We start from the raw sequence: 72089 nt of genomic DNA, 5'->3' as shown, positions 1-72089 counted from the left end.
TTTCATATTCACTGAGTAACTATAAAATGTTATCATTTTGTTATAATAAGTCTGCAAGAGGTTATCTTATCAAGTAAATGTTGCCTTAAGAGTAACTAATAACTAGATTTACCGCAAAGCAGTACAAAATATGACCGCCGCTCAGTCCTGCACATTCTCTCTGCAAAAAAAATCGTGCTTGTCAATTTGTCTCCATCAGCTGCTCAGTCCCCTACTCTTGCAACTTTTGTGTGTGTGAGTGTGTGCAGGTGTGCCGGGAATCGTTGACACACAATTACTGAAGGAAAAAAAATACGGAAGAAAAAAAACTCTGACTAAACCTATATGACCGCCACTTCAGAAGAGCAATGATCATAATAACACAATAACAGTGTAATAACAGAGATTATAACTTGCCATCAATAGTTCTGTAAGCATGCAGCCCTGGCCTTGACTTGTTTACAGCATGTTTATGTGAGTTCAACTAGAGTGTGCATGCTTCCCTCACTGCTTTAGGTAAGTGATAAACAGACGGCTAAGATGGCCCTTAACCAAACAAAACTTTGATTCCTACGCGTGGTTAAGCTAGCCTGACCACCTTGCTGCAGTTCAAAAGTTGACACTTGAATGTTCACTCAAGCTGTTGTCTACTGAGGCTGTTATACCATATTTGAACAAAGGGGTGAAGTTGTCACACTTTCCACTGGCTTTCTATGTTGATGGGTAAAAAGAATAATGGTAAAACAATGTGTATTGACTACACCCATGGATTAACCAGTGTCCAACAGCCCAATGAACTCCCATGTATTCCCTGTGTATTATCATAATAACTGAGTGGAATTTTGCAGTCAGTGAATAAACCTTAGTTAAAAAGTGGGAAAAGACAGTAACATAACCCACCCCTATGTATTCACTTCAAAGGTAACATAACGGCGCCATAATATGCTGCTATCAGTTGCCATGAAGATTAGTGTGGTGTGAAATAACAATGGAGTCATGGATGGCACCATTGCTTACTTATTTAAAGCTTTATCTCACAACGGCAGATCATTTGCATGTGGCCTAATCTGCTACAGCATCGGAGCTTCCTGATGAGGACAGCCATGTATCCCATGAGAACAGATGGCGTCCGTCATAACATGTTAAAGATGTTATAGAGCTTAAATTGCAGAAGGCCCATGTAAAGCATCACCCCACACATGTAACACTGGCATGCCAGCAGGGTTTTATAATGTATGAGTGGGGAGTGGGGGGTATGGGGGTCTTACCTTGCCAGAGTTGCCCCTTTCTTTTGCCCCATCCTCTGGGGGGCACCTCACCCCTTTCTTCCCATGGGGGGTGCCCTGGGAGCTGCTGATGGGACAGTCCTCCCGCAGGAAGTCAGACACCACCTGCAGAATCCGAGGCACCTCCTCAGGCACAGACATGCCTTCAGCCTCCAAGATCTACACACACACACAAACAGTTTGAGGGAGAACAAATGTGAAAATGAAACAAAAGAATGTGTTAAAACCACATCACGGTTGAACTATGTCTGACTGTCTGGTTTGTTCCCATCAGAGACATCATTTTAGTTACAGTAACCTGTCTGAATCGAAAGAGCAACTCATGAGATATATGAGACCATGGATGAGTTAAAGCAAATTAAACTTGCTGGCCTATTAAATCTGCCACTGTTCAAAAATGTTTTTAGCTTTGTAGTGGCTTTGTGAAGTTCAAAGTATAGGCCAGCTTACTAGAAGGGTTGGTTTGCTTGTCCATCAAAAACTAGTCATTTTATGGGTAGTTCCTGTCCCACTCTGGCAATGCAAACTATTTTGCATCCCTTCTCATCAGGGGTAAGCTAGATATCCCATCTGTAACCCCAGACTACGCCCTTCATGCCCAGATGAACAAGATGGAGAGGGTGGCCCGCTTTGTCCTGTCCCTAGCTAGTGGCCACAGGGCAGTACTCCTGACCACTGAGCATGGGATCTCTCTGGCACTGCTTCTGAGTGGCCATTTTATCTCAAGGAGGATTTTTTTACCCACTATTGTTCTAACTGGACTATCACACTTAAGATTAAATGAGGCACTTTAAAACCACAAAAATTGTGAAATGGTGAAATGAAAAACTAGCCATAGCACATACTCCTACCACCAGCCAGCACAAACAAACCATTTTGTCAGCGTTTCTGGCCCGCCAGGTATCCATGATATGTGACTGCAAAGTATGAATACCACTGCTTGGTTGAATTTCCCATTGTCATGCGTTCTTTAGAATGTGGACTGTTCATTTTTTATTTAAGGGGCTAATGGAGGAGTTTTGGGATCTTTAGTCAAAATAGACTTGACCCTCCCTTCGCCAGCAATACATTTTTCTATGACCCTCCAACATGATTGGGAAAAGAGGCTATTTTCAGGTGCTGCTGCGCCCATGGTACGTTTGCAACGTTCTTTGATTATTATGCCGGAATGAGAGTATAGTTCCATGTCAAATCAGCCTTGAAAATCGCAACATTTCATTTTCCATGAGTCTTATTACACTTTATAGCTTGAGAAGTTTTCAATAGGAAAATTACCGAAAATCTTAGTCACTTTTAAGCGTGATGCTAGCGGGCGAGATGCTAATGGACCTCTCCAGAATAAGTCCCGCCTCCGTAACTTCCGTATCCATCCAACTTCCGGTCGTCAAATGTCTATAGGAAATAACATGGCGTTTCGAAAGATCGTACCTGTCAAACTCTGTAGGTGACAAAGTAGAAAAAGCTGGTGGGCCGATTGGCCTACACACTCTGCCATCTAGTTTCCACTGGATTTTTTGATTGTCAGTGCCGTTTAAGTAGTAAACGATTATTAATGCTAACCGGGAGCTAGTTCCGATGTACGCTGGCGGAGGAGGGCGTTAGATTTTGCTCACAACCAGTCACAACCTAACGTGATGGTCATTTTTACGTGTGATTCATGCGTGGTTTCAGTGGTCTATAAATGTAAATCGTTTGCAAGGTTCAGCCTCTTTTCAACATGACTTAACTTTTGTTTGACTGTGCGAGTTTGTTGGCTGTTATTGAGATATTTGAAAAAGAAAGAAATTGCCAACGAAGACACTACAGACGAGATGAGATTTTTTTTCACGAATAACAGATAATGATAAGCAGACTAGGAATCAGAGGCTGAATCGTATTGAGTCGATAGCTTTATTTTGCATGACCTTGATCAGATCAGAACGTTTTCAGAATATATTAACAACCTATCAAACATGATGATTTCACGCAGGGTTAGTGCCACCTCCGTAGACAGGCTTTGGTGTCACGAAACTCTGTTTCGGTGAAGACAAACTATGAAACATTGCCGTTGCTATGCAACCTTGACTGGGGGAGTCGCGGCGTCTGAAGCGTGCGTTAGCTTAGTGCTTCTTACTGATATATTTCTACTTTAACGGCAACGACAATCAAAAAACCCAGTGGAAACTAGATGGCAGAAGTGTGTAGGCCAATCGGCCCACCATTTTTTTCTACTTCGCCACCTACAGATCTTTTACCGGTATGATATTTCGAAACGCCATGTTATTTCCCATAGACATTCGACGCCCGGAAATTGGATGGATGCGGAAGTTACGGAGGCGGGACTTATTCCGGAGAGGTCTATGATCTAATCCGATTCAATGTTCTATGCTAGGCTGGAGCTAAAAGTGGTATCGCCAGACTCAGAGAACGGTTGGATGAACTGGAAAAAGGTAAAACTCAATTGTTTAACTCAAGGGGAGGTGGAAAATGAGCATATTTCCCCAAATGGTGACATATCCCTTTAAGGTTCATCAGAATCCTGGGATATGCCCGCTTGACAACAGGAGAGATGGAACTAACGACTGGCCTTTTGCCATAGCAACCATCAATTTAGAACTAGTAACAGCAGTTTGTTCTGCAAGTTGAGAAATTAGTTGATATGTGGTGGAAAGAAGTAGTTCTACAAACGAGACAGTTTTTGAGATTAAAATGTGTAAATTATAACAGCAAATGAACAAAACGCAAGTGGCAGCAGTGGTATAAGCGGGATAATGGAGTCCACGACATTTGGTCCACAGAAAGAAATGCACTTACAAGGTGTAACGGCCCTCCGCTGGCGCGCTTGAATGTGCATTTCTTTCTGTGAACCGAACGCTGTGTCGTCCATTATCCCTTGCTTACATGAAAGTTATAAAATGTGATTACATGACTGGAAACAAACAACCTTATTTCATCTTTTTCATGACACGTTAATAACACCTAACACCTTAATAACAACATAACCTTGTCTCACACACACGCGCACACACACACACACACACACAATTGTGCAGTGCAACAGCTATAGGCACACACCTAGGCTGATTGACATGACACCAAGGCACCTCACCTTCTTGATGTGGGTCTTGGCCGGGGCAAAATCAGCCTGCTGTTTCAGGCAGTGGTAGAACTGGATCAAGGCCTCTGTCTGCCGGCCCATCTCCATCAACACGTTCCCTTTACGAAAGAAGCCCTGCACATCACAACACAAGGAGAGAGAGTGTGAGAGAGATTGTGTGTGTGTGTGTCTGTCTGTCTGTCTGTGTGTCTGTCTGTGTGTCTGTGTGTCTGTCTGTCTGTCTGTCTGTCTGTCTGTGTGTCTGTGTGTCTGTGTGTCTGTCTATCTAGAGGAAGATGAAAAACATAACCCTGTAGACATAATTTCTTGTTAAGCACCTCATGTAAATAAGGAATCATCTCAAGGCCATGCCAAAGGGAAATGTTACAAAACTCTAATTCCATGTCAGACAGCCAGAGAGATATTCCAGCCAAATGCCCAACAGGCAAAAGTAAACAAATAAAGGCATCATTATATCAACATCACAAACACATAGCGTGAAAAAACTGACTAAAGCCTGTGTTGTAACAGGCAGTTCTTGAATATGAGCTAGAGCTACATACCACTGTAGCTCTCCAACAAAACCACCTGTTCAAACATTAATCATATAAGGAGATTTCTAAGTATAGGAGCATGTCAACATGGATTAACTAACAGGTAAACATGCTTGACCTCTTTTGAATTCACATCCTGCTAGTAACGCATAATGTGCGACTCAAGAAACTCTCAATCTGTGTGCTATATATAGAATGTTTACTGGAATGAAATCCTTATCCTACATTCCTGCATTCATGATGGACACATCATGTGACTGCATTTGCATTTGACATCAGGACAGGTGAACTTTGAGCAAATCTGGTCAGTAACTTACCTCAGTCCAGTTTGGACGGAAAGTGCAGAGTTCGTCAAGGTCTCGCAGAGCATCGGAGAAGCGTTGCAGACCCATGTTGGCTTCAGCCCGCCATACTTTCAGACTTACATCATCAGGGGCTAGAGTGAGAAAGAGAGAGAGAAAGAAAGAAAGAAACAAACAAACAAACAAACAAACAAACAAAGAGAGTGAGAGAGGAGGGGAAAAAGATGAGCTAGAGTTGCCTAGTCGACTGAAGGATACTTACTCATTTTTCAAAGGGCCATGTTCTAAATCTTGCAATCAGTACAAAAAGGCAAGATCAATAGCCATTCTTTTTACCAGCACTGTCACCTTCTCCATCCTGTTCCCAGTTATCTAAACAAAAGACGCTCTCCTTATGAGCTGTTTGGTAACAGCAGCTAAGCCATGGCCTGCATGTAAACATCCCATAAGTAAAGACTAGAGAGCCAGGTGCAAAACACAAGGTCACATGTGTAAATGCAGGGCTCCCAACTTCAGACATTGACCTCATTTGACCTGATTCTGTTTTAATACTGTCACATCACTATCACCTGCCATTTTCTGAGATTTCTGTAGACTTCTACAGCCGATGTATGCAAACACATGCCATCACAAGAAAATGATGGAAACCAGGAAGAGAGTAGTTTCTTGATGACAGGGTGCCTGAACTGATTTGCTCCAATGACTCTCAGATGTCATAATAAACAGACTTGTGGGGACACTATAAACCAAACTATATATGACAAGACTTAAAAGTCACCCTAGGACACAACAACAAGATAGCTTGGCATGTTGTGAGGGAAAAAACCATGGAGTGCTCTCTGAAACAAAACATTCTGAGAAAAACTACATGGAGGCTGAGCAGTGCGGCATCCACAAAGGTGTCACTACAAGTTCTGCAGAACCATAATCACACACAATGAGTGTGACAGCAGTTTGAATTGCATAATAAAAAATACACCCAAATATTTCACCAACATTAATGATTTGACACACTAAGAAAAACATGACAGGGCTCCTAACCACACCCTTATAAACAAAGAATTCTCTTCATGGGATGTGTAGTCACACAGGTTGAGTGACTGTTTAAACACACACACACACACACACACACCTATGGGTCATTCCACGTCAATTCAACCAGGGCCCACGCACTTAGGTCTCAAAAAATTCTGAAAAAATTACCAGGTGTACCTATGTTACCCAGGAGACACACTGTAAAATTACTCTTATGTAAGATCAATACTTTCCAAGATACAGACAGTTTTACAGGGGGAGGGGGGTGTCGATTTTGTTCGGCCTCTTTTTTTGTCAAAGTTCACAAGCCCACAGCGCAAGAACTAAACCATGTAGGAGGCTCAATTTTTGCATGCTGGTACATAAATAGGAATAGTATGTATCAAAATCGTCACGTTTGGTCTGGATAATCCTGCATGGCCATAGCTGTCCCTCAAAGTTGATACAAATTTTATTGGAGTTTTTGGCAGGGCTCTGTTTAAGCCTTCAGAAGACATATTTGTACTCAACATAGGCTCTTGATTTATTTTCCTTATTGAGATAAGTAGAAACACTCTCACAAAAAACAATGAACAGAAAATAAATTCCTTCAGGGTCTGAACAGCAGACTTTACAAGTCTAAAAAATAATTTTGGTTCTCATTTTCAGAGCACCCAAACACCTTGTGGGAATATACAAAGATTTTGTTTATATTTTTTTCTTTATTCTCCATGATCTTTTCTTTTTTAAACACCAATTTGAGTTGTCTTATGCAAATCTTTCTTTTTCACTTTCCACCCTGAACATGGGCAAAATGCACCATTGACATCAATATGTTTTGTATAGAGCTACCACAGGTTACTCTATACAACCACAGGTGGCAGTGTGGTGACTCTATAAAACATATTGATGTCAATGGGGCATTTTGCCCATGTTCAGGGTGGAAAATAAAAAATAAAGATTTGCATAAGACAAGTCAAATTGGTGTTTTCAAAAAGAAGGGATCATGGAGAATAAAGAAAAACATATTTAAAAAATCTTTGTATATTCCCACAAGATGTTTGGGTGCTCTGAAAATGATAACCAAAATGATTTTTCAGATTTGTGAGGTCTGCTGTTCAGACCCTGAAGGGATTTGTTTTCTGTTCATTGCTTTTTGTGAGAGTGTTTCTACTTATCTCAGTAAGGAAAATAAATCAAGAGCCTATGTTGAGTACAAATATGTCTTCTGAAGGCTTAAACAGAGCCCAGCCAAAAACTCCAATAAAATTTGTATCAACTTTGAGGGACAGCTATGGCCATGCAGGATTATCCAGACCAAACGTGACGATTTTGCTACATACTATTCCTATTTATGTACCAGCATGCAAAAATTGAGCCTCCTACATGGTTTAGTTCTTGCGCTGTGGGCTTGTGAACTTTGACAAAAAAAAGAGGCCGAACAAAATCGACACCCCCCTCCCCCTGTAAAACTGTCTGTATCTTGGAAAGTATTGATCTTACATAAGAGTAATTTTACAGTGTGTCTCCTGGGTAACATAGGTACACCTGGTAATTTTTTCAGAATTTTTTGAGACCTAAGTGCGTGGGCCCTGGTTGAACTGACGTGGAATGACCCCTATATATAAGGGGTGGCTCCAAACAGTGCAACGTTAGTAAGCGTGAAAAAATGTATTTCATAACCTGTGTAAGACAATACCTCCCCTCCCCTGATCTAAATGCCACAACATTACCTGACCACCAGTTCCACTCTCTCTCAGTATCTCAAACATGTCACCAGCGCAGCAACAGCAGGGTCGTTGGAGAAGGCGGCACATGGGCTGTGATCCACCTCTCTAAAGGTCTCTAGGGCAAGCATCAACCGTGTATCACTAACACTGCACTGGCTTCAGAGTGAGGGCATCTATGCCATGGATCACTATAAATATGAGACAAGGAACCCCTGTACAGTAGGCTACACCATGGTAGAGATTGGCTATTGGATAGACCCTTTGGGGAAGATGGAAAATAGTGTCCCCCCTCAATACACAAAATACATTTAGTGTCCATTCAATATCTTAACACCTTAATTCATTCAAGATCAATAAAGTAGGATTATAGACTGATTGTTTATAGATTGTAGACATAACTGCAGATTGAGGCTACTCACTTATTCACGAAAGATTATCTCCAGATTTGCAAATGGAAAAGGCATAAAGGAAAAGGAGATCACAAGTGGTAGCCTAGTCATTTAGGGCCAATTGGTTCAGGGACTTTAGATGCTAAGGCTATGACAAAGCCAACCAGTCATGAGTGATTCATCCAAGAAGTTTTATGTCAGGTGTTACACAAACCTCAGAGCCAATAGCACCATTGTCCCCAGGCATGCTTATTACAAAACAGCCTGGTCAACAAGACAGCCAAACAAATCTAGCCTGATAACTATATTGTGTGACCCCCCAACCACTTAGAGCCTTATGCATTTGCATGCTTGTTATGTCAGAATAATACACACCTTTTAAGTTTCCCCCATTTGACACACTTTGTCCAACTATTGTTTCTAACAACACTACTCGGGACAGTAGCAGCACAAGGTGAGGTCAGTGCAAACGTGACATCAGGACTCTTTTCAGGAAGTGGCGCATGGGGATATGATGACTCTACGGAAAGTTCAAACAACCACGAAGAGGAGGTATGCATAACACTGACCTCTTCTTCTTTGTCAGTAACGAGACGGTAGGCTAAGAGCAGCTGATAACAACAGGGAGATGACACTGAGCCAGATTTGAACATTAGCATACAGTGGCTTGGGTTGGACCAATGGTGCAGCTGGGGGTTAACGTGTGCATGCTGTTACATTGCATAATTTAGTTTTGTAAGCCTAGGCCGACAGTATAGGCTACAGCTGAGACAACTAGGGAGGTTGTGTAAGTAGTTCCCCTCCCCCCCTTTCCCTGTCTGTTATGCACTGAATCCCTTACCTAGTTCTATTCCCTCATCCGCAATCCGCAACGCTACTGTGAATTCGCTCGTTTTGAGCTTCTCCTGAATGTGGCACTTCATTTTCGTCTCTTCCGGGCAGCACTTCTCGATTATGCCTATAAGCAGCACGTTGTTCTTGATGTTTTTTGCGTCTCTTTGTTTAAATCTCTCCTTGCATGCGGGGCATCTTGGCGGCAGGTAGCTCCCCATGCATCGCCGGCAGAACGAGTGACCGCAACTCATTGTCACAGGTTCGCACATTAGAAACAGGCAAATAGGGCATTCCAGCAGATCCATTGCGAACTTTCTGATACAGTCAATTGTACGAGTAGAAGTTGAATCAAGATCTCCCTTTCACTGGCATCTATTAGGCTACTCCTGTGGCCTTTCGCTCCCTCTACAGGTTTCGCTTACAAGTTAAGTAATCAAGGTTATGATGACAGACAGTGCGACAAATTTGCGATCAAATCTAGGTTACCAATCCGACATCGCTATGGTGTTACAAGGAACGGTCAGCTATTTCTTTATCAGCCAAAATCCAATGTCACCGATGCGCTGCAGTTGTTTCCAAAGTCGTTCAACAAGATTCCCACTTGCGTAGAATTTTGGTTTCACCAACAGTAGGCCTAATGTTAATGTTGACAATATCCTTTGTCAATCATAACTTAGTCTGTGTTCGGAAAGTGACGTCTTCCCTCTACCAGCATGCTGAATACAGGCTTTTCTCTTCAGTCCAAAGGCTACTGTCCACGCCTTGCGTAGGCCTACCGAACTGCACTCCATCAACACTTAAATTAAATATTTGGAGTAAAGAACGGGTGTTAAAATATTACCGTCTACTGACTATAGGCTACTCACTGCCCAGCACACAGCAGTCTACAGCTGATAATGTCTGGCGCTATTACGTTACATAAATAAAGATCACATGGTACAGCTGCTGGCCTTTCTATTGGTCAGCCACACTTGTTGTGAAACAGTCCCATTCGCGTTTCGTAACACCAAATTTCAATTCCAATCAATATTTTACCGAAGGTTCTCGTGCAAGTTGTCACCAGTCCTGTTCTGTAAGTGGACACGCCATATTACCCTGTGACTGAAACAATGCAGTATCTTCTGGTGCGTTGTTTTCACCTTGATCTAAATCAGACCATACATATGCATAGCCTATGTATAGCCTACTTATAAGTAATTCTGCGACTGAAACTCCAACAAAGTCCGCAAAATGCTGCGGCAATGCAAATTTCGGAAGTACGGAGAAATGCGCATGTATCTAATGTAAGCTAACAGGAGAAATATGCATGCAGGAAATCATGGTTGTGCAATAGGATATTGTCAGATGCATTTTCCTGAAGCGTTTAAAAAAAACCACACTAGGTTGCTGTATTCAAAACGTGGCTAGTTGATTTAAGATAACCCAGAGGAAGCTGTAAACCCTGCCTTCAATATAGCCTACAAACTAAACCAAGCCAAACTGCTCTTTTATTAGGAGGTTTACCACTTCCTCTGGGTTAACTTACCCGACCTGACAATTAACCACCTACTTGGAACGCTCCCCTGATCTCCACACATTCTGTATGGTCCAACTTCCTTCTTGAGCAAGATGCCTAATTATGTGGCATAACTAGGCTATGTCGTTTCAAATAGTTCTTGGACATTATAGAGGGTAGAACAAGGGTAGAACATAGGCACACTTCAGTTTAAGATAAATAAATGATCACAATAATCAGTCATTACTCATACAATAACCACTGTGTTAATTAGCCTAGACTGTGTATTTTGCTAAAACAGGACAGGATGTTCCCTTCATAAATGTATCATAACTTTTGAACAAAAGGTGACACATTGATTCAGTTTTTTTCACTGAGAGGGCAACATTGTGAATCTCTCATACACTCTAGGTTTTTTCTCTATCTACAAGAGAAATTGGGGCAACAATTAGATTAATCTTGACAAACTGATATTTTTGGGGATTTTTTTTTTTAAATGATGTGTGTTCTCCTCAAACATATGAATTATATTGTACACCATGTTAAAAGGCTATTTCTCCTGATTACAGTGGTGGGTATATTTTATCTCTTATGTAGCATAACCACACAATAAGCCTTTTTGTGCAACAAGGGCATTGAGTATATAAACAATTGAATGTTCCACACAGTCTGCAAAGGATTGGCATAAGGGTCGATTAACAACAGGCAATGCTTAGGCCTACTTAATATTTATCAAAGAGCCTCTACATTCAATTAAACTTTTTTCTATTTTCGCAATTATATATTAGTTGGTTGACATTTTGTTCTAGCCTGGGTTCGCCCACCCAGTCCTTTTCATCTCATAGGCCTACCACAAAGTTAACAAAGTCTATCCCCCTTATAATGCTAGGGTTGGAAACATTTCCCAATGGGGAGCACCCACACTCACAAAATAAAATGCACACATACTGTACCCTTACTGGAGCCCCACTGGAACTATGGTAATTTAAACATAATAAAAAAAAAGAAAAAAAAAAAATAATTCATCCAGTGATTATAGTGTTTTTTTCTCCTTATCATTTTTTGCCCATAATGCTGTCGACCACAACATATTCCCTCGTTGTAACCAGTAGTAACTGGAACCTGTAGGAAAACAGCAAAGAAAGCACATGGAGGTGAAAAGGAACTCACACAAGCATGCACACACACAGTGGGCCCTGGGCCCTGGGTCATGATCAGCAAACGGCCATCGTCCAGAAAAGAAGCCAGGCGTCATGGCTCACAGAACCAGATAAATGCTTAACAGATCACGTGACACGGACCTTTGTGTTTATGGTGGAGTGAAGTAGCGAGATCTTAGCCAAATGACTTCATCGTAATTGGGTGTGTTACAGGCACCGCACTGACAGCTTGTGCAACAACCCTAACATCTCACAGCGCAAATCCAGAAAGGTGAGGAATTTACCCAGTTGTTATGGAAGCAAGCTGCCCTGATTAAATAATGTTGTTTGGGGTCATCTCAGTTCACATCTAACTGGCTAGGAGGAGCAAAACAACTGAAATGTACATTTAGGTAAAACCCTCTTCACTGAGAAACCATTCTCAAAATTGTTTTCATGTCAATCTATTTCATATTCTTAGTTTGATTATTTTCAGACAGCAAAACCAGTTTCCAGCCCTTCTGAAACTATTTGGTAAGCGTTTAACTCACCTATTTCACTTTCATTTCACTGCTGGTTACGCCACTAGTAGTAAAACGGAAAGTTCATAAAACAGGTGACGATAGGATCTTTTCCAGACAAACCTGCAGAGCAAATTCAATTTTGCTTACAGGTTCATCTGGGTTTATCCAGATTAGTCCAGCAATTTGACTTAAACAGAGCCGGAGCGGCAACATTTCAGCTCTTACTATCCTGTATTTTTTATTATAGGCTTATATTCCACAAGGATAGGTTGATAAGTTAACAAAAACAGGAAGGAAGAAATAAAGTATTTGAAATGTATCCCACAATTTCATTAAGAGGCATATTGAACTACTGTATTGTTTACATGTTTTTTTTCTGCATGGGTCAGCTATCATGTTGTTGTTTGGTCCTTTACTACACCCACTTCTGAGATAAGCCATATAGGTTGATCATGTAGCCTACTGCTGTCAGCCTACTGTTCTTTCTTCCATAAAATAACTTTAATTCATATGGTTAACTCTGTTATCCTTTCTACTTGTCCCTATAGTCATAGTTAATTTATTTTGTTATAAATATTTGCATACTATTTGCATAGTCTATGAATAGCCATATTGGATGACACCAAAATGCTAATGTTTTAATTTATTTAATGTGTTACTTGCGAATAGGTTGACAACGCTACAACGTCCAGTAGGTTATTAGCCCAATTACGCCGTTATAATCATGACTATCTCTCTTTACCAGTTGCCACTTATGTCTGTCCTCTTAAAAAAAAATTGGAAGCATGGCACATTTGGCAGCATTTCCCTCCAATACTTTTCGTCTTTTTTACCTGGCCTTTTCAGTCCCTCATGGCATCTTTCTACCATCCATCCTCCCTGACGCTTATCACTACTGTAGGGCCGGCCCGGCTAGAATCTGAGAAAACTTTTTAGGAAAGACGGGCTATATGGACCCAACCAATTAACTCCTCTTGGGAGGGGAGAACAACCCATGCAGAGGCTGCGGTGTTAGGCATAGAATGCGAACGTGTGTAGCCAACTTCAAGAGAAGATAGATTAACGTGACAAATGCCAATATTTTTCTCCAATCCCTCGACCGGCCCAAAAGTGAAGCGGCCCACTGGGAATTCTTCCGATTCTCCCGATTACCCACTCCGGGCCTGGACTTAAATCTCCATTTGCCCAGCTTTGAGCATCAAGATCCAAAGGTCCCTGTGTGTACCAATCACTGTTTTATTCAAGGCAAATTTGGCAATATATTGATCCACAAACTGAGTACATAATGCTAATTACTCTTCTAAAAAGGGGGTGCTGCAATATGCAGTGTTTTTTCAAAACAAAACCAACTAACTCTTAAAGATTTGGTGTAAGAAATACACCAACACTGTACATTTGAAATCTGCAGGGTTTTTTTTGCCACACAGTGCAAATTAACACATAGAACATAACAACAAACAACATAAATGTAACATCAGAAAAAAAAAAAAAAAAAAAAAAAAAAAAAAATTCAGGTCATCTCATCAATGATACTGCACATTGCTGCATCTTTGTCAAATTCTTTGTCCTTCTTGGACAGAGCAGCAGTCTTGTCCATGTGTGGCCCCATGCAGCTTCCCCCTGCTTCCTCCACGTCCATAGGTTCACATTTTAATCTTGGAGCTCCACCCAAAGCTCCAGTGAGACTCCCACTCGCCCCAGCCCCCCCTGCGGTAGAGCCCTCTGGCTGAGGCAGGTCGTCGGGTAGTGAGGCCAGGCAGTTCTGGATCATCTCGACCACCCGCTCGAGGTGCTTCTGGAAGCGCTCAGCCGTCTCCAGGCGCTGCCTCTTTTGCACCTCCATCATCACGCGCAGAGTCTCGCGTGCTTGGTGCGGCCGGTACTCGTTGATAAGGTGGTGCATGTGTACGAATAGCAGCTTCAGGTCCTCCAGCTTCTCCTCGCGTTTGATGCTACCGGGGCTTTTAATCAAGATGTCCAACAGATCAAGGAAGTTGACCAGAATGGACATGTTGAGCTTCTTGAGCTCGTGTTTGTGGTCAAACTGCATGGGGTGTAACCGTTCGATACCTTGGCTCTCCAGCGGACGGATAATCAGGTCGTCACATTGAAACTGGTTGCCGAACATCATGTAGCTGTCTCGGATGGGAGGGGGTGGTTTGGGAGCGATGCCTTTCCGCACATTTTCGTCAGTGTATTCTTTGATATACTGCATGGGCGGTGGTGGCAGGGCACTCACCTGCTGAGATTCACTCATCCTGGCGCCCTGATAAGGAAGAAGTAGAAGAAGACGCATCATCAATATAAGAACTCACACACAGCTATCAGTACTGAAGAACTATAGACCCTTTCAACAAGGTAAACAAAAACAATGCTTGAACATTCTATTTGGGCCCCAATCTACTTCTTATTAAGATAACATATGGAATGTTAAAAAGGAAGCCTTGTGGGGCCAACTATGATGCTGATAATGGAACTCTCTTGAAAGGGTCCATAGGGCAGTTCCAGCGTTATGAATGTGACAGTTGGACTCATATTGGTAAACAAAATGCCTTAGAGTGGGGGCAAAATTAGTATCAGTGAATTAATTTGCATAACTTTTAATGCAACCTCTGTCCTCTGAATACTGAGAAATCCTCAAATTTCATATAATCAATTTCATCCTATAGAATACAAGGCATTTTATCAGCGTTATGGATGTGACATGAAATGGACACACTTTTGTGAGAGATTACAGGTTTTCTACAAACTCTGAATTTTTAAGGAAACTGCCAAACCTATGATATATGTAGCATGAAGGAGACTTGAATGAACACAAAAAGTGTGTTTTTGAAACTATGCGTCATTTTCATAATGCATTATGTAGGAAAAACTGGCGTTATGGATGTGACGGTTTCACATTATGGATGTGATGTGTCTGAACCAGTCCTCGACAAACTACATAAAACACATAATTAAGTAGTGAATTTTTTTTAAGTAGTGATTTTTTTTTTTACCGTCATCAATTTTGGTCAGTGATTCCCGGGTTACTGAAACACCAGGGAACATGAAACTTGCTGGCCACTCCCCTAAATAACTGGCCCTACCTGAACCGTTGCACCCAAGATGACAAAATATTTATGATATGTTAGTCTCAAGAGCCCACATCAACCTAACCCATACCCACTCATTTGTGATTTGCACACATAAAGTACATGCACGCGCAAGTGCACACACACACACACACGCACACAGTCGCACACATACAGACAGGCTGCAGACAAGCACACACACACATAAAACACATACAGACAGGCAAGCACACACACACACACAAACACCCACCCACATGAATGCAGACACATAAACACACACAGGCACGCATATGCATGTGCGCATGGAAACACACACACGCGCACACACACATAAACACACAAACACAGGCACGCATACGCACATGCACACACACAGACACACACTCATAAACAAAAGCAAACTCACATATGCACACACTCATTTACATGCACATGAGTTGCAGGAGTAGGAGATGGAGACAAATTGACAAGCGTGATTTATTTTTGCAAAGAGAATATGCAGGACTGAGAGGCGGTCATATTTTGTACCGCTATGCGGTACATCTAGTTTATTGCTGCCGTTACTAATGTTACTCTATGGGTATTAGCTACAGAGGACCTGACACTTCAAATGCTGGCATATCGCGTCACATTTAAAATTAAACTGTTAAGCAGACGTGAGCGGCAGGCTGAACAGATCTGCAACAGAAGGAGGTTGCTATGTTAACTCCAGCTGCAAAGTCAGCCATCTTCACCAGCTAACACGATAATCCAGTTACTGTACACCAACAGTATGACAGTTACAGGAAGATAATCGCTCAGATTTTCGCTATTAGGCCACTTGAAAATAGGCTATGGCTAGGCTAATCACTGGAGGTATTTTAATAATATGTTTGTTTTGCTAATAGTTAGGCAAGGCCTCCTTGTGGTTTTGATCAACCTAATAATCTTTGAAATGTCAATTGTAGGCCTAAACACTAAGGTGAAATGCGTTGAAACCGACATGCCACTAGAACAGACGTTTTATCGGCTTTGAGGTATAACAAAGTCTCCAGCCTTGTAAATTCACATTATGTAACATCCATAACGCACCATTAAAGATTTTAAAAGTAAAAAAGGGGCACAAATTTTTGGTCATCACACTTTACATTGATATAAATCAGCTTTGCACAGACACTATGGACATTGTCGCATCACTTTGACTTTCTCCTACTTTTGCACATCTACATAGAACTTTTTATTTATTATTTTTGATTTCTCCTTCATCTATCTACCCATGTCCTTGATTGCCTAGCCTTTCTGCCCCCATCCCCAACACACACACAAAAAACACACACACTTACATCATCACTGTCATCACCTCACATACATACAGCACACCACTTGCTACAGTAAGCCTCCTCTACATACTTGCTGCACACTGCCCCCCCCCCCCCCCCCTCCCTACATACACAGCACATTGTCTTCAGGATCTTCTCCAACACACATCTTCTACATACTTACAGCACACTGCCCCCACCTACCCACACACACACACTCCCTTACCAAGGTTTCTTCCTTGGTAAGGGAGTTTTTCCTTGCCCCCCCCCCATAAATGCACAAATAGGCTAACACCAGACATAATTTCACTGCATTTCTTACTTCCAGTAACTATGTGCATGTGACATGTGACAATAAACTTCCTTGTATCCTTGTATCAACACTATGTGTAGCATAAACTTTTCCTATAAAACGTTATGGATGTGACCTGGCCATGGAACTTGCTGACTTAAAAACAAAAGCCTTACAAATGTAAGGAGTTGTGATCTTAAAAGCAAGCTGAGCATAGACATTACTCTACCATTCCCTTGTCAATCTGGAATTTGTCAAATGACACAATTTGTTTGAACCTTGGGTCCATTTATCCACTTTTTAAATATGTATAATATTACAATGTGAAAAATGTTGTTTCTGTATGGTTGCACACCATATTTATGATGTAAAAATAGTGTAATTCTCCATCAAATTCAATCAGATCAGTTACAAACAATAAAATATATACCTAAATGAAGATTTTAACAACATTTCTATTTGCGTATGCACAACTTTTTTTTTCCATGGTAAGGATGACCTTTGCATGGAATTGCCCTATAACGTTTTTACTACGCAATGAAGAGAAGTAAACCACATTCTTCCGACGGGCTGCTTCAACAGTTATTTGTAATAGAACAATAAGCACGCAATGATGAGTGAGTAAAACCACCTGGTGATAACGCCAAATGCAAACCATATACCCAGCAATTAACGTTAGCCAGGAAGCTCAGCCGATTCTCTGTTAGCTCGTTAGCAGCCGCTCGCTAGCGGGTATTAGGCTAACTTTAACCAAAACGTCTTCCTCAAATTTGCTGTTTCAAACGGCTTCTATGCTCAAACAACCTTGCAATGAAGCTCATTGTTCAACATTAAAAGCCAATGCACTTTTTTACTGAGCGAAGTAGAGCGTTAGTGCAAGGCTAACTACCTAGCTAGCTGATTCTGAAAGCTGTCTTAACCAAGTTCCCCAACCCATTACAAAACAGATCTAACGTTAAGCACACCTAGGAAAAAATGAATGTATAAAACTAATAAATATGCTAACATACCTCTTTATAATGCCCTAAAGTGAAATTCCAAAATCCTAATACATCAGTAGAACTTCCAGAGGGGTATAACGCCGCGGCGAAACGCGCTCCCAGAGTGGATTCGGTTTACCCACATACCATTAAAGATGGCGATTGGAGCTACTGTCACCAGTAACGCCGTATTTGATTGGATGCACTGAAAACCGAGGCGAGGCGGATACCACCTTACAAATTAACAAAGGGTGCAGATCATTCGTCTTTTTGTTCATTTATCCTCCATCTCTTCCTTCCTACTGTCCTTATCAGGATGGAGGAATGAAGTAAAGGAGATGTCAGGAGAGACAGATAGGCCTATGAGAAATGAGATGTCCTGCTCACTCACGTAGCCTATCACTAGACGTCAATTACTGATGCGGTGCATTAGAATTAACCTTAGAATTAACAGACACGCAAATTTCAGAGAATATGAACTGATACCAAAGCCTAAAATGATCATAGGTTATTGAACATGGACTTTCCCTAATTATTGACCCTGATAATGAGGTAGTTTGATAGTTCTCGAGACATGAATTATTTTATTTAAATACAATGCGTGAACAAAACATGCAGGAATGAACTTTTTGTTTTAAGTTTGCATGGTAGCATGATAATTACAACATATAAAGATGTTTTCTTGGTCTATCTACTATCTTATTGTTGATAATAAATCCATAGGCCGAAACTTGTTGGAAACCGAAAGTTGATCGAGGGAACTTTTCACCTTGACAGCTTGAGCCAATGATTGCACAATTCTAACTGAAAACGCGGGCGTATTTCTCCTCTCTCCTTTCTCCTCGTTTCAGTAGGGGTTAAGACATTTAGACTCCTCTGGTTGAAATTAGAGAAATGAGACTCAATGACGTCGAGCTTTGAATGATTTCCGGGGCATGAACTGAGACTGAAGTGAGCTAACCATGTCTATGGAGCTAACTGTCTATGGAAGTGAGAGGCTCAAATAGAGGGATGGGATGCACCGAAGTAGGCTATCATCATACACATCCTCATTGCATCGAGAGAGACAGCACCTATTTTAGGCTGAAAAAAAAATCCCCTGTTGCCTTAAACTAGAAAGAAATAAGAAAATTGAAATATACTATAGAAATATAAAAGAAATATAGTCAATTGGGTTTAGAAATCATTTTGACTGGGCTGCAACAATTAGCCTAATCAATCGATCGATTAGTTGTTGGCTATTAAATTATTGTTATGCTTATGGTTATGAGAATTCAAAGAGCACGCACGTCCAAAAACGATAAATACTGAGTGTAGCAGATGCTAAATAAGAACGATGAGTCCGCAGACCAGAATCTGCTCCTTCAACGTTTTTTAATGGTATATCACCACGTGTAACGTTTCGGGCCCTAGCCCTTCATCAGACATAAAAGAAGTGGGGAGACACTCCATGATTAATCACATGACCTATCATGTGAAAGTGCAATTACATCATAAAAAACAGACACAAAATGTATATGTATAATATAGTCTATTGTTGTTTTATTTTATTTTATTTATATTTTTCTTTCATGTCTTGTTTTTCATCTATTATCACTACCTTTGGTAGAGGCGCCTTTAAAACTTGTCAAGCTATGCTGCACTGCAGGCCTAATATATTCTCTAAAATATTTTGACAAATGTTGGAATATACATACATTTATATCTGTTTTTTCATGATGTAATTGCACTTTCACATGATACTTTAGGTCATGTGATTAATCATGGATATATGTATGGAGGTGTGTCTCCCCACTTGTTTTATGTCTGATGAAGGGCTAGGGCCCGAAACGTTACACGTGGTGATATACCATTAAAAAAACGCTAAGGAGCAGATTCTGGTATATGACATTTGGCAACATAGCCTACAAACCATAATTCTGTAAGATAATAAATTAATAAAGTGTACGGATGAGTCTTTAAATACTTCTTGAAAGTCCCAAAACTATCACTATAAGTCCCAAAACCCTATACTATATAATACAACTATTATTATAAATGAATTGTCAACTACTTAGGTAATCTTTAATAGGTTTGTTATTTCATAAGGAAACAACCTCAACATTCTCTGATTTGACCTCCTTAAACTGAAAATGGTTTTGCTTTACTTACTCCTCGAACACAGTAAACTAAATACATTTGAGGCTTGGACTATAAACATGGCTTTGAGCACATATTGTTGGACCTTGGGGCATGGACTAAACATGGCTTTGAGCACATTATGTTGGTCCTTGGGGCATGGACTAAACATGGCTTTGAGGACATATTCTTGTATTTTGGGAAACATTCATTCCATTCACTTTTTTCTCACCTTTTTCTGGAATTGTATCAATGAAACAAGTCTTACTCGTCTTGATTGTCTGATTGAATTAATCATTTGCAACCCTGACTGATTAGGGTACAGATCAATCAAATGCAAAAACAGGACTGCAGTTCTGTCCATTTGGTTCTTTAGATTTTTAGACCCTCTAAATTAATTTGTAGTTCTCATTTTGTAAATTGTATATTCAGATTTTTGAATACAGTGTATTACTGAATACAGTATTCAGATCATGTGTATAAAGCTTCAATCCAGCAGGTGCGTGTGTGAATGCTCGTGTGTGTGTGTGTGTGTGTGTGTGTGTGTGTGTGTGTGTGTGTGTGTATGTGCATGTGCGCAAGTATGCATGTGTCTAAGGAAGTGGTTTACTTTCTGTATCTTTTTTTCCCGGAAGTCACTCTGACTCTGACTACCAGTGATCCTTTTTCAAGAGCACTTCATTTGTTGTGAGTGACTGTGTATGCTAAATCGGCTCTCTCCATGACAGTCAGGTGGCAAATTTAACAATGTACCCCACAGTTATACTGAAGAATATACTGTACAAGAAATCTCAGCAGAAACGAAGAACATCTCCATGCAATTACAAAGAAAGATTTTTTGTTCTCACCACTAAAGAACTGACTTACTCAGAACCTCGACCAGGGGTAAGTGCTTCTCTTTGGATCTTTCATCATTCTCCAAAGGGCCTGAAAGTCTTAATGTACTACTAATATGCTAGTTCTACTGAATCTTTGTTTTGTACAGTTACTTTGTTTTCAGAGGTTGTTTTTACTTTTGTAGAAAAAGCCCGTTTTAAAAGGCTGCATTGAGCTGTCCCGGATCAAATGCGTGGAGATTGTGCGCACTAATGCACCCATACCCTGCAAGAATAAGTATCCATTTCTGGTGAGTGTTTAATGCAACTGTAAATCAGTTTGCTTCAGTTCTGACCAATGCAAAATGTAAAAATAGCCTTGGTCTATATGAAGCAATCACCAATGAAATTGGCACTGAGTGTGTGTGTGTGTGTGTGTGTGTGTGTGTGTGTGTGTGTGTGCGTGTGTGCGTGTTTACAGGGTTTGATTGATGACCATTGTTTTATCTTTTTTTATTTAGGTTGTTCATGACAGCTACTTCTTATACATATTTGCTCCAGACAGTGACTGTCGACTTAGATGGGTCCGAGCGCTCAAAGAGGGTAAGCGTGTATTCTGGATAGACCGTCTGTTTCTGGTGAAATTAGGGATTAAAACTGTATTGACTCACAATACAAGATAAACACATCAATCTGCAAAAACTTAAACACTTAAACATGATTTGTAGGTATAACAAATAAATGTTTGACCATTTGTTTATGTCTTTGATTTGATTTATTGAGAAGTCTTACAGGTCTAATTGTTTTTTTTTGTTTTTTTGCAGTTTTGCATTTAAGTACCAATATTTGTGTTTAGTACCAATATGTTTTGAATTTTCATGTCAGAGGTTTTTGAAATAATACAAATCATCCCCTTGGAATTATAAGGTTCTATCTGCATTCTGAGTAGTTCTGAGATATTGAGCTTCAAAGTTTTAGAATTCCAAGTTATACTGATAAGTGGAACTAACCTCTTTAGATATAATGTCCAAAAATGCATACAACTTAAAGAAACACCTCACCTCACCTTATATGAAGGTGTCATGGAATAAGAATATGTCAATATACCTCCATTTTGACAAAAATGTCAGATAGAATCTTATAATTCTAAGGGGATGGAATGTTTATATGTCTTTGTTGGTCACTCAGAAACAAAGCACAACAGCTTGTCCCCAACTTACCACGCCGACCTCTACATGGAAGGGCGCTGGAGATGCTGTCATGTCACAGATAAGTTGGCCATCGGGTGCCATCCCTGTGGTATGTACTGTGTGTGTGAGTGTGTGTGTGTGTGTGTGTGTGTGTTTGTGTAAGTATGTTTGTGTCTACATGCTATGGATAACTACTAGTCCATTTAGTTTTAAACCATCATGTTTTCTCACACAGGCTCCGTGAAGCCCCTGCCACCTACACCTGATCCTCAGGTACGTCTGATTAATGTCACAATTTCCTTCGGCACGGTATTGCAGCAGTATATATAGTTCATCTCAGCAGTATATAGTTCATCTCAGCAGTACATAATTAATCTCAGCAGTATATATAGTTCATCTCTTGCTTATAGAATTCCCTCTTCTGTAACAGATAGTTATGGTCCTTCATTGATTCGCTGAATCACGTTCATTGACATTGTAAAACTCAGAGCAACCATTCACATTGACCACATTTCATTCTATGTTACTGTGCCACAAATTGATACAAAAGTTAGAGGTGCTGTGTCTCGGCATTGCTAAGCAACCCCTCTGATAGAAGAAATATACAATGTTACTTCTGAATGGAAGAATACGCATCATCTATGAATAAATCATATTATTATACGGCTCCTCACAATGCTAGTATACATTATCCCTTACACATCTCTCTCTGCTGTGCCTTTATTTTATGGAATATGGTAGTAACTATTTTAGAAAAGCAATAAGCCCTGCGAGGTCATAGGTTACAGTGATTTTAGAACATTTAAGGGGGGCTTCGCGTCATGCCTAAAAATGTGACTTTACCTGTCCTGACATCACTGTAACCTATGACCTCTTGCAGATTATTTCTGAAATTCCCTTTAATCAAAAAATGCACTGAACAGTACATTATCAAGATTCTTACAGTATGTCACAAACAGGACCACATTTCTATATTTGTTGAGTGTTACATCATTACACTCCACATTTGGTGTGTGAGAGCTTCCTGTATAATGTCTTTGTACCAGGTGTGTTGGCAAAGTCTTATTTTAGTGCTTCCTTTATACCACCGACATCAATGGAGGTCTTTTTTAGCATTTAACATTGAACATTTTTAGACGTAAGTTCCAGTGTGGCTTTAAAGGCCTACAAGAGCATAGAGCATCTGTATGGGACCTTAGAATATCTTCCCTAAATACTACCTCTTTATTTATCCTTTCCTACAGTATCCTTCAGTTCTTTGTGGTGCATTGATTATTTATTATCGCATACCTCATACACCATTTTTTTGTTTGTGTGAACATACAGTTATGTGGTTACACAGGTTAGACATTTAAAAAGAGATGTTGTTATGACAGTTAAGCTGTCTAACATGAAATTACTTAAAATCTTGAGGCAGAAGCTGTCCTCTTAAGCAGCTTGTGAAAAGGATATGCCTGGCAAAGTTCTGGATCACTAGAACATTGTAACAACAACACCAATGACAAGTAATTTACATGGGGATATCACACACTATACAAATGAAGGAATGCAGTATGTTCACAGGGATTAAAGTTCTCAGGCCCTGTAGAGTATGAAAATACAGAATTATATATAACAGCTGCGGAAATATTTAGAAACTTCAGTTCAGGCACAGAAATGATTTAAGATCTGTGTTCAATATCTACCACAATGATTTCGAAATGTATGTTGCCCCAATTGACAGTCTTAAGTTCCGATAAATGGGAAGAACTTACAAAAAAAAAAAATCCCTCATATGAATGGAATGAAAGTCATTTTGTAAGTTCCTACAACCCACCTCTCACCGTCGGTTCTTTTTTCCTTTGCAGCGTCGGTTCTCTGACCCTCGGGAGAGGGTGGTGGTGGCACTGAAGGACTTTGCTCCCACACAGGCCTCGGACCTCCCTCTGCACAAGGACGAGGAGTACATCCTCACTGACAGCTCGCAACCCAACTGGTGGACAGTGCAGGACAGGGAAGGGTGAGTCCACTAGAGGCGATAAGTAAGCACAGCGTATGACCCCAAGAGCACCTATTACAGATTAACTCTACCCGAGCGCCGGGGTTGAACCTCTTGCAGTAAGCACAGCGTGCTTCGCTTCTGACAACACACTGGTGCTTCATGGGAGAGGAACGATAGTAGGAAAAGCTCAGTTCGGTTCAGATAACTTTATTAGTCTTCAAGGGCCAATTCGGTTTACAGCCAACCCATCCATTAAGCGTTAAAGGTTAAAAAGTGCATTAGCATACAATGTATAAAATGTATGCAGTGTTACGAATAATAAATAGACAAATAAATAAATAACATAAAAAGAGAGAAAATAGAGAGAGCACACAGGTGTTTGGATTGCTTGGTATAATGTGAAAAAGGCAAATGAGATGTGCAGGTGCAGACTGATGTTTCGATGTGGGATTATATCCTCATCCAAGTCCATGGAAGCACAGTATGCTAACACTGACAACAGGCAAAAACGAATCAGGATTGAGCTAGTTAGTCACTGAGCAAACCAGGCCTTACAGAATGAAAAGAAAACTGTACAGTGTTCATGTGCAGACACAGGACAGGGAGCAGTGAGCTGCTGTTAGATCCCAATGACCGCATCTGACCACCCAGATAATAATCGACATCATCTCTCTCACCAGAAACTTTGGCATGGTGCCTTGCACCTACGTGGCAGAGAAATCCTGCGACAACTTTACAAGATTTGCGTGAGTTTTTAATTGTGTTATTTTCACAATTATGGACAGCATCATTCACAGCTTAACGGACACGGATTGTAATTGTTTCATCTTTCAGATGGTACAACAAGGACATCACTAGAACAGAGGCCGAAGAGCTGCTTTTGAAAGAGGTAGATCTCAAACACAATACAAGATCTCTTCCAGGTCACCTCCCCCCCCCCCCTCTCTCTCTCTCTGCGCTGTACCAGATGGACTGGGAACTGAGAAGTGGGTTGGTAATGGGCAGTGCTGGTGGTGGCGGAGGTGGTGGGGGTGGTCATTTTCTCATGGCCCACATGCCGAGGCACCACCAGACCTTGCAGATTGAGGACAGGTTTTTTTTCTATTTTTTTTGCTTTATAATTGTTGGTTTTCTCTCCCTCCTGTGGTCGTGCTGCAAAAGTTGCAAATGCTAAATGCTGCAGGAGCAAAGTGTGCACGTATACACTTGCACACACACACACACACACACACACACACATACACACACACACACACACACACACACACGCATTCACAACATAACCACACAGAAACACATACACACACACACACACATGCACACACAAACACACAGAACATAACCACATAGAAACACTCACTCACACACACACATACACACACACACACACACACACACACACACACACACACACACACACACACACACACACACACACACTGCAAGCTGGGTGCTCTGCAACAACCCCAGACACCGGTTGCAGGAAATCCTGTCATGGCGATGGTGGTGACATCACCTCAGTCTCACATGCACAGGTGCTCAGCCCACTATAGTCACACAATGACTGAGCAGGACACAACACAACTGGAAAACAAGGGATACTGACCATTCATTCACCTATTCATACTCTCCTCCTTTAACACTAGAAAGGCCCTGACGGGTAATTTTGACCACTCCTTTCTTTTTTTTTTTTTTTTTTTTCAAAAAATGACTTGGTAGTTTTGAGATTCCTGGCCGTTCTTGTGCTCAAAACTAACTCGTGTTCATACTCAGCCCTGGCTCTGCGAATGGGAAACAAGCAAATCGACTGAGCCATTAGCACCTTTCAATCAAGACATTGCTTTTATGAGCACGAGAGGGAGGAATGCTGCCTATTGAGCTCATATATCAACAACCTTTCAAACATACCGGTAAATATCAACAACAAAGGAAATTAACAAAGGCACTCCGTTAAGAAAAATATATGGAAAAGCCTTTAATTAAACATGGCAACTAGTTGAAAACACATGGGCTTAGGCACTGCGGTCTTATTGGCCTTCTTCAGGGCAATCAGCAATCTTTTACACAAAATCACAGATTACATCACCAAGACTTGGCATGCAGTCATGATGCGTAAGTGTGTTGCTTAGCTACATCAAGATAACATGAATAATCAAGATAACATGAATGTACATTTTTTCAGGCCAAGGAGGGGGCTTTCATGGTGCGTGACTCCAGGCAGGCAGGAGTGTACACTGTGTCTGTTTTCACCAAAGCCCCAGGGTAAATTCCTATGTGTTTTTGCTCTCCTCAAATACCAGCGTCTCTGAAGAGCTCTATGCCTTGACTATAGACCCTTTAAAGTGCATTAACAAACAGGTGTGTCCCTAAGCCTTTTCTGGTGGCACAGAAAACAACATTGAGCTAATGGTAACTTGGGGACAACAGCAAAAAAAAGTTTTAAAGTCGACATTTTAGCTTAACGCTAAAGTCTGATTCATTTTAATTTCACAGTTTCTGCGTTGGTTTTGAATGTTTACACCAGAAACTCTTTGGGAACAGATTAAAGGGTCTATAGAGAGGCAAACATTTTGACCTGTTTCGTTCATTTCATTCTATTGTGCTTTTGGATTTGACTTCCAACATTTGTTTAGTTTGTCATTTTTTCAGATTTATTTTTTATTCATCAATGTTGTACTCTCTCAGCACTTGGAGCCATATTTCACTTGTTCCTAATGCCTCACTGGGGTGATTTGCTTTGCCCCTGTAGGTCGAACGGGGAGAAGAACCCTCGGGTCAAACATTACCAGATCAGACAGTCAGACGAGGAGGGGAAGTTCTACCTGGCAGAGAAATACCTGTTCAGCACCATCCCAGAGCTCATACACTACCACCAGCACAATGCTGCCGGTAAGTGTCTTGATCAAGCGTTTACAGATAAGAGATGTTTCTGGTAGGAATCTGGAACCTGGAAGGAATCTGCTTCTAGAACTCACTATTCCACTCACTGTTCCTAGAAGAGATGACCTGGCCAAAGCTTTTTATCATTGTGCAGGATGCATGATTCAAAGTGTAATACAATTGTGATGGTTTTGAAAACAAGATTGCAACTCCAGCTTGGCAAATGTACTCTTGTGCATACATTGGTTTGGGATTATCACAAGAACAGAGTGCTATAATGACTGTGTACTACTACAGAACTCTTAGAGGTAATTAGGTAACTCCTGTATTGTGAAGTCAGAGTGGTGGTGTGCACATCCCACCTACATGTATTAGGCCAGTATACTAATACATTTCACATGAAATGGTGGAGTGCTAATTGTGGATGTGAATCCCCAGGGTTAATAACCAGACTAAGGCACTGCGTGTCATGGGGGAGACAGGTGTCTGAAGAAATCACAGAACCCTCTTCAGGTTAGTGCTCCTAACGTGCCAATGCTCCATGGCTATGGGTTATGCCTCATATCTTTGGGTTATGTCTCATATCTTTGGGTTATGTCTCATGTCTTTGGGTTATGTCTCATATCTTTGGGTTATGTCTCATGGCTTTGGTTTATGTCTCATGGCTTTGGGTTATGTCTCAGGGCTTTAGTTTATGGGCTGTATTTTGGGCACCAGCGCATGGAGTAAAGTTCGTTATTCACCTGCGCGAAGTTTAATTCGGTATTTTGCACGTTTATTTTTTAAACATTGCGCCCAGGGGTGTGGCAATTAACAACCTAGGGAGGGGACTAGCGCGTTGTCTAAAAATCGCTATCATACACCACCTAAACCTGGTCTGAAGTCAATGGCGAGGTGTTCATATGTTATTTTAAGAGCGTATGTCAACAGTCATATTGGCAGGTGCACGCACCATCCTTCTATCATTCATGAACGCACACCAGCGCACATCCATGCAAAGCATTACAAATTGCACGATTACAATGGGAAACATAATTAGAATAAAGATATTACGGAATACTGTACATCTCATGATGAGTAGTTATTCACCATCATTTGCAAATTGGTAATGACGGTTAAAAGTGATTAGGGGAGAGGCGAGAAACACGTATGGAGCACAGCTGAAGACGCACTGTCAGGAGATATAAGCAACTCCTCTGCAGGATAAATGTTGTTTTATTCAGTCATTTGAGCAACATTAGGGTGAGTGTTGCTTTTTCCAGCCTATGTTTTCGGTGGTAACCCATTGTCAGTCAATAGTGAAATTAACTGCATATAACTGTCTTGTCGTTGACTGACTCCTTGGTGAAGTTAGTTTCACTTTGCCAATGAGTTCAAATAATAGACGAGTGCAAATGCATGAAGGCTATGCTAGGTTTTAGTAAAGCATGGTTTAAGAATGACTATTCCATACGGTCTCGCAAGCAGCCTCCTTCAAATGCGCTGTTGAATGCCAAAATACAGATGCATTTATTTGACATATCGCGCGTTGCGCCGTTAAAGGGAATGACAGATGCCATTCTCATTGGTTTAAAATGATGTTACGCCCCAAACACACCCATATGACTGATTAAATAACCTAGGAACACCTTGTTATGCCATGCGCTCCACGTTTGATAACGAAACCCCTCCCAATGTGAACTGGACATCCTACTAAATTTGAATAGACTTTTGACGAGTGACGATGCACTTTAGAATGTCATGATAGGGCCCTAGGTCTCATACCTTTGGTTTATGTCTCATATCTTTGGGTTATGTCTCATGTCTTGTGGTTAGTCAGTTTATCTCTCTCTGGGCAGTCTTTTGTATCAAAATACTTTATAGGTGTGTATTTTTGTAGTTTAAAAACAATACTTTTGGTGATGTGATGACATCATAAAAGTGCAAAATAATGAATGCAGCCTCTGACTGGTGCTGACTTTGCAGTCACAGTACAGTTACAGTAATTTGCCCAGACTTGTTGTGATTAGAATATTGAAGGAAAATGATCCAGTGCAAGATAAGTAACGTGTAGGTGGTTCACACAAGCAATACACTTCCTCTTACACCATCCTATTGAGTTTCTTGAGAACTTTAATCATCAGTTTCTTGAGAAATATAATCATCCAATCAAAACACATGGGACCGGTTATGTGGTTGCCCTGCAATATTGCTCTAAAGTTGCCCCATGTATCACCTAAAGCAACACGATGAAAAATTCATATGTACCCCCCTTGGCGTCAATATCACACCATGTAGCGCTTACACAGTACCCAGGTAGTTAAAAAAAAAACCACCTAAAAGCATCATGATCCTTCCTGATCAACAGCGTTACACAGTGCAATATCAAGCAATATAGGCATGCGTTGACAATCTCGACTTTGTACCACTTGACTTCTTTGTACCACTTGACTTTTTGAGTGCATCTCTGATACACTGTTGAAGCTATGACATGTAACAGGCAGGACAGTGCAGTTGATCTCTGATACACTGTTTTGGCTATGGCATGTAACAGGCAGGTCAGTGCAGTTGATGTGTTGCCTGTTTGTCTCGTAGGTAGAGAAAAGCTGTCCACTTAATCAACAGTCAGTGTACCGATGAAGGAATAGATTAGATAGACAGATATGGAAGTGTTTATTTTCTTATTTTTAAAATGTTTATTTTGATATGTTGCGTGGCTACTGTATTTTGTTGTTTATTTTGATACTTACAATAAAATATTTGATATTTTATTTTCCCATCCCTGTGCTCTCACATAAACATTCCCTGTTACAAATACCTGTTGCTGTGATATAATAAGGGGTAGCATAAATACCATACCCAAAGTGTTTTTATATGCAATGGCAGGTTATATCAGTGCATTGTGTCATTGAGATAGACTCTGGACATCTATTTTAAGTATGCACTTTGTAGCTTTCTAATGTCCTCTCTCTCTCTCTCTCTCTCTCTCTCTCTCTGTCCGTCCCTCAGAGATGTGGGAGCTGGACCCGGAGGAGCTGGATCTGGTGAAGGAGGTGGGCAGTGGGCAGTTTGGGCTGGTGTGGCAGGGCCAGTGGCGCCACCTAAAGGTGGCAATTAAAACGGTGCGCGAGGGAGCCATGTCCGAGGAGGAGTTCAAAGAGGAGGCCCAGGTCATGAAGTGAGTGGCACGGAGTTAACATGGCGCAGACATTCATTTCTGTTACTGCAGCTCTCAGCTCCTAGAGCACTAAAGTCACAGAGTTTACATGGCACAGACATTCATTTCTGTTACTGCAGCTCTCAGCTCGTAAAGCACTAATGTCATGGGTTGGGTTTTCAGGAAACTCCAAAATAATAAAATAATACATACGGAAATACAACAAGAGACACTCACATACTACCTGTAGCTATGCCTACATACTAGTATACTAAAGTTTGATTACAGAAAAAACAAATACATCAGCTTCTGCCTAGCGTCTCTTATACACTGGTTCCACATTTGCCAACAGCTAAAGATTTTTGTCTTCATTGGATCAGTTAAAGCTTTTTCATTTGTTTCATTTTCAGTTGGCCCTTTCGGACCTGCCGCTATTTTCAACATCGCTATCCTTTCTTCACTCTTTTAACCCACAGTCCCCCCCCCCGCCCCACCCCCACCCAACCAACACCTTCTAAATCACAGAGCCACATAAACTCAAGTAAAGTTTAGTTATACTTGGGTCGAAAGATCATTTGCGTACATTAAATGCTGATCTTTTCCATTACGCATTAGTGTATGGGCAGAATCAGCTAAATCTTCAAAAAATGCTTTAGAATTCTAAATGCCATGTACAGAATGACACACACACACACACACACACACACACACACACACACACACACATACAGACACACACACACACACACACATACAGACACACACACACACACACACACACACAGACACACACACACACACACACATACAGACACACACACACACACAGACACACACATCAACAACATCAACGCCGGAAGCCATTCTAGTGTTGTGTAGTGTAGTCCTGTTCATCCACTCATAACTCTCTCTCTCTCTCTCTCTCTCTCTCTCTTTCTCTCTTTCTCTCTTTCTCTCCTCCCCTCCCCCTTCTTCTCACACAGGAAGCTGTCCCATCCCAAGATTGTGCAGCTCATTGGTGTGTGCATGCATCGCACCCCCATGTACCTGGTGTTTGAGTTCATGGAGGGCGGCTGCCTGAATGACTACCTGCGCTCCCACCGGGGGGCGCTGTCTCCAGAAACACTGCTGTCAATGTGCCTGGACGTCAGCGAAGGCATGGCCTACCTGGAGAGCTCCAACTTCATCCATAGGGATCTGGTAACTGTTCTCATTTCTGCTTTTTACTTTTGACTGTGGCGCTTTCTCAAAGAAAAGGATGTGTGCCGTGGAACAGAACTCATGAAGAGTTGTCAAACTGACACGTCAGAGTTGCAATTTGCCTCATGGAATAAGGGTTGTGAATTGTGACAACAATTGTGTGTTCAAACATGATGACAGATTGTATGGAGGGTTCACTAAGGTTTACCTCAATGATATTTTTTGATGTAGGCTGCAAGAAACTGTTTGGTGGCAGAGGATCGTTCTGTGAAGGTGTCAGATTTTGGAATGACCAGGTGAGAAGGTCAAGTCCTCAACTTCTGCACAACTGACTTTACTGAATAACAGATATTAAATAAATGTAATATTCCAGGTTGTGATTAGTTTTACTGTTAAATTATGATGTATGCATACAAATTAGAAATGCATATGTTCTAAATGTCACTGGAGTATTGAAGTTCTTTGAACAGATCATAATATCATGATATTTGTCATAAAGTTATTAACACTTACTGTCCCAAAAACATTTACTAAAATGGTATTTTGTTATTTCCCAAAACAAAATATATTATCGTGGATTTGTCATCTCTGACATAAATCTATGATTGTATTAATATATTTATGTTAAGCTAAATTGCATCATTCTTTTACAGGTTTGTCCTAGATGACCAGTACACTAGTTCCCAAGGCACTAAGTTCCCCATTAAGTGGTCATCTCCTGAGGTCATCAAATACAGCCGATTCAGTAGCAAATCAGATGTCTGGGCTTTTGGTGAGTGATAAATGCTCATGATCACTTATTGTATTAAAGGTTGTATCAGTGATGGCGGAGTAACGTCACTTCTGTTGATGTTCAAACAAAAAAGAGAGCTAGCTCACTACTCCCTCCCCCTCCCTCCCGTGCAATTGAAACTCTCCTGAACGCGCATCTCATCGGTTATTGGTTGGAACACTTTATTTTGCTTTTGAGTGTGTTGGCAACACTTTGTGTGCAGATCTCAGAGCCTAGGCTGCCTACAGAGACGCAGTCTCTGTTCTGGGGCGGGCAGCTAGCGGATCATTAGGACAGATTAGATGAAAGTGATAATTTACGTTTGGGCCTTTTTGGGGCCTGCAATCGCTGATACAACCTTTACGGTCTGTGAAATCAAAATTTCTCACATGCCCAAATCCATTCAGTTGATGGAAGTATGCCAAGTAATATACCAATAGCCCTGTCCACACTGCTGACATCTCACAAATAGAGTGAACACTGTGACAATGGCTCTTTTTTTACGCCCACAGGTATCCTGGTGTGGGAGATCTACACAGAGGGCCGTGTTCCCTATGAGAACCGCACCAACACGGAGGTGGTGGAGGACTTGAATGCTGGGATGAGACTCCTTAAGCCAAGAATGGCTCCCCAGCCCCTCTACCAACTCATGCAGTGGTGTTGGAAAGAGGTATGTCATCATCATTTAGGAGCTAAGGAACTAAGACCATGTGTTGCTTGCTAGCATACATTACACTTAACTATAGGAAAGATTTATGTGATGCTGATTTTTTTTTTATTAGAAAAACCTTCCCTAATATAGTTTCCGTTTGATTACTTAGTAAACATAAGAAGCTACGAGCTGGGTAGGTGCACTATATATGCCACTGTGTTGTAAACCTTGAACCTTTGGAAACCTCATCATATCATTAGGATTAATATCATTAGGATTAGTACATCAATGGTACATTTTACTTTATTATGAATAAACATCTGAATTACATAGACATGGGTAGTTGTGTATTTGTAAAATCAAAAATATTGTCAAATGTGTGCTGTGTTGTGCATTGCAGACACCAGGGGATCGGCCATCTTTTGCCGTCTTGCTGCATGAGCTGGCTTCTATGCAGGAGGGCTGAATTGGCATAACTTAAACACCGACTGACGCTGACATATAACTTCACAATCACACTGTACATATTACAACATGTAAATGCATATAGACATATTATTTATTATAATATTTTATCATTGAAAATAAAATGTCTGCACCAGCAATTTGTACAGTTGTATATGTTTTTTATTTGTGGGGATACAGGTTTCCTATGTGGACATTCATTTTAGAAGAGTTTTACATGGGTGATTGTGTCTCATTTCATTTCCATGCTGAATTGTATTTCACAATGAAGAAGTAATATTTTGTTTTTCCCCTTTGAGGTTTTGTCCTTTAGGGGGCACAAATGTGCTATTTGTACTTTACTAAATTCACAGTTTCACAACAGTCCAGTACACTGTTTTTTTTTTTTCAATAAACTACTAAAATCAGTGTATATCTACTCATTCGTCTTTCTTGCATAGATTTTAATATTTTAGCTCCAAGTGGTAGTGTAGAATGCTGAGATCCTTTTGTTAGTTATTTATTCTGTCAGAAATGCAAAACAACGGTGAACAGCCTCCAAAATATATCACTTAATTGTTATTTAGTGTAAGTTGAAGCTCTTGGCTGTCTGCAAGCCTGGCAGTGGAGATTGCACATTTTCACATACTTTATACTATTCAGTGGACATGACTTGCACACAGACTTGAAGTTGATTGGTGTAGTGAATGTAAAGTCTACACCCACATACCTTCTGTGGTTACTGTGACAACAGTGAAGACTGAATACACTCTTTTTGGCAAAGTGTTGTGTGTCTGTGTGTGTGTGTGCGTGTATGTGTGTGTGTGTGTGTGTGTCTGTGTGTGTGTGTGCGTGTGTGTGTATATATGTGAGTTTTATGTATGTGTTTTTTTAGTGTGATTCAAGCAGGGACCCAATGAAATATTTTCAATAATCATATTTGATTCATTTGTCCATCTTGACATCATGTCATGAAATAAAACAGCTGTTGCAAATTGAAGAAGAGAAAAGGAAAAAAAAATATTCTGCACATCATTAATTTTTAAATTGTTTGACGGGGTAGTTTTAGACTGCTTTGCATTCCTGTTGATATGGCACATGGGGTCCAGGACCACATGGTCTGTAGCCTGGATGGAATCTACAACATTTTAAAACTGGATCGTCTGATAGTCACTAAATTCTATTCTGTTATTATGTCATATAACCATGAGATGATGAAAGGGAACTGCTGCCATTAACAAGGGTTTGGTTATACACAGTGGTCACTGATCTGTCTGTGTAAATATTTAATCATCTGAGACATTTGTTTTTAAAGGCCATCTACTCTCCACTGTCTAGATCAAAGTACACTTGGCTTTTTTCTTAACAGTTAACTCGGGTCATAACTGTTGGGTGCAGAGCTTCTCATTCAAGTTACTTTATGGCCATGCATGTTTACAATAAAATCACACAAACGTCCATAACAAAACAAGCAAAACAAACAAACAAATAATCTTTACCTCCGCTGTTAGGTAGGTAGGCTGTGAAGTAGGAGGTTCAGAGGTTGTCATTACATGTACATCACGGATTTAATTAAGTGATGAGCAGAATTTATTGACCAGTGACACCATTTGTGTGCGAGAGAGAGAGAGCGCAGAGGCCAAACGACTGTGTGCGCGTTTCGTGGTCGTTGTCGCTTTAAGGAAATGCACTTGCAGCCATTTTCTGGTCTTTGTGTGGGGTGGATTAGTGGAGAGGCACTGAGCGAAACGAGAGCATCAATTGTAGGACGGCGAGAGAAAAAACGTCCCCGATCATCGGTTTTCTCACAGCGGAGTACCCCACTCTCCGTCCGTTGGTTTCCGAACGGACATGCAAGTTGCAGGTATGTGGTAGCCCAATTCCTTTTCATGTGAATGGCGGAGATGTGGGACCAGGGTGCTCGACGGGAGGGGAGATGAGCAACCGAACACTGATGGCACAGACCTGCCAATGGTGTGTTTCAGTGCATGGTGCACCGTCATTTTATTCTCGGAGAATAGAAAAAAAGGCCGTCTTCCTAGACGTTTCGGCATAGGTTTCTTCTTTTCGAAATCCAGCGTTTTGTAATGATTCTATGTCTCATCCGTGGTTCATCATGTATGCGATGCCCGTTACACGGTCGGTATCTGATTGATAGCATCCTACCCTGAAATGGGTGGGGTGATAAGAGGATTCTCTTGGAAATGTGGTACGGGAGGTCGTTTTCATCTCTCACTTTCCCATCAGTTTCGGATTTTGCATCCAATTCATGGTCTAAACATTTGAATATAATGTTGGTGCTGCATTTAATTCTGTGCAATTATCAAGAGCTGGGAGTCGCCTGATGAGACGGGTTTGCTAAGCTAGCAGGTTGGACGGAGATGAACGTGTTTGAACCTAACGTAGGCTATAGGCTTAATCAAAGATCATTCATCACCGCAGATTCCTCATCCATATGAAGACAATAATATGTATTTGATGAACAAAGACTTCAGTGGGACTGAACTGTTTAATCATACGATCGTGTTGGTGATGAGGCTTCTGTTATTTTGTCGTTTGTATCGCTGTAAAGCGGTATGGAGGTGGTTCTCTCTATTGGGCGACACATTCACTTCCTCTGTGCTATATGACGGGTGAAAGTGGTTACAGTGTTTCTATATGGGTTCTGAACAAAAGCAGTGTTTCAGCTGAACAAACGTGATTAGTGTGTGCAAAACGAGTTTTTGTTTGACAAATGAAATTATAGCCTAGGCCTACATTGTTAACACAATAAGATGAAATTGGGAATACAGTAAATACACTGACAATAAATGCTGCCTAATGAACAACGTTGAGTCACGTTATTTCCCCTCAGACTGAGGGTCAAAGCATGCTGATAGCCAGGCTGGAGATTTTGTTTGTGTGACAGTTAGATTTGGCTTCAATCTGAAACAGATCACTACTTCAAATCATACACGAGCACACACACACACATTTACAGACTCCCATTCAGATACAAGTCCTCTCTGATGTTTGTGACAGATTTCCACGTGAATAGCCTACGACCTTTAGTCTATTCTGGCTGGATCAGGCTATGCTATGCTCAGATCACACCTGATAAAACATGTTTGACATACATTTCTAGATGAGGAAGGAGCACAATAGCACAGATTTTACTACCCTTTCTTGAGGGGAATCTCCTTCTGTTATCCATAGCTACTGTTATCAACAACCAAACACAAATCTTAACGTCATGCATATTGAAGTCTAATTAAACATCTAGATGTACTACACATAAAGAGAGAGACTGCCGTTTAGTCAGTCATCCTAGGGTTCTCCTTTCTTCAGTGAAGGAAGGCACTACAGCACTTTATAGGACAGGCCTGAGGGACATCCCTGTGAATGGTATGACCTGGAGATGACACACTTTTAGTGCTTGTAGCTCACTAAACTCACTCACCCTCTCTCTGTCTCTCTCTCACAGCCTCCCTCTCATTTACACACACACACACACACACACATTTTGGCTTTCCTACATTTGTAGCTTGTAGTGAAGAATATTTTTTCTATGAGCACTACCAGTAGATAAGTAAAAAAGAAACAGACTCACACAGTCTACTCTACACAGACTCATCCTGTTCTTCCTCAGTGTCTATGATAAAGAGAGAGCTGAAGTGCTCGGACTGAAAAGAGATGCCTGTGCTCGCCTCAAAATGCCAAAATGAGTTCCATCAAGATGAAAGATGACGCGTCTGGGAGCCAGTGTTAGCCTAACATTCACCAGGATATCTCTTGGAGTCAGAATGGTATTGTTGACATGTGAATGTACTTGGGACTGTTAAATTCCTTGTGCTATTACATAGCTCAGAGGGATGAATGTGCATTATGTATCATGTCTTTGTTATTATCAGATGTGCACGGATGCTTTGTGGAAGTGGAGAGTATGTTAAAGATGTTTAGTCTGTTTTTTTTTTTTTTTAAACCACGAAAACAACATTGTTCTTTATCATTAGGCTTTTTCAGACATAACATATCTAAGAATACAGTGACAAAAACAGTGGTCCCTTTCCTTTTACGCCCTCGGGCCAGAAGTGCCTGTGGCCTCTTTCTTTCACATGCATCCAGCACCCGTCTCTCAGCTGCCTCCTGGGAAACCTGGAGACTAACGTTGGGGCAGTCTGAGTCCTTACGGCCTCCACAGTCTCTGCCATGCATGATGCCATGTTTGAGCCCCATGTTTGCCAGCCGGGATTGTAGTATTTTTGTAAGATATCTGCATGGGATCTGGAATGTTCCTTCTGTGGTCTCTCTCTGGTGGCAGTGCCTTTCTGTGGCACAGGCATAGATGTATGGAGGAATGTGGGATTTTTGGGGAGTGAGATCCCCTCTCCCCCCTCTCCCTCTCCCCCACCCCCACCCCTGGGTCTTTTGTGCCACTGAGGGCCAGTGTGGGAAAGTTTACACTGGCTACATCAGCAGCACCTCCATTCCCACAGAAGGAGCAGGGCAGTGGGCTGCCTCGGAGGGCAGAGAGGCGGCATGGGGATGGAGAGCACAGAGAGGGTGGAGCAACAACACCCAGCCAATCTCCCCCACCCACCATGCAACCTCCACCACCCACCACCCAACCTCCACCACCCCCACCTAATATCCCGCACCCACCACCCAACCTCCACCACCCACCATGCAACCTCCACCACCCACCACCCAACCTCCCCCACCCCCACCTAATATCCCGCACCCACCACCCAACCTCCACCACCCACCGCCCAACCTCCACCACCCCCACCCACCACCCACCGCCCAACCTCCACCACCCACCACCCAACCTCCACCACCCCCACCTAATATCCCGCACCCACCACCCAACCTCCACCACCCACCATGCAACCTCCACCACCCACCGCCCAACCTCCACCACCCCCACCTAATATCCCGCACCCACCACCCAACCTCCACCACCCACCATGCAACCTCCACCACCCCCACCCAACCTCCACCACCCACCATGCAACCTCCACCACCCCCACCCAACCTCCACCACCCACCGCCCAACATCAGAGGGAGTTCCACAAGTCCGGCTTGTTTATGATTCGAAAACACTGTGTGCAGATTCAACCGAAACCACCATGAGGTGGGGGGGGGGGGCTGTATGCATCCTCCAGCAGCGTAGGGCACTGCCAGCTAATGTTGCTGCTTGGTTTGATGCTGACCCGCCATGGTGTTCAGTATAGTGGAGCACCACAGTGCTGCAGCCTTCCATTCAGTGGGATCCAATTCACTGTGTGGTCTTAGCCAGCATGAGGCTTGGCAACTGACACACTGGGTCTGTAGGCAGTCTTCCATGGTAGAATAATGGAACTAATTTGTCTATAATGCATCTTTGCCTATGGGCCATTCCATGCCATCATGTAAAATCACATTCTGATTTTTCTTTTTTGATGGACAATGTAATTCATAGCTAATTCATATCTATGGAAGTACTGTACTGTATATGATCAAAATCTGGAAAAATAACTAGGAAATCCTTAAAGTATTAACTTGTAAACATTGATATTTGTGTGCTCATTCATGTTTTGCTGCATGTCCTATATTTATTTAACCCACACTGGTGTGACGGGGATGTTGGAAATTGAACATTCTAAAGAATATCTGGGTTCATTGAATTCAACATGGAATTTTAGAACCTTACATTGTTGCAGAACAGAATCTTCTGTTAGAATGTTAAGAAAAAACTCCCTTACTGAAGGATTAATAGCTATTGATCTAAGGAACACAGATTACGTTGACTGGGGGATGTTACACAGCATAGATTTTAGCCAAATATATTATTTTGAGCCGTTGATGAGGTGAAGTAGGTTTAGACAAACTACAATGACTCAATTTTCAGAATGAAACTCATTTTTGACGCAAAAACAATCAAGTCAACAGATTGCAAGACTTTGCAAAGGCAAATTTAACTGAACGTTTTATTGAAAATATATGGCCTGACTTATGGGGCTCTTGGTGATTTCTGCCTGGAATTGCCCTTCAATGTGTCAGTGACATGTGAATTTGCACACGTGCCATTATTGTCACCGGTGCAAGCATATATTTTCAGTAACCAAACCGCTGTTTGCATGACCACCATGTGACAGGAAACTCCACCTACTGTTTTTTTTCACCCTGGGGCAGGCGTGCCTGTGTGACAGAACCAGGGTGCCACTCCATATCAAAACACCCTGTATGGTGTGCCGTTAGGCCTGAGCCAGGACTATGGATGCCATAACTGTGTAGACGTATGAGAGATTTCACTAGTGTCGCTCAGCAGTGTGAATGTGTGAGAGGAATTTGGATTCTTGTGACTGCGATGCAGTTCTAGTTCATTCCTCTTTTTCTCTCTTTGGTAACAAACTCCCTGAGTCATTGCCGTGCAGCACAACAGATCTGTTAATTTAGTTTTATGTCATAGGAGTTTGTTTAGTTTAGTTTTAATGTTGTAGGAGAACATTGTGGAAGCTACAACAGCATCATCACCCATTCCTAAAGACAAGAGTGTAAAATGCCATGTTATAGGTGGAGGTTGCTCCATTGTGTTTTTCACTACTAATTACATTATTACATTACATTACATTCACATCATTATTATGACCTCTCTTGTGTAGTTATCAGATACAACAGGGATGTTAAATTTTTTCCTGTATGTGGGTGAACTCCAGCTGTGAGAAAATGAAAAACCCTTTTTTTCCCCCCTCACAAGGTTGTGCAAGCAGTATGTTACGCTGATGAAACACGCTGCGTTGTCTGCTCTCCCGGGGCGCGTTGTGTCCCAGGGTTACGCGGTTGGGTGGAGAGGGAGGTCCGGACCGTCCCAGTGCCCCAGAGACACTGCTCTCGCAGCGGCCGCGGAGGAGTCTCTCAAACCCTCGAAAATACCCTGCAGAATAATAGTTTAATTTTTGCATTCATGAGCCACCCCTCCACCATCATTGTATCTGTCTACATCTGCATTAAAGGGCGACGTCTGCCTCAGGACTTGTTACAAGTGGTGCAGGAGCGCTAGCTTGGTCGGCTTGGCTTTGACTCCCACACACTCTGTTGTGACATCATTACATGTGGTGCATGTGTGGGCAGACCAATCAGAATGCATTTTGTGACATATCATGCAGATCTGGTAACCTATGCAGATCAGGTACCCACACATGTATGAAGTTCATCTGTGGTTCATTCTGAACCAGAGTGGTTGATATATGCCAGTCTTGGGTACGTTTCTGTATCACATTACATTACATTACATTACATTACATTAGGCTGACACATTTTTTGCCAAAGCGACTAACAACATGGTGAACAGTCTAAGCTTTTTAAAGCAATTCTCACAACAATTCCAGGACAATTTAAAAAAAGGTAGAGTACAATAGGAATAAGTGCATCAGTGAGTGCTGTTTTTAAACAGTCAAGTGTCAGTTCTAGTCAGGTGGTAAGTCTAGGATCAGCAACACTAGTTGTAAGTAGTGTGTTTTTATTCTATTTGATTAGTGTGATGTTAGATGTTACAGCGCTTGTGACCTTTGTATAGATTCCCGAGTAGCATAGCATCACTAGAAATATGATCCTTAATGAAATGCTATGGGGGTTTGTGGAGACTTTAGTTGTTCAAAACATGTTGAGGAACTGGGCAGCTGAACTGCAGTATGTTAATGCTTTTTGTGTCTTCTGTCATATGGACAAAGTTAATGTTAGAAAAGGGAAGTGGAATGCAGTCTTGATCTTAACACTGGAGGTAGTGGACTTCCCTCTGCATCAAGCATAGCAGTACTGAGAACATCTCCTGATTGGAATTCTGATGGACTTACTTATTAAGGGTACCTACTAATTGAGGTATGTCTTTGTTGTAAGGAGTTTCTTCATTTTAGTAAGGAGTTTCTAGTTGTTTAGCATGCTTTGCTCAGCTGACTGATAGTTATAACAATGTCACAAACTGGGCTTGGCCCTTCCTATAAAGGCTTTAGGTTATGACATTGTTCTCATGCGATTTGCATGCATTTGCCTACTGAACCAGAAGTGATCGTGAGTCATTGAGTGGAACCTTGTTTTTCTTCTGTCATATAATGAGCTCCAGTATATCTATCCACAGCTCAGATTTCCACCGTATGAACATTTGTCCTCTAGGGTTGTAAAATGGTAAAAATCACACTCTGGTTCAACTCACAGTCTAGGCCAAAAATCACAGTGCTTTCAAAAGTCAAATGTGAATGCGAATGTTAATCCCTAATCAGAGAGACTGCTACATAGTGCATACCTTTCTGAGCCCATGCAATCCCCTTTAAAGTATTAAGGGGGCCCTAGAGTTGTTAACACACATGCTTAATATCTCCTTAGTCTGTATGTGGTGGCAAACTCCTTAATTATCCCTGTTTCCACTCTGACACCTACTTAATATTCCATTGAAAATCCCCTCAAGAAATAAAGCGTTTCTGTGCGATCGTGACAAGGTTAGTTTTATATGTAGATTAATGTGTTTCTCAGATGGTGTTTTAGCACAGGAGCATATCACAGCTGGTGGGAGGTCAGGCAGGGCCAGTCACTGGTGACCACATGACGAGCAGGCAGACACAGACAGTCAGTCAGTCAGTCAGTCGAGCCCTCTGTCGGTCCGCAGGGTGGGGGTCAGCAAGCTCGTGACCCAGTCAAGGGAACAGGATGGTGGCGGTGGTGGGGTGAGGTGGGGGCCGGGGGTTTGAAAAAGGAATGATCCTCAGCCTGCTTTGTAGGTGGGTGGTGATCGTGTGGGAGTGTTGTGTTTGTAGTTAATGTCCCAGCAAATAAATTAATACTTCTCTGACTCTCCAACCACCAAGTTCCAACCACACACACACTCCCACACACACACACACTCCCACACACACACACACACTCCCACACACACACACACACACACACACACACACTCCTATCGGCGCTTCCCAGTGGTCCCATTGATGGCGACGCACTGCTCTCCACAACTGATTAAAAAGTCAATACTACTCTAGTTGTGCATGTGTCAGATCTGCTCACACTTTGCTTTACCCAGAAGCCTCCACTGTGTTCAGGCATACATAATGTCATGGCCCCGCTCAGACACCAGAAGCCCTGGAGAATGAATGGGCCCTCTATGGGCCTTCTATGGGCCTCTCCTTCCCATCTGTGGCCCTGCCACTGTGAGAGAGTGGCGAGCTTTGGCACACAGTGCTTATCATTTACATCCCATGGCCCTGATTTGGTTGTGTGGGGTGTGGGTCATAATGCTAGCCTAGACACTGCAGAACCTCCATGGCCGTCTCTGTGGTTAACACCACCAGTGGACTGCCAGACTAGAGAGGTATGTCTGTGTTGCTTGCTGTGCTGTTCAATGTGAATGGTCCCCTTAAGGAATAAGGGTATGTGCGTGTGCGTGCGTGTGTGTGCATGCCTGTTGGGTAGCCACCCCTGACCTTCAAGTTGGCATGTGAAGATTATCTCCACGTGTGCCAGTTGTTATTCTTGCTGTCATGTTTGAGTGGTCCATCACAGCTTTGATCAGTGTATCGCTGAACTCTGTCTGCTGTGTTATTTCGGGTCATGGAATAGCAACAGCAGGTTCCTGTTTTGGTTATTGCCTGTGAGCGGGCCTTTTTTTGTAGCTGTAGCTGTGTGTGTGTGTGTGTGTGTGGGGGGGGGGGGGGGGGGGTGGTAGACAGGGAAAGTTTGTGTAGGAGACATCTGAAGGGCATTTTGGCCACCACCAATGGAAGTCATCTTGGGGGGGAAGTGTGTGTCAGCTGGCCTGCCACTAAGCCAAATGTTATGACGAAATGGCACGTTTGAGAAAAAGCATGAGTTGGCAGTGTTCACATGTTTTGCTAATTGTAATTCATTGAAGTGTGTGTGTGTGTGTGTGTGTGCGTGTGTGTGTAGTTTTTTTGTGATTCCAAATATACACAGGACGGGAGAGATGTTGAATTCCACATCTCCACTGTGTCACCGAACCCTTGGTTTCATGCTTGGTTTAAGGCTGCCCAAAGTTTTGTTTGGAGAAAGAGGCTGGAATGCTAGAGATGGTCAGCTGCTGCCCATGGTGTGTTTGATCCTAATGCAGGCCTACCTGTGAACTGAAGTGAAACATTTTAACAAGACCAAATTCTCCATTAAGAGCACAGGTCCTTCCTTGTTAATATACCTTTCATGGGTCATATTTGTCTGGGAAATTAAAACAATCCAGATGACCTATGGTCAACTGCCTATGCCTGCTAAGAGGTTTTCTTCTGTCATCACTGTTGAGCCAAAAACAACAACAACTTTCATTTATATGTATACACTGTCCACTTGATGAGTCACCAGGTATTTGTCTAGAGAAGACGACGTCCACTGATGGGCATCTCTCATTCTCTTTTGCTCTCCCCCACCTTTCTCTGTCTCTCTCTCTCTCTCTCTCTCTCTCTCTCTCTCTCTCTCTCTCTGCCTAGACTGGGCTGCCTTGTGAGTGAACCCGCGTCGCTATGACAACCCACGTGACCCTGGAAGATGCGCTGTCCAACGTGGACCTGCTGGAGGAGCTGCCCCTCCCTGACCAGCAGCCATGCATCGAGCCTCCACCCTCCTCCATCATGTACCAGGTAACCTCCACCCATCCGCGCATCCACCCCTCTACAGGCGTGCCCTCGCCGTATGCTACGCTAATGCTGCTAAACAAAACAGGGAGCTAGCTTGCTACTCCCTCCCCCTTCCTCCCGTGCAATTTAAACTCTCCTAAACGCGCATCTCTTCAACCTTTTAATATACTATACTGTGCATCACACACACACATAGGCCAAATGCTTATGTTTATATCAGGTGTATGTTGGGAGACAAACGTATTCGAATGTGGTATAAATAGGGCAGGGAATGATTAGTGTGTGAAGTGTTTGGTATAATCTTAACCAGTCTGACAATTTGGAGGTGGAGGTAGGCAGATTCTGAAAATTGTAGAAGCAAATGGTCACGTTTTTAAGTTATGACTACACTGTGAAAGGGAATCCAGCTTCCCTTCTATATCTGTAAATGATCAACATTACAGCTTCCAAACGTTTTCTTCGGACCGTGTAGACTTTTCCCGTCCCAGCTGGCCCCATAACCTCTAAGTAGTTTTAATTCTAGCAGCACTCAAAGGCAGGCACACTTTAAATTGATTCATATTTTTCTCAAGTGCCAGTGACTGACAGCATCACTTAATTCTTCCATAACTACCACTAAGTCCATCTGCTATTACTAAGTACTAGCAGTTGGCCAGCAAATTCAGTACATCAGCTCAAGGATAGTGTTGCTATGAGCTGTAAGCCTGTAGGCAACCAAGATGTATTTTCCTACATTTACATTTACAACTATCACCACAGTTTACATAAAATACCTTAGTCAAGTATAAGTAAGTATATATACTCTTTTGATCCCGTGAGGGAAATTTGGTCTCTGCATTTATCCCAATCCGTGAATTAATGAAACACACTTAACACACAGTGAGGTGAAGCACGCACTAATCCCGGCGCAGTGAGCTGCCTGCTACAACAGCGGCGCTCGGGGGAAAAAGTAGCACTTTTATTGTGATGCTTGTTTATTTTGGAAACCCACATTCCAAACCTTGAATTATCAGTTAACAGCAAAGCTATTTGTTATTCTTAAGGTCCATTTGCCATTGCCATCATTGACAATAAAGTAATGGAATCAATTGTAAAACAGAATAGGCCGCAATTTGCTTAGCCTTAGGCGACCTCAGTCATCCAGGGGCTCTGCTACTACACACACTACGGCCCCCATTGATTTCTCTCATTGGCTCACAGCTCACTCCGCTCTGTAGCAGTCAATAAAGGGATCCTGCACCGGAATAGAAAACAGAGGATGAAAGACAATCAGAAACCATCAGAACATTTATGATTGGATAAAAAAGTAGTGTCTTGTAGCTTCCAACGAGCGTTCCGATGGTGATCTCTGGCATAACCACTATTCTTCAACACAGTTAATGGGTGTGCTGCTCTACAGTCCCCCTTACGGGGGGGTGGATGCCTGACTAGATGTGTGGGCAGACAGAGGTTTAGTTTAGTTTAGTTTAGTTTAGTAGAACGTTGTCAGTAGTGCCTGTAACAGCAGAATAACACAGAATAAACACACTGCAGTGAGAAAATACACCCTGCCTGAGCTTTTCATGCAGACACGCGTAACCTCACATCTACAGAAGACTACTATACACCCTGTCTGAGCTTTTCATGCAGACACGCGTAACCTCACATCTACAGAAGACTACTATGCACACACACACTTAGATCCGACACCTATACCACTGTGACACCTCATGCAGAATCTTTTTGCACACGCTGCCTCGTGTGGTGCACTCATGCACACTCCCACACACCACTCATGTGGAGTACACACGTTCACACATTGCCACACACACACACACACACACACACACACTCATGCACACGTCCACACACCACCCATGTGAAGTACACCCTGGGTAATGCTCACGTGTACACACACACACACACACACACACACACACACACACACACACACACACACACACACACACACACTCCCCCACATCGCCCCACACACACACCACTCATGAAGTACACACCGGTTAATGCTCACGTTCACACACACACACACACACACACACACACACACACACACCACTCAATGAAGTACACACCAGTTAATGCTCACGTACACACACACACACACACACCACTCAATGAAGTACACACTGGTTAATGCTCATGTTCGCACATCGCCGTGCTGTTCTTGCTGCTCTGTCTGATCCCACCGTAGCTTTTCTCATTGTATCCTTTGTTAGGGCGTTTTGTAAGGCCTATGCTGCGTTATCTAGCAGAGGTGAGAGTGAGCAGCAGTGTGGCGTCTTAAAGAAGCGATCACACATCTATTCCAACAGCGGAGTTAGGCATATCATGTCATTTGCATCACTGGATTCATCTGAGAAAAGTTTAGTAGGCATTTGTCTTTGGCAGTTACTGCATCACTGTGTTGGTCTATACTCTAAAGCAAGTTCTGTAGGCGTTTGTCTTAAACAAAATGTTCTTATCTAGAGGTTGAAATAAAGCATATCAAACAATTTGCATTGTTTTTTTGTAATTTGTTTGTCTAAAGCAAGTTTTGTTGGCATGTTCAGGCTGCCATGTTTGTGGAGTGACACTGACATCACTGAGGCTTGAGGAGTGCTAGTCGGCCAGGAGAAGTGATTCCACACTCATAAACATACTCATGTGAAGGCAACGCACACAGATTCAGCAGAGGCTCTAGAGGGTGTGTAGGGAGCCCAGTCCACTTGGGTTCATTAGCGGCTAACACAAATCAGCCTGCTAATGCAGGAAACCCTGAGACTTATGCTGGCGCAGAAGGAAGTACAGTAGCGATGAAATTGCGTTGCAGGATTGGAATTGGATAAAATAAATGTGCAGATTCCGCAGCAGTCTTCAGGGCAGCAACTCAACCGATGTCCTAAAAGTGGCCCAAACCCCTATGCCCGTGCTTCGGAAAATACAACAATTCACTTAGCCGCCGTAAGCCTCAGCGGGGTACATCCAGTACAGTGCTGACTAATCAGGTTTATGTTTGATGCCAGTGAAATGAGCCGAGATCTGAAAGTGAGTTTGAAATCTCTCAGAGGGCTGCAGGGGCAGATTTCTTCCGAGGAGATCCCTTCCCAGTCGGCTGTTATGTGGAAAGCATTTACTTCTGTCATCCTGTGCTGTCATACACTTATAACTCTCTCTCTCTCTATCTCTCTCTCTCTCTCTCTCTCTCTCACCTCCAGGCCAACTTTGACACCAACTTTGAAGACCGAAATGCGTTTGTCACCGGGATCGCCCGCTACATCGAGCAGGCTACTGTGCACTCCAGCATGGTAAGAGACCGAGGCGAGGCCCCTGCTCTGCCACACACTACATTACGCCCCAGACAGCATTGCATCATGGGAACAGCCCCCGGGGTCTTCGTAGAGCACAGTTGTTTTAAACGACCCAGTGTACCAAAGCACAGAAAGGGCCGTTTTTCTCTCTCTTGGGAATAGGCAGAGTTGTAAACACTGCTTCATTTAAAAAAAGCAACAAAAACAAATCATCATCATCATCGTCATCATCGTCGTCGTCCTCATGGGTTTCAAGCCATTGTGCGCTTCTCTGTGAAATTGTCAGGAGACACAGCGAGGTAAAGACTAGTCGGACAAACGTCCCACACAATGATGGCCTTGTTGTTGTTGAGTTGTTTTTTAAACAGCCTTTGTGTCTCTCTCAAACTTGGCTCTGAGTTTGGGTTCCTTAAGTGGTGCCTCTGTGTGTGCCTCTGTGTGTGTGTGCCTGTGTGTGTGTGTGTGTGCCTCTGTGTGTGTGTGCCTCTGTGTGTGTGTGTGTGTGTGTGTGTGTGTGTGTGTGTGTGCCTCTGTGTGTGTGTGCCTCTGTGTGTGTGTGTGTGTGTGTGTGTGTGTGTGTGTGTGTGTGTGTGCGTGCCTCTGTGTATGTATGTGTGTGTGTGTGTGTGTGTGTGTGTGTAAGGGGGAGGACGATGGCTTACAGAGTGCTGAATTGGCCATTTAGTCCTCATCCTGATCTGGTGAATCTGAGAGAGGGCTGTGTGCTCCGACTGGCAAGTACAAGCCACGTCCCGTCTCCTTTCACTCCCCTGCAGCGCTGAGAACAGTGTTCCACGCATCTATCGGTAGAACTTCTCAAGCTCCATGTGGCACTTTGCTATTTGGGCGATGTCAGGTTCTATCGGTAGAACTGCTCAAGCACCATGTGGCACTTTGCTATTTGGGCGATGTCAGGTTCTATCGGTAGAACTGCTCAAGCACCATGTGGCACTTTGCTATTTGGGCGATGTCAGGTTCTATCGGTAGAACTTCTCAAGCACCATGTGGCACTTTGCTATTTGGGCGATGTCAGGTTCTATCGGTAGAACTTCTCAAGCTCCATGTGGCACTTTGCTATTTGGGCGATGTCAGGTTCTTTCAGTAAAACTTCTCAAGCTCCAGAGCCACTTTGCTATTTGGGCGATGTCGGGTTCTAGTCACGCTGGTTTGGCTGACATTAAACTGTATTGATACGCATGAACAAGGGCAATTTTCATTAACCAGACAGCCAGCTTTCATGTCACTCACTAATAAAACTAGAGCCCAGGCCATGGGTGGTCAGATGAGTGGCTGGGGTCAGGGGTCACATCCTAACCATGGTGTGAGCACCGTAGTTTTCTGTTCATATTGAATACTTGAATGGTTTGATTTGCGAGGAAGAGTGTGGAAGGAAGAGCTCTGTGATTCCTTGTTGCCATGTGCATGTGTGTTTCCTGCTATTCTTTCTCACTTCCCCCTCTCTCTCTATCTGTCTCTTTTGTACACACACACACACACACACACACACACACACACACACACACACACACACACACACACACACACACACACACACACACACACACACACACACACACGCGTACACACACACACTCACTCACTCTGTCTTGGTTTCTCTTCCTCAGAATGAGATGCTGGAGGAGGGGCACGAGTATGCGGTCATGCTCTACACCTGGAGGAGCTGCTCCCGAGCCATTCCTCAGGTACGCACACACACACACACACACACACACACACAAACACACAAACACACACAAACACACACACACCAATACCAATGGATTTATACATGACAGTTCATGTACTACTATCCTAGACCAATTATTACAATACCTGTACTTATTCAAACTCCCCCCCCCCCCACAGTGGCCTTAGTGGCTGTTTCCCATGTTCCGTACGACATAGACAACAGTTCAGCATCACGGCACATCTGGACACTGTGTTAGACTGCCCATTAGACAAGAGTGCTGCTCTTAAAAAAAGGCACTAGGCCTCTGTAGTACAAGCTGTGGCTCATTCTGTTGTCCAAAAATACCCGTTAACCATTCTACGCTTTAGTTCCTCTTTTTGTAATGACAATACGTCTGATGTTTTGTTTATTCGTTCAGTTTTGCATTTTATGTGGTCAGTGCGTGTTAACCATGTTTTAGAAATGAGAAGAAATGAGAAGAAGTCATAAAAGGAAGCGGCCAATTATAAACACATTGACTGTGCTGTTGGGACATGAGTTAGACTCCCGCTTTGGATTTCCCTGTTGCAGTAACAGTTCTCTATGTGTGACGCTGCCCCCTTGTGCCCGTATAGGTGAAGTGCAATGAGCAGCCCAATCGGGTGGAGATCTACGAGAAGACTGTGGAGGTGCTGGAACCTGAGGTCACCAAGCTCATGAAGTTCATGTACTTCCAGGTTGGCAAGAAACATTTATGATCAAATTTGTGACTATTTTATGACAGATTTATGACTATTTTCTTGTGTATGCACTCAGCAGGTATTGATTTGTTTCCGTACGCTGATTTAATGGCTCCTCACCTCTGACCACAGACTTTTTACTTCTGAGAAATCTGAGCACATTTAACCACAGAGAGAACCTGACTTATTCAACCACTGTTGTATTGTTTTCAGCTGAAGTGTCATATTGCTTTTTCTATGACCGTAATATTACTCTACTGTTTGGATTTTTTGGTCTACAAGCAAACTGTAATATCTCAAACTAGACCGGGGATGTTCTTACCTCTGTTGGAGTGTTTGTCAGTCATAGTCTATCTGTATGCTTATAAGTCATCTTTTAATGTAAAAAGGTCATGAATTAAATGTGTGTGTGTGTGTGTGTGTGTGCACGTGTGTGTGTTCTGGTGTCTCCAGCGGAAAGCCATTGAGCGTTTCTGTAGTGAGGTGAAGCGGCTGTGCCATGCCGAGCGCAGGAAGGACTTTGTGTCGGAGGCCTACCTGCTCACACTGGGAAAGTTCATCAACATGTTCGCCGTGCTGGACGAGCTGAAGAACATGAAGTGCAGCGTTAAGAACGACCACTCCGCCTACAAACGGTACGGCCACTTGGACAAATACCCCAAGAAAGCATATTGTGCGCAGATGTTGTCCTTTGTGTTGTATAGGCTTTCAGTGACTTGATATAATAACTATCTATCTAGGTCATTAAATACTTGAACAGATGGTTTTCCTAGTACATCTGAATTCTGCTATGATCACTGAATGTTTGATACTTGACTTCAGAAATGGAAGCTCTAACGTCGACAGTGGCACAGAAATATTTTGACATATTCGTGTCCCTGATCACCAAAGCAAGGAGGCATTTGGTGCAGTCGTTCACACCTCATAGCCCTGCTGTCAATCTGACATGTTCTCAGCTGTTGCCATAGTAATGTAGATGCACGTCCGTGTTTCGTTTTTTTTTTTTTTGTTGTTGCTGACAGAGCCGCTCAGTTCCTCAGAAAAATGGCCGACCCACAGTCTATCCAGGAGTCGCAGAATCTTTCCATGTTCCTGGCCAATCATAACAGGATCACACAGGTGGGGAGGCATAGTCACATTGGGTGTGTGTATGTTTGTGTGTGTGTGTGTGTGTGTGTGTGTGTGTGTGTGTGTGCACCTGTGTAAAATGTCCTTTGAGTGAAAAGATGTTTGTTAGATGGATGAATGTAATTTTAAAAGCAGTCCATGCAAATTTCATATACCACTTAACATTCATAGGGGTTTCTTTGAAAATGAGAGGGGTTCAAAATAACGATGCAGTCCAGTCTGACAAATTAACCGTATCTCATTAGTAACACATCAAAAACAAATCCTATATTGAGAACTAAAGATATCTGCGTTCTGCACTGTTTCACCAGTCGTCGTGAGTCTCCTCCTTGTGAACTCTCCTTTAAAAATAATATGTGATTTAGGACATGTCTGCAAAAAGAACATAGGCTACAGTGATGGGATGTAACGTTAATTTAAGGAAACTTTTCGAGAAGACGCGTGTGCTTGGTTGTAAAATATTTTATATTCATACCTGTTTCAATAGTTGCGAAATCAGGGTGCTGCTGGACTCCACTCAGTTCCAAAATCCAGTTAATTTGTCCTCCTATTCTTTGGAAATTTTGAATGCATTTGCCTGATGCACGGATTGCGATACAACTCCACTACATCACCGTAGTGGTGCAGGGCCCACAAGGGCAGTTACAACCATCACAGAGGTCAATGCTTGTTAGGAAATAATGTTTTTCATGAAAACATTTTTGTCGAGAGACGGAGGCGGCACGACATTTGATCAAGGCGGCCACCTCACAATGCTCCATGCAGGAGAAGCCCTGCCCGGTGTGTGTCCTTTGCCAACCCTGTGTGTGGTGTGTCCCTCTCAGTGTCTGCATCAGCAGCTGGAGGTGATCCCCGGCTACGAGGAGCTCCTGGCCGACATCGTCAACATCTGTGTGGACTACTACGAGAACAAGATGTACCTAACGCCCAGCGAGAAACACATGCTGCTAAAGGTAGCAGGCTCTGCAATCCCCCCTCCCTTTCTACTCTCTTTCTATCTATCTATCTATCTATCTATCTATCTCTCTCTCTATCTATCTATCTCTCTATCTTTCCCTCCCCGATCACTACTGCAGTGGCTTAGCATTTGTTCATTTTCAGGTCATGGGGTTTGGCCTTTACCTGATGGACGGAAATGTCAGCAACATCTACAAACTAGATGCCAAGAAGAGGATAAACCTTGGCAAAATCGACAAGTTCTTTAAGGTAAACTGTAAATCGCTTGTACTGTAGCTGCAGTCAGAACTCCACAAGCTCTCCTCTTACTGATAACATGATCACGTTGGGGGGTTGTAGTCCTTTGTTGATTGCTTTTGACTTTCCTCTAGCTACAGGTGGTCCCCCTGTTCGGCGACATGCAGATCGAACTGTCACGATACATTGAAACCAGTGCCCACTACGAGGAGAACAAGTCCAAGTGAGTGCTCCGCAACAAACAAACAAACAAACAAACAAATAAATACACAGATGACAAGCGAACAAAATAATAAACAGCACACACTTTATTCTGCAGAGTCAATGATTCTTTGTAAGATCGTTCGTAGCTTACGTTTGGCCTGGTGAAATGTTTATTTCAAGTCTATATCCAAACCTGTTGTGGAAAAGCATCTGCAGGGCAGGGGATCCCATTCATCATTACATCCCTTACTTGCTGACTAGACTCATTTCCTACCATCTACAAAGGTTGCTCCCTCCAGTCAGTTGGATTATTGACTCGAGTTTTCCCTCTTGAATTTCTAAGTGCACTTTCAAGTGTCGTGTCCTCTTTGAGAAATACTACCTAGATAGAACACTAAAGTGACTTATTTGAATTCTCTTAGCGCAGTGGTTCTCAACCTTTTTTGAGTCGCAACCCCCCACAATAATCAGGTTGGTGTTTGCGACCCCTCACCTCCACCTGCATGCTCCCAGCACTTTCTTCCCCACAGACAGAATAATAAAATATGAAAAGTGATCGTTTTTATGTAGAATTAAAATATGTCATTTTGTTCACACCATCTGGCGTCTTGCAGAAATGATCTTGCGACCCACGTGTTCTAAACCCCAAAAGTTGAGTGTATAATCGCCTCCTGACCATCCTGGGCCTCTCTCTGTCCCCTCTGTCCCCTCTCTCCCAGGTGGACGTGCACCCAGAGTGGCATCAGCCCCCAGTACAACCTGTGTGAGCAAATGGGTCAGATCCGTGACGACCACATTCGCTTCATCTCGGAGCTGGCGCGCTACAGCAACAGCGAGGTGGTGACGGGCTCGGGCCTGGACAGCCAGAAGTCGGACGAGGAGTACCGCGAGCTCTTCGACCTGGCGCTCCGCGGCCTGCAGCTGCTCTCCAAGTGGAGCACGCACGTCATGGAAGTGGTGAGGGAGACGGGAGAGAGGGAGACGGAGAGAGATGGAGAGAGAGAGAGAGAGAGAGAGAGAGAGAGAGAGAGAGAGAGAGAGAGAGAGAGAGAGAGAGGGAGAGAGGGAGAGAGGGAGAGAGGGAGAGAGGGAGAGAGAGAGAGAGAGAGAGAGAGAGAGAGAGAGGGAGAGAGGGAGAGAGAGGGATGCACACACAGACAGAGAAGCACACACAGACAGAGAAAGAGGGATGGGTAGTGAGGAAAAGAGGGTGGGTGAAAGAGATGGTTAAAGGAGGAAGAGAAATAGAGGGAAAGAGAAGATATGAAGGAGGTATGGAGGAGAGGAGGACAGGAGAAAGTGATGGGTGAGGAGAAAGTGAGTGGTGGAGTGTAAGGGAGGGCTAGAGTAAAGCTGGTGATCCACAGGGCAATTATTTTAGCCAAGTTGCCTGGGAATATTAATGACTTGTACTTCCCACTAATGCAGTTTTCATCTAGAGAACTGAAATGAGCAGTAAGCAGCATGCTACAATCCAGTCCTCATCACCTTTAGAGTGACTGTGATGGTGGCTGCTTACGTGTATAGTTGAAGGCACATGTAGCAGTGTTTTATGAATTGGGATATTTTATTGTACATTCCCAGTTGTTACAACATTGACAAACCTGCCATTTCCACTGGCCACCCAGGATATTTATTTGTGATCCGGGTCTGAAACGCCAAGAAAATTTAAGCTTTGCTAGCACAATGTCTCCAAATATTGCCAAATTGCATCCATTATCAACTTTTGGCTTATGAGTTAGCTTGCTTTTATCTTTGCTAACATTACTGTTGGCAAGTCACTTAGCTTTCAGTTAGCTAATTAGCTAGTTAAAGAAAAAAGCCTGTTACTGCTGCTTTTGAGCAACTAAGATAGACATGAGGGAGTATGTTTGACTGACACTACGTGTGTATACAGTATTGGTTGGGAGGCAGAGAAAAGGCATTGCTTAAAGGGTTTGGAGTTCTATGAACATGATAGATTACCTTCATTTGACACCATCACTTAGGTATACAATTTAAATGTGATGCCAGAAACTGCTCTTTAGTGTAGTGTTTGTGTGTGTGTGTGTGTGTGTGTGTGTGTGTGTGTGTGTGTGTGTGTGTGTGTGTGTGTGTGTGTCAGTATAGGTTAAAGCAGCATTTTTGTCCATGATTAAGCATTAAGCCCTGGCCAGCCCCTGAAGGCCCTGCTCTCTCTGCTGCAAGTGTTTGACCTGCTTTATCTCGGCTGCCTCCCGTCAAGAGCTGGCCCTCCCTCGGCAGCTCACTTGTCCATCCCTGGTGCTTTCTAGGGCAGTGTGCTGGAGACTGGTGTAGTCTTGCCCAGTGTGCCTGATGGAGACTGGTGTAGTCTTGCCCAGTGTGCTGGAGACTGGTGTAGTCTTGCCCAGTGTGCTGGAGACTGATGGAGACTGGTGTAGTCTTGCCCAGTGTGCTGGAGACTGGTGTAGTCTTGCCCAGTGTGGGGTCTGCATGTTTAGGCTTTTTACTCCAGCTCACTGCTCCTCTCTCTCTCTCTCCTCCCTCCCCCTCTCTTTCTCCTTCCCTCCCTCCATCCCTCTGTCTCTCTCACTCCATCCCACTGCAGTATTCGTGGAAGCTGGTGCACCCGACCGACAAGTTCTGCAACAAGGACTGTCCTGGCACGGCGGAGGAGTACGAGCGCGCCACGCGCTACAACTACACCAGCGAGGAGAAGTTCGCCATGGTGGAGGTCATCGCCATGATCAAGGGCCTGCAGGTGCTCATGGGCCGCATGGAGAGCGTCTTCAACCAGGCCATACGCAACACCATCTACGCCGCCCTGCAGGACTTCGCCCAGATGACCCTGCGCGAGCCGCTCCGCCAGGCCGTGCGCAAGAAGAAGAACGTGCTCATTAGGTCAGAGGTCAAAGGCCAACGCATAGCGCAGCACAGCACACATGTATTGATTGATTGTTGCATATATTGATTTTGTACATTTTATTTTGTTGTTGTCTGGTCTGGTTGATAAATAAGTAAATAAGTCTCATTTGGAGACTGTCTTCAAACTGCCTGCCTCACACTCATGTTAGCAGTCACAATGTAGGAGTAATCAGACACAGTGCAGTCTTAGAGGAATGCTCCATTGGGAAAAGATGGCTATCTGTGCTCCATGTAGCATGACCAAGATTAGGACATCATAAGATTAGGGTGGAATGCTCAACGCATCTCTGTGTTTATTTCTGTACAGTGTTCTTCAGGCTATCCGGAAAACGATCTGTGACTGGGAGGGTGCGAGGGAGCCTCCTAATGACCCCTGCCTTCGGGGCGAGAAGGACCCCAAAGGAGGCTTTGACATCAAAGTGCCCCGCAGGGCTGTGGGACCTTCCAGCACACAGGTCAGTGGGATCACACGTTATTCTTAGACTTAGACATGAGACTTGATGACGAGAGTGTACACACATGTTTAATTGTAGCCTTGAATCCCATCAGTAGTAAATTTAAACAACGCCCACCCCCACCCCCCAGGCTAGTAGACACCGCCCCATCTTACCCATTTCTAGGGCTGTGTATTGGCAAGAATCTGGTGGTACGATACATATCACAATACATGGGTTACGATTCAATATTTTACAATATATTTCAATATTGTGCAAAAGGCGATATATTGCAAAGTCTAATTTTGGAAAAACGTATATTATAAAGAAGATACCATCATATGCATAAAACGTAAGTAAAAATAGTTTGCTGTAGACAAAAAAATCTGCTGCTCTACACTGTACAATACAGTTCTGCCTATGTAAGTAACAAAATAAAGTGCCTGCATGTAAATTATTAATAAAAGAAACATCAATATTATGTTTTTTGACAATCAAAACAAACAGTATTGTCGAATCGAATATCGCAATATTTTATTTTATCAATATTTTCTTACACCTCTACGCATTTCCATTGACTTCTTATCTGTCGCTCCTCCAAGCCCCAGGCTAGATATGATGCAAGATTATCAACACCTGAGCAAGGCAGATGCATGCAAGACTCTTTGATGTGGCTTTGTTGACTTGTGTGTTGAATGTGAATTGGTTTGTAGCTGTACATGGTCCGTACCATGCTGGAGTCCCTGATTGCTGACAAGAGCGGCTCCAAGAAGACCTTGCGGAGCAGTCTGGACGGGCCCATCGTGCAGGCCATTGAGGACTTCCACAAGCACTCCTTCTTCTACACACACCTGCTCAACTTCAGCGGTGAGATATGCACTGGACAAGCTTTCTTTCTTTCTTTCTTACTTTCTTTCTTTCTTTCTTTCTTTCTTTCTTTCATTCTTTCATACAATCTCTCTCTCTCTCTCTCTCTCTCTCTCTCTCTCTCTCTCTCTCTCTCTCTCTCTCTCTCTCTCTCTCTCTCTGTGTCTTGTGCCCTCCTCCATGGCAGCTCTGCCTGGCGATTAGTCCAGGAGTGATGACTCATTGAGTGGCAGTGTTAGATCATCTCAAAAAGCAGGCTGGCCTTTGGCCTTGGTATAAGATTTTGATCCTGCTGTGCGTAATGCTGATAGATAATGATTATGAGATGAGGATGAGGAGAATTATTATGATGATGCTAATGATCGTAATGATGATGCTAATGATCGTAATGATGATGACAAAATTTGTCCTTGGTGACGATGATGATGCCAAAATGTGACCTTGGTGTCTGCTTAGACCAATTCAATTAGACCATTTTTAACTCATCAAACTCTTATAAAAAGCCTTTTTTGCCAGAAATGTACTGAAATGGTTATCTGGCAAAAAAGATTATACAGGACTACAATGGGTTCTCAATTAAAATGTCCAGAAAGTTTAAGAGAGTATCTAAAGAAAACAACTAAACAATTATTTGTTAAAACACAGCACTTTCTATTCCAAACCCTGAAGCAAAGTGTGTGTCCTGCAGCTGTGTGATCAGGAACCTTAGTGTGTTCTTTGTACTCTGCATCCCATTTCTACTGATACCTACCTACCTATAGCCTGGAAAATCCAGACACTGATAATCTAGAAAGATTAAGGGTCTGGCAGAGAACAATGTAATGGCCCAACTCGAGGGGCGGCAACAAGCATGCATTTAAAAATCTCACTGCACGCAATTGGATATCACTAGACCATGTTTTACTCTGAATGATTTCGGACTTCGACACAATCGGATAAGACTACGACCAATGTGTACTGTCCTCCAACGTTGCAGCGCTGTCTTCATCAGTTTAGCCGGTTTCCCGGAATGTTGTGGTAAAAGTAATGTGCATCATTGCTCTTTGCCAGAGTGTCTAACCTACCTACATTTTCACAGTGCAATTTTAAACTTTTAAACTCTCTCTCTCTCTCTCTCTCTCTCTCTCTCTCTCTCTCTCTCTCTCTCTCTCTCTCGCACGCTACTCTATCTATCTATCTATCTATCTATCTATCTATCTATCTATCTATCTCTTTGTCTCTCTCTCTCTCTCTCTCTCTCTCCACACAGAGGCCCTTCAGCAGTGCTGTGACCTCTCTCAGTTGTGGTTCCGGGAGTTCTTCCTGGAGCTGACCATGGGCCGCCGCATCCAGTTCCCCATTGAGATGTCCATGCCCTGGATCCTCACTGACCACATCCTGGAGACCAAGGAGCCTTCCATGATGGAGTAAGGAGGAAGAACCAACAACTTTTCATTTCTTGTTTACAAGTGATTCCGGATATACTTTTGAACAGTTTTGACTGTTATCCATAAATGGGTAGCAGAGGGCGCTGCAGTAACTGTAAAGATCATTATGGCCCATGGATCCCACCACACTAGCTGTAACACGGAGCTTCATTATGGCCCATGGCTTCCACCACACTAGCTATAACAGGGAGCTTCATTATGGCCCATGGCTTCCACCACACTAGCTATAACAGGGAGCTTCATTATTTGAGAAGATGTTTGGAATGATTTGATTGAAGAAAGTGATTTCCTGTTGGTTGGTTGTGGGTGAGGTAGATACTGACTGGTCATTTTCTTCCCCAGGTATGTTCTCTATCCTCTGGACCTGTATAACGACAGTGGCTACTACGCCCTCACCAAGTTCAAGAAGCAGTTTCTGTACGACGAGATTGAGGCTGAGGTAAAATGCGGAGGACCTCAACCACGGTTCCTCTTACTCCTCTTGACACTTACTGGCGTTGATATATTTAGATATTTATATATACACGTATATATGTCCTACACTGAAGCATACCCAATTTTTATGTTTGTAGGTGAATCTGTGCTTCGACCAGTTTGTTTACAAGTTGGCAGATCAGATATTTGCTTATTACAAGGCAATGGCTGGGAGGTAATATATGTTGATTATTCCATATTTTAACTAGATGGATCATTCATCATTTGTGATGAATGTGATTGTAATATGATGCTGATGCTGTTGTGCTTCACAGTGTTCTACTGGACAAGCGCTTCAGGGCGGAGTGCAAGAACTATGGAGTGATTATTCCCTACCCTCCCTCCAACCGCTATGAGACACTGCTGAAGCAAAGACACGTACAGGTACGAGCACTCACTCACTCACACTTACTCACTCACTCACTCACTCACTCACTCACTCACTAAGGAATTGAAGAATTGCATACAGTCCGTGTGTTTCGGTGTATCAGAGTTTGTATCGCTGGTCAGTGGTCAGGTTCCTCGTGGGCAAACTCTCACTGCAAGTGTTGTCCCCTCAGCTGCTGGGTCGCTCCATCGACCTGAACAGGCTGATCACGCAGCGTATTTCAGCGGCCATGTACAAGTCTCTGGACCACGCCATTAGCCGCTTCGAGAGCGAGGACCTCACTTCCGTTGTGGTAAGCAAACAGCTGATGATGACAGCTGAACAATCACGTTTGAAAAGACCAAATTAAAGTTCAAAATGTTACAATTAAAGTTCAAATAGAATTCTAGTTAGAAATGTCAGGAATGTCAGAAAAGCTTTCGGTCACATGTTGACTCTCCTGTGTCTTTTCTCTTTCTTTTCTGTGTCTCTTTCGTTTCTTTTCTTTTTCTCTTTTTTCCTGTCTCTCTCCTTCTCCTTCATTAGGAGCTGGACTGGTTGCTGGAGGTGAACCGTCTGACCCACCGGCTGCTGTGCAAGCATATGACACTGGACAGCTTTGACGCCATGTTCCGCGAGGCCAACCACAACGTGTCAGCCCCGTACGGTCGCATCACGCTGCACGTCTTCTGGGAGCTGAACTTCGACTTCCTCCCCAACTACTGCTACAACGGCTCCACTAACCGGTGTGTGTTGGTGTGTGTGTGTGTTGGTGTGTGTGTGTGTGTGTGTGTGCGTGTGTGGGTCTTTGTCTGCTGCATCTGAATGTGTGTGTGAGCGTGTGTTTGTATATTATGTATGTTTGTGTGCCTTATACTGGTAGCAATTCTATGCATATGTTTGTGTCCGCATGTGTGGGTACATACATACTTGACATGATTTGTTACTCTGCTCACTTGATTAGTTATCTTTTGTCCACTTTTTAATGTTTCTGTGTTTCTGTGTGTGCGTTTGTTACTGTTTATTTCTGTGTGTGTGTTTGTTACTGTTTATTTCTATGTGTGTGCGTTTGTTACTGTTTATTTCTGTGTGTGTGCGTTTGTTACTGTATACCACTGCAGTGTCTGTCTGATATCCAGTGATGCGTAGGATCCCTTGTGACTGACGAAGCCTCTTGTGGTTGCAGGTTTGTGCGGACAGCCATTCCCTTTACACAGGAGCCTCAGAGGGACAAACCGGCCAACGTCCAACCTTACTACTTGTACGGCTCCAAGGTGCGTGTACACTGCTGCTGGACATGCCTCACTCACACACAGAAGACAGATAAGTCACGTAGAGAGGAATTGTTCCTCCGCGCTTCTGTGTAAAACAATCTGGTACATGAACAGGAGAGGACTAATTATATGGAGAGAGACGTAGTTCACCGGGCCAGTGCACATGATTCAACGCAGTGCAATACACGTTTCAGGTTTTCAAGTTTCAAGTTTATTCATCACATGCTCAATTATACAGGTATAACCAGTGTGGAACACCTATATAGATGGCTGTAGACAATATGAGTCTTGGATAAGACATTGATAATATGAAAAAGGGTACACAAAGAAAGGTGCCATTAAAAAACAAAAAACGAAAAAAATGCTGAAAGTCTGGTTTTGTATGATGCTGTGCTGTCAGTTCTATGGGCTCTCTGCACTAGCTTACTTGAAGTCGGCAAACCAGTTTCCTGTTTGTTGATATCGCTGTCAACAAGCACCTGAACAGGAGTGCTTCGGTTTTACCAAAACACGTGCTCACCAAAAATCCTTCCCTCCTTATTTTGTGCAGCCACTGCACGTAGGCTGGCGTTTTTAGGAAAAAGGTGGAAGCTAAAATCGCCTTTATAATGACTTGCAGCCAAGCAGAATGCCACACGGCAATGCTCCTTAGACTCGTATACGTTGTATTTCTTATGTTTTGGTACAACTAAAGCACTCCTCTTCAGGTGCTTGTAGACAGCCATGTCCACAAACAGGAAACTGGTTAGTTGACTTCAAGTAAGCCAGTGCACAGAGCCCATTGCGGTGATGTAGTACAGGCAGACTGTGAAGTGATGGTGCAGTGCTAACGTCTCTCGTCCGTTCCTCCCCAGCCTCTGAACATCGCCTACTCCCACATCTACAGCTCCTACAGGAACTTTGTGGGGCCGCCGCACTTCAAGACAATCTGCCGTCTCCTTGGTTACCAGGGCATTGCCGTGGTGATGGAGGAGCTGCTCAAGATCGTCAAAAGCTTGGTAGCCATCATTTTGACTCTTTATTCTGTTCTTCCTTTTTGTCATGAGTTGAAAATGCTCCTGTGAAGCAGATGGAGATGAGCGACTACAGTGATATTGATTATTGATCAGAAGCTTTGTTGCTGATGTATCGCTACATACATTGTACTGAATACAGTAATGTTAACTCACTTTCATTTTTCTCATTCTTCTCTCTTCTTTGTGCATGCATGCATACACACACACACACACACACACACACACACACACACACACACACATAACTCTCTCTCACACAAACACACACACACACACACACACACACACACAAACACACATAACTCTCTCTCACACAAACACACACACATACACACACACATACACACACACACACACACACACACACACACACACACACACACACACACACACACACACATACACACAAACACACACACAATCTCTCTCTCCCCCCTCCCCCCACAGCTGCAGGGCACTATCCTCCAGTACGTCAAGACCCTGATCGAGGTGATGCCCAAGATCTGCCGCTTGCCACGGCACGAGTATGGCTCCCCAGGTGAGCCACAGGACACAGCGGCTGGCTGTCAGCTCCGATTAGCCACCAGCCAGATTAGCCCTCACCTCCCTGAGGGGCTCAGTCAATGGCTGGCTGAGCTGCTTGTTGGTACAGCACGTACCGGATCAATAATATTTGTGCCGTTAAGTCACTTCTGTGTGAACTCAACCACCCACACCCTTCACCACCTTCACTATCACTACCACAACAACCTTCATCTCCCCCCCCCCCCCCCCCCCAAACACACACACACACACACACACACACACACACACACCGAGCCCTGTCCATCACACACACTTTGAATGTGGGTCAGGGATTCAGCTATGCTACGCTAATCCCATTCCACGGTAATGAAAGTGTAATTTGGCCTGAGGGGATTACGATGACTTTATATTTACTATCTCCTTGTTAATAGAGCAGTGGCCAGTCCAGCAGGGTGCTTCCGCAGCAGCAGTGATGGCTGTTTGAAGGGATCAAAACGCTTTAATCACTCCCCATATTATTATTTGTAAGACACAGAATGTTGTCTGATGGCTGTACCTCTGCTGCTGCTTCTGATGACAATCTGTGGTCTGTCTGTTGGTGTTGTGCCTGCCAGGCATCTTGGAGTTCTTTCACCACCAGCTGAAGGACATCATTGAGTACGCTGAACTGAAGACGGACGTCTTCCAGAGTCTGAGGGAGGTGGGCAATGCCATTCTCTTCTGCCTCCTCATCGAACAGGCTCTGGTGAGACAACCCAATGTCCACTCTACACACACACACTCATTACATAACATCTGGTTACGGTTGCAATACATAGGGACAATATTGACACCCCCCCTCCACCCCCTAAATCATACAGAAGTATGCACACACACACTCATATATGTATACACATGCACACACACACATAAACACATACACAAGGTCATTTTCTATTTATTTGTTTTTATATTTCCTGTCCAGGATAATCTGTATGGGGGTGTTGCTGTATAACTCATATTCCTTTCCAGTGTTGACTTGGTGCAATTTAGAGCAGCACTTTTAATCACTTCTCCCCCCCCCCCATTCAGAATCATAAGGGCTCTATGGTCGGCGATGTCCTGTCCCCTAAGGGTCTCAAGCGCCTTATCGTCACGCATAAAGACATCATTAAGATGTTGTTTGTCTCAGCAGAAACCGTTAACGCAGCAGGCCCCAAAGACATACGATCAGTGCCTTAAGCAGAGATCGTGCCATTTCTGAATGGCTAGTGTGTACTTTAGAGCAACGCTTGTCATCACATGTTCCCTTAAAAGCAAAAAGACAGTAGTGTGTGCATGCGTTGCACTCACACGTCCAGCCAACACAGTAGTGTCGTTGTTGTTGTTGTTGTTGTTGTTGTTGTTGTAGTTGTTGTTTTATAAACACAGAGCCAGTCTGGCATTGGACTAAATTAGTGTGGTACTGTCTGCCACATCCAGAGAGGGCACTCTCATCTCTGGCGCTGGATCAAACACTCACTGCATGACTGTCTTTCAGATGCAGGTCAATTTGTATTGACTAAGCACATTCTAGCTCATATCAGCCATCCAAAATTGAGTGTGTGTGTGTGTGTGTGTGTGTGCGTGCGTGCGCGAGTGTCTGTAATACTGTATTGGGACTGTGAGTGTGTGGATGTCATCTACAATGCTGTTTGTGTATCAGAAATGCTGTGTGTGTGTGCGTGTGCGCACGTGCGTGCGTGCGTGTGTGTGTTGGGGAGGGGGATGTGGGTTGGCGCTGCTGCTGCTACTGCTGTTTTCTGAAATGCAACTTTATTTCTCATTACACGCTGGCAACAAACAACAGGTGGTAAGGATCGAGGTCTTCTCCACGTACCGCACCCACCCACCCACCCACAAACAAAAGCACCGAATCACAAACAAAATCGATCGCACATTGATTGTCGTTGCTCTCTTCTTTACTCACAGCTGTTACTACTCACGGGTGCACTGCTCTGCCATAGACATAAGAAAGTTATATTTTCATTAAAACATCCCTCTGGAATGTTCTAGGCAAAATATAAGTGGTTCCTCCATTTAAAAAATTGACAACAGAACATTTTATACATTGGAGTACATTTACATACCGATTCAACCTCAGCAAATACATGATCAGAAATAGTGTACTTTGATGTCATTATTATTGGAGTAAAATTGTAATAATACCCCCCTTGAGTGTTTTTGTAAGACCCGCCCTTATCTCTATGGCAGTGAGGAGCAACTCTCTTCTCTTCTTGGCTGCTTGTCATGTTCTGTGCTGAAGCATATGTGCGGTCATGATGTATTCATGGCCTCCTCCAGCCTAAGTCTCAAGGTTGCCGAACGCTCATTCCAGCATTCAGTTAAGCTTCCTCTCTGTACTGTACTTGTCTATTCTCTGTTAATTTCTTCTGATCACATACTGGCTGGCCACTGCATTGCATGCTGAACTTCTGGACTGTTGTGGACCGTCAGCCAGTGTCTGGTTGTCTCTGGGTTCTCTCTGTTTTCTGTTTCTCTTGTTTTTCTACTTCCTACTGTTTTTTTTTTTTGTTTTTTTTTTGCTGAGGTGTGCGTTTGCCTGGTTTTGTGTGCAGTGTAGTTGAGAACAGAGAATGAAGAGTTTAAATTTAAACCTGTCTGCTTGTTCATTGAGCACAGTGCTCTTGTGGCCATTGTGTTGAACTTGATCGATGGAGACCAGTGGTTGGATGTGACCCAACATCCCCCCCCCCCTGCATCTTCATGACATTCCCATGGAATCTTCTGGAATGCCCGCATTCATGTCTGTCACACATACAGTGCACCTCAATGTACCTCATTCTTTGTGTAGCTCAACAAGGAGAGGATCAACACCAAGGTCGCTTTGTCAGGAATTGTCTTTAATTCTGATGAAAAGCATATTCGATACATATCACTGTAACTTATATTGTAGGTGAGATGTAAAGGGTTAAATCATGATCATCCCCTCTGTTTGCTTACAAAAGTCCTGATGACATTTTATCTTCCAGTAATCTTGTTTGAAAGGACAGGACGTAGCGCTTGTCTTACACCACAAAAAAACAAAAAAACGTCTTTCGGTAGTTTTGGTTGTCACCAAATAGAATTGCTTCTAGGTCTACTATTACTATGTTATTCTAAGGGTGGCAGAAGTTAGATGCACTGCGAGCACGTCAGTAGAGACCCAGTGTCTTTCTGTTGCATCTTTAGACCTGCATGGTTGGTTTGGTGTAGAAGCATTTGTATTTGTTGTCACAAAAGCTACATCTTCCACCCCTTGCTGTTGGTTTTTGTGTTAGTGTATTTATTGTGCAAAATTATAGTGTAAAGCATCAATTAAAAATTAGTCTCCAGGTTTGGGATGTAACATTAAAAATATGAGCTATTATGAACACCACATAGTTTTGACCCTTGTCCATTGACCATTGACCTCTGCCCTCCGTTATGTCTGTCAACACTGGAGACCCAACAGGGAATGGCTGAAACGTAGTTGGAGACACGTTTAAATACACCGCACACTTTTCAATCAAATTATTATTATTATTATTATTATTATTTTCAATTTAAATGATTAAACATTTTATATTGACTAGCCGAGAGATGTAATCTGGCCTGTAATCCGATTTGCTTTTAAAAGCCAGAAAGTGCGTCAGACTGAGATAGTTCTGTCTGTCTGTGTCCCGAAAAAAAAAAACAACGTGCGTGTGTATTGGTGACTCACAGTATGACCTCTGTCTGTGTGTGTGTGTTACTGTGCTTGGGAAAGGACAGACAGGAGTAAGTCAGTGATGTATTTGTGAGAGAGAGAGAGAGAGAGGAAGTGTGAGTGAGTTCAAGAGAGAGAGAAACAGATTATGGGTAATCATGGTGACGCCTTTAGGCTCAGGGCTCCCTCTGTCTGATTGGGGTAAGTCGGAGTCGCTGGACATCCCCTCCGCCTTGTTAGCAGTCTGCTCTCTTAGCGTTAGCATGATCATGACAGTGCCGCGTCTCCTCTCCTGTCCCGCCTTGTCTATTTTTCAATTTCTCTTATCTATCTTCCATTTTTTCTCTTAAGGGGTCCTGGTTTGAATTCCCCATCAGTAGAAGTGTGTGTGTGTGTGTGTGTTTGTGTGAGAGAGAATTGTTGACATTGTGAATACAATGGGCTCTATTTGACAGCAATGGCTTGATGTAATTGCTCAAGAACATTGGCACATGTACTGTCCAGTTGGACCGTGTCTTTGTACATGATTAGTGGAATTGGAAACAAATCTTGACATGAATTAATTGCACAGCCTTGTAAACAAAGCTAAAAAGGTCTATACACCATTTTAGTGCCCCTGATTTCATTTGAATTCAATACTGAAAAACAATGCCACAACTGGCATACTAGAATACAACCTTTGCCAGAATAGAGTCCATTGTTGAAGGTCCTGGGATCTTTAGTGACTCACTAAAGTGTTGATTCTCACTATCTGCTTCTATTATTTTTGTTTGTTTTGCTTTTTTGTTGTTTTGTTCATCACAGTCACAGGAAGAAGTTTGTGACCTCCTTCACGCCGCGCCATTTCAGAACATTCTCCCCAGAGTCTACATCAAAGGTTAGAAATCTACAGCCCCATCTTATGATGTGACAGACATATGTGTAAATAACAAATTGACAATGAATAGCATTTCATTGTGTTTGACCAGAGGTAACGATAAATGTCAATACTTCTCTGGTGATAACATGGATAATTTTACTCTATGTAAATGTATAATGTATTTGAAAAGTGTGTGTGTGTGTGTGTGTGTGTGTGTGTGTGTGTGTGTGTGTGTGTGTGTGTTTATTTGTGTGTGTTTATTTGTGTGTGTGTGTTTATTTGTGTGTGTGTGTGTGTGTGTGTGTGTTTATTTGTGTGTGTGTGTCTGTGTGTGTGTCTGTACTTTTGGAAAAAAAGATGAAAACGCTTTTTTATTCCATGTATCACTACCCTGGAAATCCAGAGTTCTCGCGAGAGCACAGTTTGAATTGTGCCCGCAAGATACTCTGGCCACGAGCAAAGATCCAAATTTCTTCTATCTCTCGAGCGAGAGGGACCAATCAAATCGGTGTAGGTGGGACAAAGGCGAGCTACGCTGACACTGATGAATTGTTGTGATGGGTCGTAGCGTTATCCAACTGCGTGCAGTGAGAGTTTCAAATGCATGCTTGGTGCTGCCCCTCGAATTGGGCCATTTTCATTACTCGTGGCCAGACCCTTAATCTGAAAGATTCCAGGCTCTGGTTTACCAGGCTATGTTTCTACCACATTGTCTTACAACCTTTAGCCATGTGGTAGTGTCATTTTCAGTCAGAACAAACATACTGGTCAAGAGAAAATCAACATTAAATCAATATTTGCCAGGGGCATGATGAATCACTTTGTTCCTAACTGTATACGAGATGTGTCATTGAGTATGTGCTATTAATTGTCTCATTATGCCATCTGTAGAGGGCGAGCGTTTGGAGGTGAGGATGAAGAGGCTAGAAGCGAAGTACGCCCCTCTCCACCTGGTCCCTCTGATCGAGAGACTGGGAACCCCACAGGTGAGTCTGGAACATACTGCAGTCTGTTTACCTGAGTATGAGGCCTCTTTCAGCCACTCATAGCTTTAATGGTCTCAGCAATGGTGACTTCTCTTATAAAGATGCATAGTGAGTTTAAAACTGAAGGATGGCCCTTTCATTACAGTACATATTTCATATGAACTGTTGTCATTTCTTGTATTGATAACTATAATAGTCTTTGACCGATTGGTCCTACACTATTATCCATACTACTCTGTGTTTAGTAGACACTATCATAGCGGCATCCTGTGCTCCTCTCTCATCCATACTCATCCATACTACGGTGTTCAGTAGACACTATCATAGCGGCATCCTGTGCTTCTCTCTCATCCATACTACTGTGTTCAGTAGACACTATCATAGCGGCATCCTGTGCTTCTCTCTCATCCATACTACTGTGTTCAGTAGACACTATCATAGCGGCATCCTGTGCTCCTCTCTCATCCATACTACTGTGTTCAGTAGACACTATCATAGCGGCATCCTGTGCTTCTCTCTCATCCATACTACGCTGTGTTCAGTAGACACTATCATAGTGGCATCCTGCGCCCCTTTCTCATCTTACCTTTGGAATAAATTGTGACAAGCAATCAAAGTCTGTCTGTGCGAAAAACCAATCCATCACCTGCTTGTGGTATAATTAGTGATGAAGCAAGATGAAGTCCCTACCTGTATCTGTCATTCCATCACCTGTCTTATCCTTGGCAAGCTGACATGTCTAGAACTGATGTGCTCATTGATGTTGCCGCTGGCTGACAAAGATGCCTCTGTTTTTCTTGTGGGTTTATTTGATGTGTGTGTCTTTCTCACTAGCAAATCGCCATCGCGCGCGAGGGTGACCTGCTGACCAAGGAGCGACTGTGCTGCGGGCTGTCCATGTTTGAGGTGATCCTGACGCGCATCCGCAGCTTCCTGCAGGACCCCGTGTGGCGCGGGCCGCCCCCCACCAACGGCGTCATGCACGTGGATGAGTGCATGGAGTTCCACCGCCTCTGGAGCGCCATGCAGTTTGTCTACTGCATCCCCGTGGGAACGCACGAGTTCACCGCCGAGTACGTCCGGTTACCCCACCTCCACTTCACCTCATCGTTTTGTGACCCTGTGAAGTTGAATATCGTTCTGCTGTTTTTTTTTTTTTTGTGCTTTATTTGTTGTCGTTTATTGTGTTTGTTTACATTTACAGGCAGTGCTTTGGGGATGGGTTGAACTGGGCCGGCTGTGCCATCATCGTGTTGCTGGGACAACAGCGCCGCTTTGACCTCTTTGACTTCTGTTACCATCTGCTGAAAGTCCAGCGGCAAGATGGCAAAGACGAAATCATCAAGAATGTGGTGAGTACATCCTCACAGGCTAAAGGTCACTTAAAAAAAGCCAAGAACACATCAGAGCATCTGTTGTAGTAGCCTCTTCATCCTGATAGCACCTCACTTTTGTACTTTTGTGTCTGTTCACGCAGCCCTTGAAGAAAATGGCTGACCGCATCAGGAAGTACCAGATCCTCAACAACGAGATCTTCGCCATCCTCAACAAGTACATGAAGGCCGTAGAAACGGACAGTTCCACGGTAGAGCATGTGCGCTGTTTCCAGCCTCCCATCCACCAGTCTCTGGCCACCACGTGTTGAAAGTGACCCACGACGGCCACCCTGCCCCCCTCGTGCTCCTGCGCCACCCCCTACCATCTCTTCTCCCCGGAACCCATTACAGCTCACCAAATCGCCACACACCCACACACATACACACGTGTCATACACACCCAACACACACACCCATCGTGAGTTCTGATACCGTGGACCCTCCCTGATGTACGGAAGTTCCAAATGGACTCTCTTTACCTCCAGACTCTTTTGAAGGCACTCGAGGGCCAGTGGCCTTTCTGTGCTCGTTCTCTCTCTTTCTCTTCCTCTCTTCCTCTCTCTCTCTCTCTCTCTCTCTCTCTCTCTCTCTCTCTCTCTCTCTCTCTCTCTCTCTCTCTCTCTCTCTCTCTCTCTCTCTCTCTCTCTCTCTCTCTCTCTCTATAGCTTTTTCAGTTTTAACACTCTTCGCAGTCCCCAGCTGAAAGATCACAGCACACCTTAAAAGGTGTAGAGCGGAACTAGAGGTGGAAAGGGATCCACTGGATTTCTTTTTTGATCAGCCCGGGCCCAAAGCGTAACTATAAAGGCAACAACAAACAAACAAAGAGAAAACATAAAGAGGGATAGCTGATACAGCATGAGAACTGTGAAAGGTTTTGACAGATTTCATGCTACAAAGATGAGAGAGAACTACTAAAAAATATGTTATTCAGAGTAAAATTAGACTATTTTTTTCTTCATTTTAAATTCATGTCATATAACCATTGAGTCTTTGGTGACTGAGAAAAAAAGTATACGTCATAGATTTCCTTACTTTTTTAACAATCTAATGTCCCCCTGTAAAATCATTCAGTAAAGCAGAGAAATCCAAATCACCTTGTGTTGCCCAAGCACCCTTTAAAAAAATATTTTATTTCTTCACTTTATACTCGGCCCAGGTCAGGGCAACACATTTGTCGTATGTAAAAAAAATAATTATTTAATTTTTGATTTGATAATTTGGACACAACGAATTAATCTCAATGTCTGTATGTATAAAGCCCTCTCTGAGCCCCCTCACTGTGGAGTGTATGAAAAGAAAACAAACAAAAAAGACTACAGCTTTCTGAATTCTTGTATTTATTTGATCTCTATCCTTTTTAGACTTCTGTGCCATTTTATTAATGCCTGTGTTCCACTGTAAAGAAAAAAGATTTGGAGTTTGACTAAACAAGGTACTGAGTGTAGTAATTGTTATTTGTTTTTAAATATCATCTCATGATCTAAACCTTCAGCATACTTGCCTTTACTAATATTTGAAAATCATGAGTTTTTAATTGAGCCCATCACCAGTTTGTTTGAATGGTTTACACATTTATTTTTCCTCGCGCACATACCTACCATGAAGAGAGCAGTGCTGTTGCTAAGCTGTACAAGTCAGTACTGTGTGACCGACCCATAGGAAAGTCTTCTGATATACCTCTTGTGGTGCTGCCAGGCCAGGGTCTCTAACATGTCCCCTTGTTAGCAGAGTGAACAGCATGGTAATCACCTATGAACTGCAGGTAGAGCAGAGCATAGAAGCAGTAATTTTAGCAAAATTACTGGAAGAGATGAGAGAAGTCAAACGGATTTTTGAAGCTAATAAACAAATGTTGCCTCTTTCACAGATGAAGGAAAGTTAGAGGAGAGAGAAGGAATTAGTAAAGGTGTATTCAGTATTCACTATTCTGATCTCTTTGATTTAGCAGTGTTAAAAAACAAATGCAATTTGTTTCTCTCTTCTCATTTTATATTCATATAAAAGAAACATTTAAGAGACTGTCTGGTATGGCAGCTGTTACTGTAAATTCATATATGAGTTCACTCACTCATCCACTGTTATAACTTTTTTGGACTTTGTTCTACTGTTTTTATTTGGGTACAGTATTTGTTTTAAGTAATTGGTTTCTTTACAGTACTATATTTATGCATACAGTACACTCTACTGTTCCTTGAAGGGGTGAATCTGTTGATATAAAAGTAATAAATAAATGAAGTGAAAATTAACGAAGCATTGTTTTCAGAAAAAAAACTTAGCATGACCAGTGTAATTTATTGTCATCATGAGACTCTTTGTGAAATGAGGTTTTGTTCATGATGTTGTTGTACGAGTGATCATGTTTTTGAAATACAAAAAACCGTGAAGAAAATAATGAAAATGTACAACAAATGGTCCTGCAAAGGAAGTCAAATTGTTGTATTTCCATGAAATAAAAAAGATCTAACTAAATATTGTTGTTTTTCCGTTGTGGTCTTAACTATTGGATAGTTTTTAAATCTGAGATCTGACAGTGGCCCATTTTGAATGTCAATGGGCATTCTAATCTATCCATCTATCTGTTTACAAGTGTTAATTTGCAAATAACTGTAATGTTGCTTCTACAGCCCACATGACAAATAGAGGTTCCAGGATAGTTAAAAAATAAAACAAATAGGAAAAATTCTGTCCTATACTCACACCGCCACCATATGAGAAGCAGAAAAAAGCGAGGAACAAAAGCATAGTATATGATATTCTTATATGTCCATTCTTTACTACATATCTGTCAATTAATATTTTCGTTGATGTGTTGTACACACATATTAGATTAGGCCTACTGGAGCTGGACTACCATGCAGTAGCCTGAAAAATTCCCGGCTTCCACCATTGTGCCCTTGAGCAAGGCACTTAACAATATAGTCCCTTGTAATATAATTGACATATCTAAATCGCTTTGACTAAAAGAGTCTGCTAAATGAATACATGTAGATTAGCCTACATTTTAGTGTCTCTTAGTGACTCCTTTCAAAGTCAAAGTCTGCTTTATTGTCAATTCCTTCACATGTCAAGACATACAAAGAGATCGAAATTACGTTTCTCACTATCCCACGGTGGAGACAAGACATAATTTTACCAATTAAGTCCACAGACAAACATAACATTCAAGTAAACAATAAAAAGTAAATAAGAAGGCACATACAATGAATAAATAAGAGCAGCAAAATTGGGTTGAAATTGTGCAATTGTGTATAGATAGTCAATATAGTAGTGCAAAGTCAGGCCAATAAATGGCTGAGGTAGTTCTGTTTGACCTAAGTAAGCAAGTGGCATAGTGGTGCAAGGTATGTAAGAGCAGCAGAAGTGTGTTGTGTTTTCAGGACAACAGGACAACAACAAGTTGCAAAGTGTGCAAGTGTACATGTGGAGTAGTGCAAGTGGAGTAGTGCAAGGCAGCCATTGTGGGTCCAAAGTCCAGGATGTTATGTAGCTGAGGGTGGAGGGGGGAGAGAGTTCAGCATCCTAACAGCCTGGTGTATGAAGCTGTTGGTAAGTCTGGTGGTGCGGGAGCGCAGGCTTCTGTACCTCTTCCCAGAGGTCAGTGGATCAAACAAATTGTGAGCGGGGTGACTTGCATCACCCACAATTGTGGTCGCCTTGCGGGTGAGGTGGGTGGTGTAAATGTCTTTCAGGGAGGGGAGTGAAGCACCAATAATCCTTCCAGCTGTGTTCACTATGCGCTGCAGGGCTTTTCCTGTTGTATTCAGTGCAGCTTCCGCCCTACACAGCGATACAGCTGGAGAGGATGCTCTCAATGGTGCCTCGATAGAATGTGGTCATGAAGGCTGGTGGAGCACTTGCTCGCCTGAGTTTCCGCAGGAAGTAGAGGCGGCGCTGAGTCCAGGAGAGGTCTTCACTAATGTGCAC

General features: G+C 42.9%; 4 protein-coding genes across 9 annotated transcripts in view; 2 read left to right on the top strand and 2 right to left on the bottom strand.

The window, feature by feature from the left end:
- Nucleotides 1-10063, bottom strand: part of lonrf1 (LON peptidase N-terminal domain and ring finger 1) — a 22232-nt gene extending 12169 nt beyond the window's left edge. For 2 of the 4 annotated variants that reach the window (XM_042073933.1, XM_042073934.1), the window contains exons 1-4: nt 9172-10063; nt 5213-5331; nt 4354-4476; nt 1248-1424 (exon numbers count right to left, since the gene is read on the bottom strand). In XM_042073933.1, coding sequence (XP_041929867.1) covers nt 1248-1424; nt 4354-4476; nt 5213-5331; nt 9172-9469 — 717 coding nt within the window. In that variant the 5' untranslated portion in view covers nt 9470-10063. Of the gene's footprint in view, nt 1-1247; nt 1425-4353; nt 4477-5212; nt 5332-8360; nt 8411-8705; nt 8728-9171 lie in introns of those variants that run through there. The other 2 variants (XM_042073936.1, XM_042073935.1) reach the window with 2 other exon arrangements.
- Nucleotides 10064-13741: 3678 nt separating this feature from the next.
- On the bottom strand, nt 13742-18140 carry med7 (mediator complex subunit 7). Its single transcript, XM_042073937.1, has 2 exons — nt 17997-18140; nt 13742-14588 (listed from the first exon to the last, which is right to left on the bottom strand). The coding sequence occupies exon 2, from the start codon at nt 14577-14579 to the stop codon at nt 13833-13835; it is 747 nt and encodes a 248-aa protein (XP_041929871.1). The 5' UTR covers nt 14580-14588; nt 17997-18140; the 3' UTR covers nt 13742-13832.
- A 2589-nt stretch (nt 18141-20729) lies between these two features.
- itk (IL2 inducible T cell kinase) lies at nt 20730-33315 on the top strand. The gene is made up of 17 exons (XM_042073931.1): nt 20730-20969; nt 21106-21210; nt 21421-21502; nt 22088-22198; nt 22325-22362; nt 23937-24088; nt 24751-24816; nt 24905-24959; nt 26253-26332; nt 26820-26959; nt 27389-27463; nt 29939-30107; nt 31070-31286; nt 31518-31582; nt 31940-32058; nt 32571-32728; nt 33111-33315. Exons 1-17 carry the CDS (start codon nt 20832-20834, stop codon nt 33174-33176), a joined length of 1836 nt encoding a protein of 611 aa, XP_041929865.1. The 5' UTR covers nt 20730-20831; the 3' UTR covers nt 33177-33315.
- Nucleotides 33316-34715: 1400 nt separating this feature from the next.
- cyfip2 (cytoplasmic FMR1 interacting protein 2) lies at nt 34716-70634 on the top strand. 3 transcript variants are annotated; one of them, XM_042074143.1, is made up of 29 exons: nt 34723-35018; nt 43597-43746; nt 46938-47027; nt 48656-48733; nt 49335-49436; nt 49893-50074; nt 50462-50558; nt 51392-51520; nt 51669-51773; nt 51902-51984; nt 52685-52922; nt 54535-54827; nt 55159-55306; nt 55999-56152; nt 57402-57558; nt 57922-58018; nt 58152-58228; nt 58329-58437; nt 58614-58733; nt 58967-59166; nt 59607-59694; nt 60549-60692; nt 61158-61248; nt 61850-61982; nt 65745-65818; nt 66692-66786; nt 67621-67859; nt 67991-68138; nt 68264-70634. In XM_042074143.1, the coding sequence occupies exons 2-29, from the start codon at nt 43630-43632 to the stop codon at nt 68429-68431; spliced, it is 3756 nt and encodes a 1251-aa protein (XP_041930077.1). In that variant the 5' UTR covers nt 34723-35018; nt 43597-43629; the 3' UTR covers nt 68432-70634. The 3 variants fall into 3 exon arrangements, with proteins under 3 accessions (XP_041930078.1, XP_041930077.1, XP_041930074.1); XM_042074140.1 differs by having other exon boundaries at nt 51896-51984; nt 61850-61980; nt 65746-65818; XM_042074144.1 differs by lacking the exons at nt 65745-65818; nt 66692-66786; nt 67621-67859; nt 67991-68138; nt 68264-70634 and adding an exon at nt 63064-65738 and having other exon boundaries at nt 34716-35018; nt 51896-51984; nt 61850-61980.
- Nucleotides 70635-72089: the final 1455 nt, after the last annotated feature.

This window comes from Alosa sapidissima, chromosome 20, assembly GCF_018492685.1.
Source record: "Alosa sapidissima isolate fAloSap1 chromosome 20, fAloSap1.pri, whole genome shotgun sequence".
Lineage (NCBI taxonomy): Eukaryota > Metazoa > Chordata > Actinopteri > Clupeiformes > Clupeidae > Alosa > Alosa sapidissima.
The sequence above is the reverse complement of the archived record's forward strand: the minus strand, read 5'-3'. Positions and strand labels throughout refer to the sequence as shown.

Excerpts from the sequence above, each read along its gene's own strand:
- cyfip2 (XM_042074140.1), top strand. The coding sequence starts at position 43,630 with ATGACAACCCACGTGACCCTGGAAGATGCGCTGTCCAACGTGGACCTG. Across the intron at positions 49,437-49,892 it reads TGAAGTTCATGTACTTCCAG|CGGAAAGCCATTGAGCGTTT; the intron begins GTTGGCAAGAAA and ends TGGTGTCTCCAG. Across the intron at positions 52,923-54,534 it reads GCACGCACGTCATGGAAGTG|TATTCGTGGAAGCTGGTGCA; the intron begins GTGAGGGAGACG and ends ATCCCACTGCAG.
- itk (XM_042073931.1), top strand. The coding sequence starts at position 20,832 with ATGTACCCCACAGTTATACTGAAGAATATACTGTACAAGAAATCTCAG. Across the intron at positions 21,211-21,420 it reads AGAATAAGTATCCATTTCTG|GTTGTTCATGACAGCTACTT; the intron begins GTGAGTGTTTAA and ends TTTTTTATTTAG. Across the intron at positions 31,583-31,939 it reads TCAGATTTTGGAATGACCAG|GTTTGTCCTAGATGACCAGT; the intron begins GTGAGAAGGTCA and ends ATTCTTTTACAG.
- med7 (XM_042073937.1), bottom strand. The coding sequence starts at position 14,579 with ATGAGTGAATCTCAGCAGGTGAGTGCCCTGCCACCACCGCCCATGCAG.